The 72,089-nt window shown below is 40.9% G+C and overlaps 1 protein-coding gene across 1 annotated transcript; it reads right to left on the reverse strand.

Annotated features, from left to right (window-relative positions):
• Positions 1 to 8,203: 8,203 nt before the first annotated feature.
• On the reverse strand, positions 8,204 to 45,770 carry C11H12orf75 (chromosome 11 C12orf75 homolog). Its single transcript, XM_065888111.1, has 6 exons — positions 45,487 to 45,770; positions 31,104 to 31,128; positions 14,256 to 14,291; positions 13,357 to 13,436; positions 11,977 to 12,012; positions 8,204 to 9,054 (listed from the first exon to the last, which is right to left on the reverse strand). Exons 1-5 carry the CDS (start codon positions 45,530 to 45,532, stop codon positions 12,008 to 12,010), a joined length of 192 nt encoding a protein of 63 aa, XP_065744183.1. The 5' UTR covers positions 45,533 to 45,770; the 3' UTR covers positions 8,204 to 9,054; positions 11,977 to 12,007.
• Positions 45,771 to 72,089: the final 26,319 nt, after the last annotated feature.

Here is a 72,089-nt window from a genome sequence, read left to right on the forward strand (position 1 = left end):
TGAAGAAACTGATGAATCCTCGTATGGATGAATATATTAAGGAAAGTAAGATAAGGATTACTTCCCAGCAGCAATAAAGGGGAAAAAATTAAGCTGCTATTAGATTTGATTCCACCAGAGGGCAGTAAATGTATGCATTACATAGGCATGACCCTAGCCCATGGAGTTTGTCTTTTTTTTTTAAGACGTTAAACTCTGAAAGTTATCGCAGATTTTATGCCGATTGTTAAGGAAGAAATCAATTCAAACTTTTTCCTATCACCTTAAAGTGTAGAAGACTGCTGTGAGGGTTAAATATAATATAGTTTAAAATGTCTTATAAACTGCCAAGATCTGGTAAACTGATGAAAGGACTTCATCCATCAATATTCACTTCATTTTTTATTCACGCCTGTGAGCCTCACTTCATTTCTTATTCACGCCTGTGAGCCTAACACTGCACTAGTGCTAGGGGTCAGGGTGTACCAGGCATGAAGGTCACTGAACAGTGAGAGACAAGGACCCTCCCCACCACTGCACTACCCCCCACTCACCCTTATTCTGTGTGTACACACACACACACACACACACACACACACACACACACACGGGATAATTCTGTATATAATTGTTATCTCTGCTTTCTGAAACATACTACGCATATTTTCCCATTGAATTACATATTCTTCAAAAGCATGATTTTTCTGACTATGTAATATTCCTGTGTAGCTGACTCATAATTTTTAAGTATTCCTTTATTGTTGAACACAGCAAAGGAGACAATCGAGTGAAGAGAAACTTATGAAATGGGTGATAATATTTGCGAACCATGTATCTTTCTGATGAGGGGTTAATATCCAAAAAATATAAACTCAACTCAAGAGCAAGAAAACAAATAACCCAGTTAAAAAATGGGCAAAGAACCTGAATAGACATTTCTCAAAAGGAGACATACAAACAGCCAAGTACATGAAAAGTGTTCAACGTGACTCATCATCAGGGAAACGTAAATCAAAACCACAATGAAGTATCACCTCACACCTGTTAGAATGGCCATCATCAAAAAGACAAACAGTAAGTCCTGGAGAGGATGTGGGGAAAAGGAAACCCTTGAACTCTGTTGATGGGAATGTAAATTGGTGCAGTCACTATGGAAAACAGTAAAGAGGTTCCTCAAAAAATTAAAAATAGAACTACTATAGGATCCAGCAATTCTCCTTCTGGGTATATAGCTGAAAGAAATGAAATCACTATCTCAAAGAGGTATCTGCACCCCCATATTTACTGCAGTATTATTCACAATAGTCAAGACATGGAAACAATCTCAGTGTCTGTTGATGGAGGAATGGATAAAGAAATGTGATGTACATATACAGTGGAATGTTACTCAGCCATAAAAAGAAGGAAATCCTGCCATTTGCAACAGCATAGATGAACCTGGAGGACATTATGCTAAGTAAAATAAACCAAAGAGAAATACTGTCTGATCTCACTTGTAAGTGGAATCTTACAACAACAACAAAAAAATGAACTCATAAAAACAGAGAGTAGGGCTTCCCTGGTGGCGCAGTGGTTGAGAATCTGCCTGCCAATGCAGGGGACACAGGTTCGAGCCCTGGTCTGGGAAGATCCCACATGCCGCAGAGCAACTAGGCCCGTGAGCCACAACTACTGAGCCTGCGTGTCTGCAGCTTGTGCTCCACAACAAGAGAGGCCGCAACAGTGAGAGGCCCGCGCACCGCGATGAAGAGTGGCCCCCGCTCGCCGCAACTAGAGAGAGCCCTCGCACAGAAACGAAGCCCCAACACAGCCAAAAATAAATATAAATAAATAAATATTTTTTTAAAAAAAACAGAGAGTAGAACAGTGGGTACCAGGGTCTGGGAGAGTGGGGGAAATGGGGAGATGCTGGTTAAAGGGTTAAAAGTTGCCATTATGGAGGATGAATAAGTCTAGACATCTCATGTACAGCAATGATGACTATAGTTAATAATACTGTGTTGAATACCTGAAATACGTTACGAAAGTAGATTTCAAGTGATCTCATCACACACAAAAAAATGTATGGGAGATAATGTGTTAGTTTGACAGTAGTACTCATTTCACTATGTATATCAAATCATGTTGAACACCATAAATATATACAAATTTTATTTTAAAATACATTTTAAAAAGTTAGAAAGCAAATGGTCTGTAATAGTCCTGATCTTCCTCCAAAATCCCCCTTCCCAGCAGCCCTCCAACCTCTACTGTGACTCTCCCATTTGCCATCCTTTTCCAGCCACACTGAGTTCTTTACTCTTCTTCAAATACACCAGACACACTTTTGCATGGGGCATTTTAACTTGTCAATTCTCCTTAAAATGTTCTTCTGCTGGAACCCAGACGGGTAGTTACTTCTCCGTCAGTTCTTTGCCTTCAAATGTCATCTTTTCGGTGAGTAATTCCCTGATTGTCCTATTTAAGATTAAAATTGCAATACCCACCTTTCCAACTAGCTCTTTATTCCCCCTTCTCTGGTTTAGTTTTCCCCATAGAACTTATTACTCTGACAACTACATATATAATATTTATTCACTTAGTGCATCTCCCCTCTGTAGAACCTAAAACACATGATATCAGGGACCTTTGTCTGATTTGTTCACCACTGCATCTCCAATACCTAACACAATTCCAGGCCTAGAGTAGACGCTCAGAAAATAATAGTTTGATGAATGAATCAATGAATGAATGAATTCTGCTAATAATCCTAGAGGAAAATTAGAATAGATTTTGTCCCCTTCATTGAAAATTTCCAAGGCACAGAAAAGCCAAATGATTTACCAAAGGCCTTAAATCTGTTCCAAAGATACTACTGCTCTAGAGAAGACACCACAGTCTGTCCCTGTCTGAGAGTCACAAATTATCTTGCTTTCACACCAACCCAAGGCCATTTCTTCATAATACGTTCCTGGGACCCAATTCTAAGAAGAATGGAAAAGAATATACAAGCCACCTGCATTCTAGGGAGTCTGCAGTATTCAGCTATTAAACATTTAGAGGATAAGCAAAATAGGTAATCGAGTGCTAAATTATCTAAGTGTTACAGACTCTACTGGTGGAGAAAGAAGTTTGTCTTCATTTAAGAGATTGCTTTAGTGGAGAGAGAAGTGGGAGAGCAATGTGAAGCGATAGCATGGCTTCAACATCATCAAAAACCCAATTACTAAGCACCTGGTTGTACCTGCTGCTAGGATAGGCATGGCCCTGCCCTATGGAATGTTTCTGACCTTCCTAATGGAATGTTTTGTTTGGAATATACACTTCTGTTTCTTCATTTTCCTTGACTCTCTGTGTTGGTTTCTATGCATTAGATTAAACAGCCAGCCACCTCTCCAGTCTGGAAGGAGCGTCTCGTATAGGAGATGGACCTTATTGTTTGTCTAACAAACGTTTCTACAAATTGCACTGTGTCTGAAAACTCCAAGTCTTTTGTATTATGGATTAAATGGGAAAGGCCCACCTTCACAAAACACAACTGCAAGTATTGATCATGCTTCCTACAGAGAGAGACTCACAAACCAGGAGCTGGAAGAGACCATAAGACAAAGCCTTCTGATGGCCCCCAGGTGACAGGTGAATGGGGGGACCCAGCAGGTAAACCTCACAATTGCTTCTCTCCACTGTGGTTTCGCACAGGCTTCAGGAGAAGCTCCAGCGTGGCCCATGATGCTCCCCGCAGCTCACCTCGCCCACCTCTCTGACCCCATTCCCACCTCCTCCCACCCACGCAGGATGAACCCCCAGCAGTTCCCAGACCACGCTGAGGGTCCTCAGGGCTCTGCGCCTTTGCACCTGTGGCTCTCTGCCCAAACTTTTCTTCTTTTCCTGCCTATAGTTGGCTACCTGGTGCTCCCCCTTGTGGCTCTGCAGGGGACTGCTCTGTGGGGAGTCTTCCCTAAGCCATGAGTCTGACATGGGTGCCCCTACGCTGTGCTCCCAAAGTCATCATGGTCCCCTGGGCGTTGCTCTGTGTTTATTACAGGTTAACCAGTGTAACCCCACTATTCTAAAGAGCCCCGAATGCAGGGGGTGGGTCTTCCAGCAGTACCCTTGGTAACTAGGGTGCCCCAAGTGGGGCCCAGCAAGAACTCAAGTGGTGACGATTGATAAACAACTAAAATTCAGAATGGGGTATCAGAACCCAATCTATGGAAAAGCACATCATTTTGTACTGCTGGGATTTATCATGTGCATTAAGTAAAAGTAATGTAAAGAAAATGTAAAATGAAATGGAAGAAAACGTAAACTATCTTCCTGCGAATGAGTTCCTTACATAACTTTTCCCTCCTGAAATTCTTCACAACTTTGGGCATAGATATAACATGACTACATAAAGCTTCCATTTGCAAAACGGAACCTGTTTTCTTCTCTTCAAGCTCTTCTCAATTCAAAAGCCCAGAGAGATAACTTCCCAGTTGTACTAACTTAGCCCCTTCCGTCATTCTGTTCCTTTCCCCAAAGCCTAGTCCAGCTCACTTTTTTTTTTTTTTTTTTTTTTTTTGCGGTACTAGGGCCTCTCACTGTTGTGGCCTCTCCCGTTGCGGAGCACAGGCTCCGGACGTGCAGGCTCCGCGGCCATGGCTCACGGGCCCAGCCGCTCCGCGGCATGTGGGATCTTCCCGGACCGGGACACGAACCCGTGTCCCCTGCATCGGCAGGCGGACTCTCAACCACTGTGCCACCAGGGAAGCCCTCCAGATCACTTTTGAGAACTCAGTTCATCAAGCCAGCCACTTTTCCATAAAATCCCAGAAGTTAGTTGTACTTGCCAAACCAGATTTCTACATTCCAGAGACTGAAACAGTTCTTCCAAAGCTAAATTCTAGCAGTCTCCTTTAACCAAGTCTAGGAATAAATGTCTCCTGACTTAGAAGGTTTCTTAAGAAAACCTTTTCTAATCAAAACAAACAATTTTATTAATCAGAAATTCTCTGAAACTCCTCTCTCCAGTACACATACATTTCAATAACAATCTTACAAAGAACCAGAATATAGTTTGAAAAGCTATTAACTCTTAGATTTCAGGCATTTTAAAGGCTTCTCTAATCTCTCACTTTTCTTTTCAAAGCTCCTAATGTTAGTAATTATTCTTCTCTAAGACTTTCACTCAAGATCTTTGCAATACTTAATAAAAATTATAATCATTAACCTTAAGACATAGGTAAGTGGGTGGTAAGTATTATTAACTGGTAAGAATCACGAGCTTCTAAATTTAACTAATGTCTAGTTGAAGGAAAATGGTAAGACTTGTCATAATATGGAAAACACTGCTCATTTATAATTAAATTTGACGAAGTTTTAGGAATGCGTTTTAACTAACTTTTGAATTGGATTTTTATTCTGCTTGCTATTAAAAGTCAACCTAAGAAGAAAAAAAGGATGGGGTTTGTCAAGAACCAACATGAAAACACTACCAATGGGCAAAGCTTGAACAATTTGAGCAATAAAATCGTGACTATAGTGTTGGATTATAACCTAAAGAAATTAATATCTATGAGCCCATATGGATATAAATAAATGATTGAATAAAAAGTAAATTTGGGAGATAAGACAAAATATTCCTTAGAGAAGAATTCCAAGTAACACATGTGAAGGAACAAGGGGAGCAGAAAACCAGCATTGGAACACCACAGTATATGCTACAGGCAAGGTCCAAAGCTGAATGCTAAAATTAGCGGACAAATCTTTAAGGAGAAACAGGACATGTGCAGAGTCTCAAAGTATCTCCCCCAAAATAATTAATAATTACTCCCTCTTGATTTGAAGTATAACTGACCTACAACATTTTGTTAATTCCAGGTGCACAGCATAGTGACTTGATATTTCTATACATTTCAAAATGATCACGAGTCTAGTTACCATCTGTCACCATACAAAGATGCTACATTATTACTGACTATATTCTCCACAATGTACATTTCATCCCTGCGACTCCTTTTTTTGTAACTGGAAGTTTGTACTTCTTAATCTCCTTCAGCGATTTCACTCTTCCCCCCAGCCCCTCCCCTCTGGCAAACAGCTGTTTATGTCTATGACTCTGTTTCTGTTTTGTAATGCTTGTTCCTTTGTTTTGTTTTTTAGATTCCACATGTAAGTGAAATCATACAGTATTTGTCTTTCTTTGTATGACTTATTTCATTAAGCATAATACCCTCTAAGTCCATCCATGTTGTCACAAATGGCAAGATTTTCATTCTTTTTTATGGCTGAATAATATTTCATTATATACATAATATATAATGCTTATATATAAAAGTGCACGCACACATACACACACACACACATATATTAAAAATGCTTTTAACGAATTCCAGGGACTTCCCTGGTGGCACAGTGGTTAAGAATCCGCCTGCCAATGCACGGGACATGGGTTCGAGCCCTGGTCCGGGACAATCCCACACGACACAGAGCAACTAAGCCCATGCGCTACAACTACGGAGCCTGCGCCCTAGAGCCCACAAGCCACAACTATTCAGCCCATGTGTTACAACTACTGAAGCCCGCTCGCCTAGAGCCTGTGCTCCGCAACAGGAGAAGCCACCGCAATGAGAAGCCCGTGCAACAAAGAGTAGCTCCCACTGGCCACAACTAGAGAACGTCCGAGCACAGCAATGAAGACCCAACGCAGCCAAAAATAAATAAATAAATATTTTTAAAAAATGGCTAAGATAGTAAATTAAAAAAAAAAATTCCAGAAATTTCTTGATACTCTTTCCTCCAGGAGGTTGAGGTTAATTCCCCTCTCCTTTGAGTGTGGTCTAAACTTATGATTCACTTATAAGGAACAGAGGATGGAAACAGTAAACAAGAAACTTTAGAGTGGAGAAACCTGACAGACGCCCCTATCCAAGTGATTGTGGTTAATATCACCAATAACAAGTTATGTTGAAATCATGAGATATTATGATATGACGTGATGAGAGGGGCACTTCACCTCTGTGGTGAAAAACAAAGAAAGACTGAGAAGAATGCCAGGAAGAGGAGGCTCAGGAGACAGGATGACTAAATGCAACAGAATGCAATGCAATCTTGGGTTAGATCCCGGAACAGAAAAAGGATAGTAATAGAAAAACTAATGGAACCCAATGAGAGGCTGCAGTTTAGTTTATAGCATTGTACCAAAGTTCAATTTCTCAGTTTTGACAAATGTGCTATGTTTTGTAAGATGTTATTTAACATTAGGGGAAGCTGGTCAGACATAGAAAGACAAAGAAGGACAAATATCATATGATATTGCTTATATGTGGAATCTAAAAAAAAATGGTACAAATGAACCTATTTACAAAACAGAAATAGAGTCACAGACGTAGAAAACAAACTTATGGATACCACGGGGGAAGAAGAGAGAGGGATAAATTGGGAAATTGGGGTTCACATATACACAGGACTATATATAAAATAGATAACTAATAAGAACCTGCTGTATAGCACAGGGAACTCTACTCAATACTCTGTAATGACCTATATGGGAACAGAATCTAAAAACGAGTGGATATACATGTATACGTAGAACTGATTCACTTTGCTGTACAGCAGAAACTAACACAACATTGTAAATCAACTATACTCCAATAAAAATTAATGTTTTAAAAAATGAAGGCATATAGGAACTCTCTGTACCATCCTTATACTCCTCTGTAAATCTAAAGTTATTTCAAAATTAAAAGTTTTCAAAAAGTGAATCTCTAATGGGATAAACTGCTGATGTTTCACCTAAATTCCATTATGGACACGTGGATATGGGACAGGAGTAGGTGTATCGTAATCATTTCTCAGTGACTCTAATCTTCAGCTTTATTGTCCAGATCAATCGGATGTCCCTCTAGAGGGGTGGGAGAGGGAGGGTGGGAGAGGGAGGGTGGGAGGTAGGCTCAAGAGGGAGGGGCTATGGGGATATATGTATACATATAGCTGATTCACTTGGTTGTACAGCAGAAACGAACACAACATTGTAAAGCAATTATACTCCAGTAAAGATATTTAAAAATATATATATGATGTCCCTATGATAGTTGTATGGACCAAATATATAAAATAATGCTTTTCTTCTTGTGAAAAATTTTGGTTTTTCATAGTAATCTATTTATACATTTTTATTTTTATACTGATATATTATATCTATACATCACAATGTGTGACTTATTTGAAAGTGCTCTTTTGAAAAATAATGAAGAAATCCAGGTAAAGAGGGATACAAATGTTTTAATTGTTGAAATACACTGGTAAATTGAGTGATTTACATTTCAGTACTAAGTGGATACACATGATCACTATCAAATATCCAACTAACATCAGTGACAAGTCCTTGAAAACAGTGTAGAATTAACATGATGAGATGCTCTGATCACACACAGGTAGAATGGGAGACTCAATGGCTATGAAGTATTTGTAGTTACCTAAGCCTTTGACTAAAGAAAATAGGAAATTAATCAAAATGTACATACGGCATGCAAACCTCAACAGTTTAAGTACTGCCATGTAGTACACTGTCCTCAATAAAGAAACTCCTCTGATATTTAAATAAAGCTGAAAACCAAATAGTAAAAAAGGAAAGAGATAACAGTAAGAATCAATTTTACAGCTAAAAATTAACATGAAGTAGAAATAGTGAAAGATAACAGACAAATATATTACTTTGGGTAATTCATCGATAGTGCCTTATTATTGTAAGTTATAAATAGATGAAGGATTTTGTTATATAAAAACTATCAAAAATGTATCAGTGAAAAGACATGATCTTCATGAGCTGTGGGGATGGCCAGGGTGAGAATGCAGCTGGGACACAGCAGCCAGCTGGGCAAGAACCCTTTGTAAGCTTGTCTTCCGCAGGTGGATCAAATATAGTTCCATATACATGTGTTGTTTAACCAATTCCTTTCTAGTACCACAACATTCAATATGTACCATGGTTTTAACTATAAACTAAGAATTTGGGGCGGTGGGGGGGCGACTGCTTAGAATTTCCTTGGAAATGTCTGTGCACGTTACAAAATCCCACAAAGCAAAAATTCCATCCAGATCTTGATGAGCAGGCTATGAAGGCAAGAAACAAAAAAGGGAAAAGAGTTAGCAAGTGCGAAAAGGCACCACTTAGATAAAAACATATCAGCGTTAAGCCGGCAAATTATTTACTGATTTTCTTTTCAGTAAAACACATGTTCAACATCTGTCCGGTACTGATTTGAGACTGAATATGTGGCCAGCACAGTGTGAAGCACTGATGACACTTATATGAAGAGACCAAGTCAGGTGGAGAGAGAGACTTCTAAACTTATAACCAAAATACAACAGGGGGATGCCTGAACCAAGCTGCACGGCAACCTCACAGAGATACCAACTGCTCAGCCACAGTCTATCCCTTCCTTGTTTGGTCAGACCCTCTTGGGAAGAGGGGCGAGCCATCCACTTCACCTCGAGCTCCCCCAGGGGATCTGATGCAGCGAGCCCATCCACTGGCATTCGAGAAGCACCACTGTGCTGGCAGCACTCCGTATACCTAAATGGGCATAACTTTCACCCTGGGGTCATCTAGGGAAGAAACTACACATTTGTATCGTGATATAAGTAACTTTGATTCTGAAATCATTCCTCAATTTGCTTCAAAAAGCAACCAAATCAGGGATTCCCTGGTGGCGCAGTGGTTGAGAGTCCGCCTGCCGATGCAGCGGACATGGGTTCGTGCCCCGGTCCGGGAGGATCCCACATGCCACGGAGTGGCTGGGCCCGTGAGCCATGGCCGCTGAGCCTGCGCGTCCAGAGCCTGTGCTCCGCAATGGGAGAGGCCACAACAGTGAGAGGCCCGCGTACCACAAAAAAAAAAAAAACAAAAAAAAAAACTTACCAAATCAACTTTGAAGTTGGGTCACTGAGTGAGTTCCATGGCTTTATTTCTAGAGAGGTTTTATATGTTAGGTCAAAAAAAAAAAGTGTCTCCAATCTTTTCCATAAAATGTCTCTTCTCATCAGGGTTTCTGCCCAATAATTTAAGCTCAGATGCCATGCATCCAGATGCCTCACAGATAAGTACCACAATGGGCACTTAGCAATTGAGTAAATGGACAGCCTATCAACTTAGAAAACTTTTCAGATAATTCAAAAGAGGCAAATGGATTGTTTAGCAATAGAGGTAAAGAATGGCGGGAATTGAGAGAGAGGGATGGCAATAAAATAGTTTTTATTTTTATATTGATAGCCACGAGCAGTAGGGAAATATTCTACCTAGCTGTCTAATGTTATGTGGACTGACTAACCAGCAATAGTGCTCAACTGTTATCAGGAAATTTTAGATCCATATACAAAGCTGGACAATCATCTTGTGTAACTCTGTCATGTAAAAACTGAAACTGGGTGAAGCTGGGGGAAGGTAAGGGATTCATCTAAGGTCCTGTGTTAACAGCAGAGCTACCGAGTCTCCAGATATCTATCTACACAGCACTTCTTCCCACGCTATTCAGATGCTTTTTGAAATACACCCTGTTTTCAGGAGGGTAAACACTAATATATGTTTACTTTCAACTAGATTATCTTTTCTATTTGATGCAAATAGTAAAACTACTGCTGCATCAGGGAAAACTAGCAGGGAACTTAGAAATCTACATGAGAGTTAGAACTCTGTTAAAAATACTAGAAATAGAAAATCTCCAGCAAGTTCCTAAAGAGAAGCTCAACACCCTAACGCGGTTATGGGCACTAGGGAATAATGCTCCATAATGCTGCAACCTTGATGAGAGGGTCTTTGAAAAAGCAGTTGCCCAATATTGTTGTATTTCTTGTCCAGAAGAAACCAGTTACAGCTTCCATGTCCCTTTTCTCCAGTAGGGAAGCTTATTTGTCTCCACCTGTGAGCTTATTCTGCAACCCATCCCATCCCAGACACCAGCATCAGTACTGGCCCTCAGCCAGAAGCTGGTTCAATATCAGATCAGTCTTGCTTCTGATCTACCAATGGCTGGATTCTGGTTACAAAAAAGGATGATGGTACAGTGATGATGATATTGATGGTGATGATGACAATGACAATTATAGCAGAAGCTACCATTTACTTCACATTTAATCCTAACACAAACCCTTCAATAAGCATCAGGCGAAGGAACTTGCCCGGCTAGAAAGTGAAAGAGCCTGAATTCAAATCCAGGGTTGTTTGACACCCAAAAGAGAATGGGCTATCTCAGGAGACAGAGCATTCCTGATCACTGGATGTTCAAAAGAAGTGGGATGTCATTCAGCAAGACTGAAAGACAGTGGGGATCTAAGCATTGCATGCATTTTGGTCCAGGTAAACAGAAACTCTTCTCCTCAATGGAAATGCTGCTCAGTAGCTTCTAGAGACTAGTACCCAGACAGTAGTTAATAAATGAAAGCTATTTTTCTTCTGTCCTTGTTCTTGTTTGTCTTATAATTCTAACTCCAAGCTCTTCACCAGGTCCACAGTGCTTCATCTTTTAAACTTGGTCTATGATTTTACTATTCCTTCCTGAAAAACTGCATCTTTGCACACTGACAATTGCCTATCTCTACTGGAGTTTTGGTACTGGTACATCTTCTCTCTGTATATCAACTACTCCTGACTATTGCCAAACATTTAATATTGATCCTAATCTAATTCCCAACCTCTCTAGTCTCTCCTTGTCTGTCACTTCCAAGGTCCTAGCCCCTCAAAGATTTTGTCAATGAAGAGTGAAACCCTGGTAGTATAGGCAAACAGCTTGTTCTTATTAAATGAATTAAGTTACATTTGAAAAAATATTAATGAAAAAAAAGTAACTGCAAAGAAAATTGATCTAGTCATTAAAGACCTCTTTACAATAAAATATATTGGGTTCCACAGATTTAACCACAAGATGAGACCCCTCCTCATACTCAAGCTCGAGATTTCTTAGAAATATAGAGCATTAATATCTACAGTTCATTCATCCAGGCTAAATATATAGAATTATTTAGAAAAATATACAGTACCTCTTGATTATTGTCATGATATTACTTTCTTCTAATCTTAAAAAAAGAGAAAATTAAGAAATGTTCAGTTATAAAGAATATATTCCAGTTTCCTACAAAACTACAAATAGTTGTGACATATATGTATTTGAGTCTAAATCATCGAGTAGAGAAAAAACAATGAGGAACAAATAACCATAGTACATTAAGAAATAATAAAGGCTTGTGTACAAATTAAATCAAATATTACATATATGTAATTTTATGTGTACATATTAATAGTTCTTTAAAACCATATTATCAGACAACTGTACAGTGATTAGTAAATCAGCATTCTTCACCACGAGCCACACTTAAAAATTTACTTAAGGGACTTCCCTGGTGGCGGAGTGGTTAGGAATCCGCCTGCCAATGCAGGGGACACAGGTTCAAGCCCTGGTTCAGGAAGATCCCACATGCCACGGAGCAACCAAGCCCGTGCGCCACAACTACTGAGCCTGTGCTCTAGAACCCAAGGGCTACAACTACTGAGCCCATGTGCCACAACTACTGAAGCCCATGCACCTAGAGCCCGTGCTCCGCAACAAGAGAAGCCACAGCAACGAGAAGCCCGGGCACTGCAATGAAGAGTAGCCCCTGCTCGCCGCAACTAGAGAAGGCCCGTGCACAGCAAAGAGGACCCAACACAGCCAAAAATAAATAATATAAATTTAAAAAAATTATTTTAAAAAAATTTACTTAAGCAAGAAGCTATCTACAAGGCTGCAATCGTACCTCTTATCAAAAGAACTTCATTAGCCCTGCAATTACTAACTACTAAAACTCAGAAAAAGGAGCCTCCACTTCATTTCATTATACAAAAGACAGTTAATTTTCTTCTAATCACCAGACTACTTATCAGTCACATTTATAATATATTATAGGAATGTACCTTTATGTTCTACAAAAACTCCATAAACTTACTGAAATGTTTGCTTTCATTTTCACACTGATCATCGCTGAAATTAACAAGAAATTTAAAATATCCACGGAGCATAACGACAAACAGAAGCTACATTTTGCTCTGGAATTACTCTCATCATGTGGGTGGCAATTTCAACAAATGATTACAATGAGCAGATACGGATTTTTAGGGTTTTATTTTTAAGGCCGCACCGAGCAGCATGCGGAATCTTAGTTCCCCGACCAGGGGTCAAACCTACGCCCCCTGCAGTGGAAGCACAGGGTCTTAACCACTGGACTGCCAGGGAAGTCCCAGCTATGGCTCTTATACACAGTTCACTGTAAGTCAGAAATATGTAGGGTGAGTCAGGCAAGCTGAAATATACATTTCATACGTTTTTCACAAAACAAAAAAAAATAAACATGTAGAGAGAGTAAACATCACATGGTTTTACTTACTTTTTCGCACAGTCTTTGTTTGATTGGACACCATATTGACAGCTTCAGATGGTAGACCAACATACACCCCTCCATAGTTTCTTGATGAAAAGAAGCAGAGAGAGAAAAATCAGACCAAACTACATGGTTACTAAACATTTGCAGAAAATGATGAGAGCATGGGGCCCTTCAAACAATTATAGAATTATTAAAATAACTCATGACTTTTCAAAAGTAGAATTCAGAATATTATTGCCCTTGGAGAGATCATTGTTTTTCTATGTTAAAAAAAAGAAGCTATATATAAAAAAAGGAAAGCTGTGTAGTAGAATTTTTAGATATTTTACTTGCAATGAGAAAGAAGAGAAGTTAGGATTTTTACAATTGTAGAGTAATAAACATCAGTAGCGTGACATGTTCAGTTAATCAGTCAACATTTATCAAGAATTCAGAGTGGTCAATGTGGTATGAGGTGCTATGGACACACAAAAACACTTTACCTGTAGGTAGGTATAAAGTGAGGAGGAAGAGAGAGAGATAAGGAGTAATGAGAGTGGAGTTCTGCTAATCAGAGGATGGAAGGACAGAGAAGGCGGAAGGAAGGAAGAGATATCATCCAATTTTAGAGAACAGCACATCCAAAGGCCACAAGATGGAAACTAGCACAAGCCGTGTGCACAGGACAAACCAAGCTTGTTTGGAAGACGCAAAGATTATGGTCCCTGGGCAAGATATTTATCACACTGCATGCTCCTACCTGTATTCTCTGTGCCAAAAGTTTTCCTGGTGGAATCTGTATTACTGGCAATGTGCTACAGTGGTCGATTAAATGCATGAGTTAAATTAATTCATGTTAAATTAAATCCATGAGGTGGGACCAAAATTATTCAAATTAAAGGTAGCTTCAACACCAAACATACCTCCTCTTGTCATCTTCTGTTATTGATTCTTCTGTTCTAAAAGGTCAAAAACGTTTGCTATGAGCTGTTTGGTTACACAGTCAGAGACTTCATTTTTGGCTCTGAGAAAAGAGGGACTGACGAGTTAAAGCCAATTTTGTTTATTTCAAGTTCTTCCATCGAGTATTTCTGTAACACAGGATTCTCTTCACCTCAATCATTTATACACTAAGAAATTGGCAGTTTTCTACTTACCAAAAAGCTCAAATCCATCAAATGCCGATAAGTCCAATTGCTGAACAAGATCAAACACTGAGGTAACCATAATGGAAAAGAATATAAAGAAAAGAATGTCCATGTGTGCATAACTGAGTCACTTTGCTGTACAGCAGAGATAGGCACAAGACTGTAAATCAACTATACTTCAATTAAAAAAATTTTAATTGAAAAACCAGAAAACACTAATTCGAGGGACAAAAACAAAAAACCTGAGGGCAGCCAATACTGGAGAGAGCACATAAATTGGGTGTCAGGAAGCCTGGGTTCTTGTCTGGCTGTGCCACCCGCTCCCTGTGTGACAGGCTGTGGGCAAGTTGCCAGCCTGTATCTCATCTGTAAAATAACGGGGTCGACCAGATGACGCCCAAGGTCCCTTCTAGTCCTAACACACTATGAGTTTGTGTCTCTTATGCCAGTTCAGCAGTACAGTTCTAGGTATGAAAGATTTCCTTAGTGCAAAAAGAGTTAAAGTCAATTTAACTTTCTTTTATCTAAAAAAAACAGCCATTTTATACATGATCTACTGCAAAGAGGGAAATGTTCAAAGGAAATTTCTAGAGGGAATCACTACTTTAAAATGCACAGTGTCTTTCCTTGAATAAGAGGAATCCATATTCTACTAGAATTCATTGGCGTATTTTTAGATCAGGAAGTTTACCTTGAAGTACTAGCTAGCATACATTAGTTATTTTTCTGAAAGAAAACAAAAAAAAAACAAGGTTCAAATGTATCTCGCTGAACTCAACTTGTAATTATAAGGGGCTTCAGTTAAGAAGAAAGCAGACTGAAAACATCTAAACAGCTTCACTGAATCTTTTAATTGCTGGGATTGTCATATCATGGTTTCACACATTTAAAAGCTGTGAATGTATATATGTACATGAGATTTTGCTTCATTGCAACAGCCCGTAAATCAGAAGTCTATAGAGAAAGGAAGTGGAGATTTGGAAATTATCTGTTAAACACTGGCCATGCACACAGAAAATACTCCAATAGAGGGCAAAAGCCACCCTTGCAATCTAATTTGTCCGAATTGAGCTCATAACCCACTTTTAACTATCAACTTCATTTATCTCTTGCTAAAGTTGGATCGTTTTTTAATTCAAAGGTGTCAAAGTCATACTGTATTAGAACTGGTGCTATGCTTATTGAAGTGGTATAACACTTTCAGGTGCTGTTTACCAGTTTTAATTAAAATGGATTTATAACCCGTTAGTACAGATACTAGGAAAAATGATGGTGACAAACTCGTTCAAGATTATCAGAACTGTTTACTCTGGTTCTGAATGGCCAACATTATAATGAAATTGTTTGTGAAGCTGAAACTGGCAGATTTGGACATATACAATGTCTCGTTTTTTCTCACAGATATTCTTTTCATATCCAATGACATATCTGTGTATTTTAAATCTTTCCCCTTTTGCCTAATCCATCTTAAGGATTTATTCAGTGTTTTAAAATATATTTAACTTCCCCTAATGTAAAAAAATAGTGAATTATTTTTAATCTATTATCTCTCATAAATTATTCAATGCCCTAAAACCCAACTGTTTTAGGTTTTGAGTAATGGCCTGGCTGTCCGAACACCTGGGCTGCCTCACCTGCGCACCACTTTAAATCACTGTACTTGTTTCCCCTCACAGAACATATTTTGAAAGATTTTGTTATCAACTGGCCTTACTATCTCACTTGCTGATAATTTTCTTAGACACACAAGTGCCAAAGGGAGCCTCTGATGTGCATGGGATTGTTCCCACAGAGTGTTTGTGTAATTCGAATCCAAGGCAAATAAATCTTATATTTTGCTAATGTAGAGCCTGTGCAGCCTTGTTGTAGGCACATGCAGACTTCCGTTCAGTTTCTAAAGTAATGAACATAGCCTGTGGTCCTTCTTCGATGCTGCCAATCCAGAGCATCGGGCTAGGAATTGCGCTCGGGCCAGATCACCCCCCACCATGGAGCCCTTGGATGAGCCACTGTTTTTCACGAGGAACTTGATTATTTTTCTTTTCTGGTCATGACAGCTTTAGTGGAAGGGCAGTGGCCATTGTGCAGCCTGCAGCTGTGATTGCTGACGGATCACAAGACTTGTTCCTAAAGCGGGGAAGGAAGTGGGGAGGAAGCACAGGACAGAAAGCCACACGGACTCCGCCTTGGCGAGAACAGCAGCCGCTGACAGAGTCTGGAGGACCCTCGATCACGGACATCATGGCCCTATTTTCTGCTGGTACTAAAGACAAAGAATGAGATGACTTCACCCTGGAGTCCTCCCTTAGGAAACAGAGACTGAAGATTGAGTTAGTCCATGCTGGAAACGACGAAGTGAAAAAGAGGCCGATTCACATCAGATGAGCTGGAAAAGGCCAGACCACACTGCTCGGGAGTTAATTGGTCCAAATATCTCCACAAACTCAGCCTACCCGTACACTTGCTGCTTTAGACAAGAAGCAAGTGGACATACCTCAACCAGGGGAAATCTCCTAGTGTAGCAATCCACTTCTAAATAATAGTTCTGAAGCACAGCGCAGGAGTCAATGCCCAGGTGCCTACAGGCAGAGGCACTGAAAATGGGAAGTGTGAATGAAGGGATTCAGGGACGAGAACACCCCTGAATCTACTATGAATAGGGAAGAAACCTTGAGAATAAGGCTTCTACCAAGGGAACCAAAACACGGGGTTATAGGAGGCAAGGGACCAGATACCATCAATCAAATCACCTAAAAACAAAAAGTGAAAGGTAACTTTCACCAGTTTCCCTCCCCGCTCCCCCCGCTCCGGTCCCAATGGCACCACCATGGAGGCTGATGTCAATAAGGGGAAGGAAAGCCAGCACAGATTACCAAGGGGTCGACAACTGGAAACAACTACGTGGCCTAGCAACACAAAATCTGCTCTGGCCAGGGAAACTGTGCTGGACCCACCCTCCCACGTTCTGCAACGCCGGGGCGAGGACTCTGAGAAACATCCTCCTTTGCCGCCCGGCTCCCTGCTAGGTTCTACCAAATGGGATGCTCAAGAGACATAAAATGCAAAAAGAGGGGAAAGGGCTGCTCCTTCTAGCTCTGCGTGCTGCTCCAGCCTACAGCACGCCAGCAGCTGGTTCCAGTTTCCAGGACAGGCCCTGTTAACACTCCTTTTCGGGTCACTACAGCGCAAGTGGGTGGGCAGTGGCTACTATGTGGCCTCCAGCTGTGGTTACTGCTGGATTACAACATTCAGCTGCGATTACACCAGCCTGGCAGTGCCCTCTCTCCAGAAGTCAGTGTCCCAGCCCCAGAGAAATGCTCCTCTTCCAGGTCCTAGATTCCAATAACCCCAACTTCCTTCCTTTGTCACTCCTGCCCTAGGAACAGTAGCCACTTCCTGTTATAACTCTCCCTACGACCTCAGCCTTCCCTTCTTACATCCTCAATCCTCCATGACCTGTTTAACCAATTCCTAATAGTAATTTCTCTCTGCTAAAATATTTAATGTGGTTTCCTTTACCCTGACTGGACACGAACTGACACATTACTTGGTAGCAAGAGTAGGGTTTATCTCCCAGCCCTGCATTGAACGTGTCTCACTAAAGCATTTAAAGTACCTGTTATTTCCTGTTTATCAGGCCCAATTACTATGTCATCAGTGTATTGGACCAGTATGACGTGCTGTGGGACATCAGTAACATCAAGATACTGCCGAATAGAGGATGAACGGCAACACTGTGATGGTATACTGTTGGCCTTGCCAGGTAAAAGCAAACTGCTTCTGTTATCCTCGCAAACCAGTTCAGAGGTAAAGTATTCGCCAAAGGTTGCAAAACAGGAGCTAGGGGCTATGTTGAGTGTTTTCAATAAAGATACCACACCTTGAACAGCAGCTGAAATTGGAATCACCATTTCATCAAGTTTACAAGAATCCAAAGTCACTCTCTAAAATAAATCTGCCTTCCACATGGGCCAAAGAGGCAAGTTAAAAGGAGACATGAGAAGCGTCTTCATTTTTTCAAGTCTTTGGTGAGGGCACCAATTTCTGTAACTCCACCAGGAATGCAGTATTCCTTTTTGTATATTATTCTGGTATAGAAGGGAAATTCCATAGGCTTCTACTTGACCCTTCCTACCAAGATAGCCCTTCCTTCACAGGTCAGAGAGCCAATGTGGGGATTCTTCCAGTTGCCAAATACATCTACTCTGATTATGAACTCACAAACTGAGGAAACAACCAGAGTATGGGATCTGCAGACTACCGGACTCACTGCAATTTTTAGGTTAGCCAAAATTCCATTTTTTACCTGACCACTATAAGCCCACACATGGACTGATCACCCATAATGGCATTTTGGGTCCTCAGGTGTTAACAGCAACTCAGAGCCAGTGCCTAGAAATCTCTAAAAGGTCCAGGTACTTCCTTTTGTTCTGCACACAGTTGCTCTAGTAAATGAACACAAATCCTTTGGGGAAGATGTGAAAAAATATCTACCGTACATTCATGTGGCCGTGTTTAAAATTCCCTCAAGGGAATGTGGCCTTAATTACTCTGAGTCTGACTGGGGTTTGAAAACTGGGTTAAGAGGCTATGGCTTTCCATTGTGATGACTCAGCTTTCTGGCTCACAGACCAGAAGTCTTCCTCTTATAAAATATACAGAGGGAGAAAATGAACCCTTAGGTGGCCATCCTTCTCATCTATCCCTAGGGAGATTGTGATCAACTAGCTCTCATCAAAATTCCTTCCAGGATGAAACATTCTGCCTCTTCATCCCTGCTGTCTGTTATGGCGAGTGTGCCCACCTTGTCTTAGGTGGTTCAGTTCTTGGCCTCTGCTTCTCTGGGATCCCGTCACACCCAAGGAAACAAAGAACCCATCTTAAGGGCAGCATCTCCCAACTGTCATAGCCATGTTATAGAGGACAGTCATCTTGGTACTCCCTTCACTATGTGTCTCTCAATTTGCTCAGTCTCCTAGGGAAGGGGGTCTCCTCCGCAGTGGGGAGCAGCTCACACTTGAGAAATTCACACCAGCTTTCCTATCTCTTCACGCCTTTGGATTCCTTCCTCTCCATCACACCAGAGAAGTTCTGACATACTCCTCCCCTGGTGAGAGCATAAGCTCCTTCAGTTTAGTTTCATCAACCAAGTTGACTAAACTGTTAAGAGTCCTAGCCATGCACCTAAATTAAATCTGGAATCTCTGTTAAATACAACAATATCAATAAATTCAGTCTCAGCATACGCTTGGTCTCACACCCTTAGAAGCCAATTCCATACATATTCCTGAGGATTCTGGTAGAAGAAAATGCACAAGCCTGCAATTACCTTGCAGTATAAGCTCTTTCTTCCCAGGTCAGACATTGTGCTTGTCCCGTGGGAGCATCCTGAGATCTGATTCTATTTGTGGGTCCCGTAGCAATAAGGGGTGGTTGCAGTAGGTCCTGAGGGGGACAACCACCCCCTAACAAGGCAATCACTCAGGCGAGGGGACCCAATTCCATGCCTCTTACCCAGCTGGTCTACCCCATTCTCAAAGGCCCTGCCAGGAAAATAGAAAGTTTCTGGCTGGCAAAGATGGGGAGAGAAAGTCAGCTCTTCATCATTAGCTTCACCTCAATTTTAATTTAGCCCAGTCTAGTGCTCTTGAGAGAGGAAATGGGAAATAGACGAGGCTACAACAGCTGTCTCTAATCTAACCAGGGACTAAATGGCCACAGACTACCCCCTGCAATGTGTAACTGAATCTAAAACAGCTAACAGAGAAAGCCCGGCCACTTAACACAGTCTTAATGCCTTAATATCACGGCAAATGCAACGAGATGAGAAGGTCACGGCCCCCCTCGATTTCTGGCGTCCCCAAATAAGTGAAGGGGGGGGTGGAGTGTAAAGAGGCAGGTAGGCTGGATTTTTCTATTCAGTGGTGTAAGCAACCACCCATTTGAATAATTTGGAGGATCTGGAAAGGCTAAGATTTAAATACAGTTTAATCTTACCTGTTGGCTTAAGTTACAAATTCAAGTTCTCTATTATCCATCACGTGTGCCTCAGTGTCAATGAAGGGAGAGGCACGTGAAAGAGGGGGCCGGGCCCCAGGGGAGGGGCTGGAACTAAGAGCTGGGGTTCGGGTATAAACCGGGTCCGTTTCACAGTTGTGCCCAGGACACATTTTAGAAGGAAGACTTACTTCTTGGGTCCAAAGAGTAAAGGAGCGAAGAGGTACTAAAAGACCTAGATTAAGTTTAGCAAGTAGTGTCTCCATTTTTTTTTTTTCCAGTACGCGGGCCTCTCACTGCTGTGGCCTCTCCCGTTGTGGAGCACAGGCTCCGGACTCGCAGGCTCAGCGGCCTTGGCTCACGGGCCCAGCCGCTCTGCGGCATGTGGGATCTTCCCAGACCGGGGCACGAACCCGCGTCCCCTGCATCGGCAGGCGGACTCTCAACCACTGCGCCACCAGGGAAGCCTAGTTCCTCCATTTTTAAATCCCTATGAGCCACTACTCTACAGAGTAAACTTGTGTAATAAACTTGTTTTTTTCCAGAGGGAGCATGACCGAAAGCCTCTTGGTAAATTGCTTTCTCTGGTCTCAAGACAGTGTCTCATTTCTGGGCATATACAGCATCTGAAAATTTGTGGAAAGTGATGTCACATTTAGAAAGAAAATGTAATAGTGCGATATTGTTTAATCAAAAGGTCACGTCACATCTTTTGAAAAAAAACTTTTAAACCGCAAGAACATTTCCTAAGAACCATGGAGCATATGTTAACAATTTGGGACCAGGTTTAAAAAATACACTGGACATTTAATTACCATCGGGTCTCTCTTTGTTAACAAAGATTTAGCTTCTTTTATCAAAGGACAGGTGTTGCGGGAGAAAGCATGTGTCCAAGTTAAAGCCATCCACTGAGTCTCGTGATAATCCCCTAGAGTGAGATCACATGCTCCCAGTGTCTGACACAGATTTTCGGCCACTGCATTCATAAAAATGTTTGCAGAGCCAAGTGTGATTGAGGGTAGACCACCAGTCCATCATTTTCCCCCACTTTGGGGATTGCTGAAAAGCTAAATCCTCAGTTGATAGTTTAAAAATGACACATCTTGTTATAAAGCAGAAACTAACACACCATTGTAAAGCAATTATACTCCAATAAAGATGTTAAAAAAAAAAAGAAACGGCTTTGCAGAGCGATATAGTGTTTAGTGATCGCTATCTTACCAAAGTTGCCCCTATTTGGGGCGATGTCATAAAAAGAAAAAAAAAAAAGCAACCGTTGGTTTCAAAACTGCTCTCTTATATCTCAGAGTTTCCACCAAATACTTCTAGCCTACTTCTTTTGAAGCCAGCGTGGCACTCTCCTCACACTTCTCAGATCGAGTATCTATACTGATCCAGATTCTCTAGGTCACTGCACACCCACCTGCTTCCTACTAGCTTTGCAGACCTTCTCCTAAATGAACCAGAGACACTGAATTTCTCTCTAACCATAAAGCTCTGACTTCTTTTAAGTCAAGGTTCCAGAAGGTGAGACACTTCCAAACCAGCTCCATGTCTGTGGTTGCTCTTTGGGGCGGGCTGGCTTTCCTCTGCCTGTCCTTTCTTCATTAATGTATTTCGTGCATATACCTATTTAAAGCTAACTCTCCACACAAAACACATAAACCTTTCAATCCATTTATACCGCTCTGGTTACCATCCTATCAATAACGATCACTTCAGTGAAGCAAGACCTTATTCAGTTACTATAGTAAATATAAACCACTACTTTTTTCTTCCTCAGTAGCACATGGTAATCAAAATATTTTCGTCACAATATTTGCTTAGTTTCTGGGTTGTATAAAATAGCTGTCCCAAGTGACCTACAAAAAGGGTTTCAAAGGTAAAATAATGGAACCACGGCATGGACACATTATGTGCATTCTCTGGAACAAACACAGATGATAAACATCAGGCAGCCGTCAGCCACTCCAATTAGTATCTCCTCACGCATGGTGGCTACAGGTGCCTTAAAATTCAGAACGTTCTCACTGCCCTAGACTTCCAGAACGACATAGTTCTGTGGCAAAGAAAGGATTTATTTTTCACTTATTCATCAACAAAAATGTTCTAAATACAGAGCTATTCTTATTAGCGATGATCTAAAAAGCAGAAAAACAGGCTGCAGCCTTTTCTTTTTCCATATTTGCAGTGTCACTACAGAGGCCAAACTTATTTTGATTTGTAAATGGTACAATTTCAACACGGAGGCCTCAGGAGATCATGCGTGTAGCTCCAATGATCTATTTTTAGTTAGCATTCATGATCATCTTTTGGAATAAGCTTATTAATTGACAATGTCTACTTCCATTTGACACTACCATCCTCTAGATAAAGTGGAATCATTTAATTTTCTCTACAATATGTTTTTATGATGACCCCTCCTTTTTATGGAGGTTCCAATCGATTCTACCAAGCATTTAATTACATATGATATTGGACAGAATTAACATTTTATCATTGGCTGTTAGGGCCTATATGTAATCTCATTCATGTCTTCACAATTTCAAAACTTCTTAGGACAGTTAGCTTTAAGTCTCTCTCCTTGGATGGGCCCCTTTCTTTCTTCCAGAATGTACTACCGGAGAACATGAGTGACATTTGCTCTTTGTATGGGGTAATGGATCAAGAATTAAATTGCAATTTCCCTACCCCTCCTCTGTGCTCCTTCTAAGAAGCACACAGGGCTGGATTATTTCAACATTGGCTGCAGAAGTATCCTTTGCTACAAAGCAGGCAGGAGTGTTCTCTCCCCTTTAAGAAACCTTGCTTTTCCCAGATGTATCACTTTTCTCAAAACCTTGGGAATAAGCAGCTTGTTTTCCCTCGTCCCAGGGTCTCCAAACAGGAGACAGAGCCAGAATGCTCCCAACCTCCCCAAAGCACTCTTTTAGATGGGGCCAATTTCATTTTCACTCAAAAACTCTCCTCGTTGGCATCAGCCCTGCCATAACAGCCCCGGACGCACTAAACATTTTGGCCCTGATGCAAAGGTTTTCCTCCTAACCGCCATTACCTTGGACAATTTTAAATCCCATGAAAACCACCTAAACGACCTCTTGCTTCACATTTTGCTGGCTTCCTCTATCCCAGCAACTTTTACTGCTGCTCTAAGAACTTAATCCCAGGAGTGCTCCATGGAGCTTAGTTCCTGCAACTATTTCACCTCTGATATTTTAGAGTAGACAATCCCACTCCTTAGGGGAAAAAAAAAAATCCTTCTTTCTCCCCTCCCCACAATTCCCAAGAAGCCTCCAGTCCCAGCTCTCCCTGTTCATCAGCCCCTTAGGGCTTCCCCTCCCCCTCTCTCTAGCATGTGCCTTGCAGTCAAGCATTTCAACCATACTTGCCGGTCACCACCAACCCCTCTCTGTCCCTGAATGAACCCACTCAATTGCTTCTCTGCCTTTTATTCCACTGGGTCCCACCAAGGAAAATCTGACCATGTATTGATGAGCAACCAATGGGAATGTGAGATTTCTAACCACAGCAAGGCCCTCAATGCACTGGGTCTTCTGCCATCAGGGATTCATAACAGAGGCACTGCCAAATCTTTTCAACAACCCTTAAACCACCTAATAATTCTAGCTACCATCTACGGGCAGGGGGCGGGGGGACAGGATGGGGGAGCAGGATAGCAACACATAATACCAAGTATTATCCTAGGAGCTGAATATACTGTACTGATAACCATCATAACCATTAAGCAGTTACTTAACCTCTCTGTGTCCCATCTCCTCATTTGTAAAATGAAAGAGCACTGCTGTCTTCATCAGCCTGTTGGGGGGTACTGAATGAGATAATGTACTTTAAGTGCCGGAAATCACTCTATGGTATGCAGTTCTCAGTAAAGATGAGCTATTACCATTGAGAATGATGAGGATAATGATGAAGACGGTTACCCTGAACGGTTATTATTATCCCAATTTTACGGATAAGAAGATTAAAGACACAATATCACACAGCTAGTAAAGGATGGAGAGCAGTTTAAACAGAGGTCTGTCTGCTTCCAAAATGCATGCTTTTTCAATGCTACTTCCACCCCAGAAGACGGGTAGAATTTTTCAATGCTACCTCACTTCAGAAGACAGCCTTGCCTGCCATGTCACAGAGGAGAAACAAGGCTATCAGATACCCTCAGGCTTGTAATTAGGAGAGGGCTCAGCTGACACGGTGTATATGACGCGAGAAATTTATTAAGAATTCCAAGGAAACTCAAGATTAGAGATACATAATTTCATGTTTTAAAAAAGACAGAGCTGGGCTTTCCTGGTGGCGCAGCGGTTGAGAGTCCGCCTGCCGATGCAGGGTACGCGGGTTCGTGCCCCCGTCCAGGAAGATCCCACGGGCTGGGCCCATGAGCCATGGCCGCTGAGCCTGTGCGTCCGGAGCCTGTGCTCCACAACGGGAGAGGCCACAACAGTGAGAGGCCCGCGTACCGCAAAAAAAAAAAAAAGAGCTTCAGCATGTTTTTGTTGTTGTTGTTTTTTTAAAGATTTTTTTTGTGATGTGGGCCATTTTTAAAGTCTTTATTGAATTTGTTACCATATTGCTTCTGCTTTATATTTTGGGGTTTTTATTGGCCTCGGGGCATGCGGGATCTCAGCTCCCCGACCAGGGATTGAACCCGCACCCCCTGCCTTCGAAGGCAAAGTCTCAACCACTGGACTGCCAGGGAAGTCCCTTCGGCGTGTTTTATGATAACTCATTCCAAGATATTTTTCTCTATAGCTGTCACCTTCCATAACAATAAAATTACTTTACCCAGAAAAAAATCTTAATGAAATATCACTTTACAAGTTTTAAGTGAAAGAAGTATTTGAATAACCTTGTTTAAGTTGAGTGGCCGCAAGCTTTCATGTTCAACAGCAGACATTAAATTTGAGTCAACTTGTTATTCAACATATATTTGGAAAAGTCATATATATAGAATATATATGTATTCTTAAAAATCAAGAGATTTTTTTGAAATAACATGGAAGGTGACCTACATGGAGAAGCTGCTTCTCTTCTGCCTGCCCAGTTATAATTCTCCCCCATCCTGGTAACAGCATCACCTCTCTCCCACTGTTTAGCCATATGGTTAGGTGAGGTTAATGACACCGATTGGCTGCAGCAGTGGGCACGTGACCCAGGCCTGGCCAATGAGAGCCCACGTTCCCCTGGTCCACTGACTGGTTCAGGGAGAGGCACCTGACCCCACGTCCTAGCCAGGGAAAGCCTAGCCCTAGGACTTTTGATCAAACTACGGGGAAAGAGAAGCTCTTTTTCTACAGGAATTATTAAGCTGATGAGGTAGAAACTGGCCATCTCCATCACCACTGGGGGAAAGCTGCCTTAGCATGGAGCCAAACACAGGAAAGTAGAGATGAGAGAGTTTCTTCCTGTCATTCAATCACCTGGATCCAGCTGTGACTAAGGCTTTCCGTTACACATGCCAATAAATTCCTTTATGTTTGTTTGTTTAGGCCAGTTTAAGCTGGGCTTCTGCCATTTCCAACCAAAAATATCCCAACACGACCTATTTGTGCCAAATAGCTAAGATAATTCACTGAAATAAAATAAAAGCATGGCTAGGGGTAAGATGGGAATAAAGACACAGACCTACTAGAGAATGGACTTGAGGATATGGGGAGGGGGAAGGGTAAGCTGTGACAAAGTGAGAGAGTGGCATGGACATATATACACTACCAAACGTAAAATAGATAGCTAGTCATAGCACAGGAAGATCAGCTCGGTGCTTTGTGACCACCTGGAGGGATGGGAAAGGGAGGCTGGGAGGGAGGGAGACGCAAGAGGGAAGAGATATGGGAACATGTGTATATGTATAACTGATTCACTTTGTTATAAAGCAGAAACTAACACACCATGGTAAAGCAATTATACTCCAATAAAGATGTTAAAAAAATAAAAGCATGGTTGATTTGCAGGTTTGTGAAAATAGCCAAATGTCATCACGTTGAATTTACTTCTGTTTTTTTCTGCATGTTAGTGTACTGTGATTTATTTTTGAAAAGAGAGGGAGAGAAAAAAGAAAGTCTCGGGCTTCCCTGGTGGCGCAGTGGTTGAGAGTCCGCCTGCCGATGCAGGGGACACGAATTCGTGCCCCGGTCCGGGAAGATCCCACATGCCGCAGAGCGGCTGGGCCCGTGAGCCATGGCCGCTGAGCCTGCGCGTCCGGAGCCTGTGCTCCCCAACGAGAGAGGCCACAACAGTGAGAGGCCCGCGTACCGCAAAAAAAAAAAAAAAAAAAAAGTCTCACTCCCTGATATACATGTGGGTCTGTCTTATGATGATTAAATTTCTATATATCTTCACCCATGCTTTCCTCCTTATCTCAAGTTGCTAAGGGGACCCTTCTATGTTTTTAATCCTTCTTGCATGTTGTAGAATCTATGTACATTGATAACTCCCTCAGCCACACAGAAAACACCTCCCCAAACTACCCTCAGCTCTTTGTACTCAACTTGCTCCTACCCTTTTGCCTATGGGCACACCTACCTCTCCTCCATGTAAAAAATAAACAGAAAAAGAAAAACAGACTTCAATATACAAAATCATCCATACACATAACTAGGCAGAAATAATCACAAAGAAATGGAAGAAAACAGTGTAAAATATTAATGATGATTGTGTCTGGTGGGAGGATAATAGCTGATTTTTAATTTTTAAAAAAAAAATGCTTTTCCATACTTTCTGAACTTCTTTAGTATTCCTTTTATAACAAATATATTTCTTGGGACTTCCCTGGTGGTCCAGTGGTTAAGACTGTGCTTCCACTGCAGGGGGCACGGGTTTCAATCCCTGGTTGGAGAACTAAGATCCCACAAGCCACACGGCGTGGCCAAAAAAAAAAAAGAAATGTATTTCTTAAAATATGCTTCCTCTTTAAGCTACTAACATCTTTCTATCCCTTACTGCCTTTTTGTTGTAAAACAAAAGACCAGGCATCCCTTCCTCACTCCTAAGTTCGCTTTCACCCTGACTCCATCAGAGAACTCACATCACCCAACTGAAACCAAGTGACCAGTGTGGCTGTCACTCTACATGCACTGGCTTCTCTTCTCCCTTTAGCCCATGTGATCTCTTTGGACCATCAGCCATCCCTTCCCTTGGCTCAAGTTTGAAACCACAGGGTCATCTTCGCCTCAGATTTTCCTTTCCTTTACTTCCCCATTCAGTCATTCAACGGGTCTTATCAATCGTATTTCCGAGTGCGCCTTGAACACACCACCTCTGCTCCTTTCCAGTGTCCTGTCTGCTGTCTAACTCTCGTGGCCTCAGCGCCATTAATCCCCTGTGCCTCCACCCCTCCCCCATCTCACATATCCCACTGCCTTGGGAGTCATCACCCTAAAGATCAAACACAGTCATGTAATTCCCCACCTTAAAATTCTGAATGGCTCTTGAATGCATATAAAAACCAAGTACAATGACCAGCCTGGCACCAAAGGCCCTCCACAAGCCGGCTCCAGCCCACCAGCCTCATCTTCCACCTCTGCTGAGCCTACACCACAGGCTCAGGGCAGACTGGTTGACTTCCCAGAAGAGCTGGGGCTCTCCTGCACCCACGTGCCTCCTTTTGTGCTCTTTCTCCTGCCCTGGGTTGCCATCCTTCTCCTTCCTACACAAACTCCTACTCACCCTTCAAGACCCAGACAAGCATTAAATTTTGACTATTTAATAATTAACTATTTTAATAATTAACACTTAAAATCACACTGTATTTTGGTCCCCAGTAGCCACTGACCTACTTTAGGGCAGAAATATCATTTTATTTGTTATTAAATCCTGGCTTCTTGCCTATAGAAAACAGGCAAATAAACAGGTAAGTGGAGATATAGTAAAAATCCCAAACCTTCCCTAGAGAACTGATTTTTATTATATATTAAGGGAGTAATCATAACGTTTCTGACTTCTAAAAAACAATCGTAATTCCCCCCCAAAGACTTTTACATGGTCTGTGCACTATGGTTGTTGCCCTATTTGAAGTTCTGTACTCTTAGCATCTATTACGTGAGTTTGGCCACTTCTTTTGCCTTGAAATCAGTGTCTTCAGATTTAAAACAAAAAAAATTTTAATCTTTATAATATAAGTTTAAATTGTCTTAATTTCTTAGCTCCTTTCATGGCACCCCCTAATTTCATAGCACCCCCCCTAATGTTATGGTCAAGATTTATAAATCTACAGCTTCTGATTTTTTCTTAAAAAAGGGTTTGAATATACCTTTTGTGCAAGGAAAAATAATACTATAATATTCTTCAATTTTTTCCAATTAAATTTACCACATTTATTTTTAAAGGGTCATTTATTGAGTAAAATTACATCTTTTTAGTTATAGAAACTATGAGGTACACAAAGTCACAGAAAGTTTAAATTCTAGAGAATTCAGGATTTTAGAAAGTAGTTAAATGGCATCTCATGTCCTGCAGTAGTTAATGTTGACAGAATGTCCACAAAGGTATCACTAAATCTTCTTAGAAATTTCCATGCTTCTGAAAGAAAGAGGAAGTCATGAAATCAATCTCTCCTTAAAGAGAAATGATGGAATTCAGTTATTAAACACTATGTCCACAGCACGATACTATTAACTAGAGGGGACTTCTCTCAAATCCCAAGGGAGAAAAGACAAGGAGATAAATAACACTATAAGCCCAATATGACATATCATAAGACAGGTCCAAGCTGCTGTAAAAGTTCAGAAGAGGAAGACATATCCAGTAGAGAGATCCAGGAAGTTCTTCTCGTAAAGGATAAGATATAAACCCAGGAGAACAGATAGAATTTTCACAGACAGAACTGGGGAAAATGCCATTCCAGGCAGAGGGAACAGCAAAAAAAAACAAGGAGCCAAGACAGGAAACAGGAGGTCAGTTTGAGACCATGAGAGTGGTCTCAGAGCAGGACTTCAGCTCACCTCTGGGTCCTTGGCCTCATTCACTCTCTAACTGCAGGGTTTCCTTCCCCCTAAAGGCTGAAACCTAAAGGGCCTTCCTATTCCCAAAGGATTCTGGGCTCAATCCCGTGGGCAGTGGAGACTAATCAAAAGTTGGGAGTGGAGGGCCTAAAAGGGCAGGGGATTAATCTGGCAACAACATATAGAAAGGGGAGGGAGAGACTGAAGAGAGACCCAGATACTGCAATAACAGGAACAGGTAAGGATGCTAAACACATTGTTGCTAAACGTTTTGGTAATAAACTCAACCACTGCAACCAGGACACTGAAGCATTCTATACTGCCTCCTTTGTACCGAAAGTCCCATATAAAAAGCTTATTTAATTCCCAAAAAACTTTACAACCCTATTCTAATCTTCTCCAGATTCCTTTTTATAATTTAAAAAAAAAGTCCAACTCTGCTTTTGACGAAAGCTTTTAAGGCCCACCACTCCGTTTGCCCCAGCTGTGAAAGCCTTTAAGAAAGCTGGGAACTCGTACATGTGTGCTGGCGGGGAAGATACAGCCAGGCGCTCCTCTGCCCATGCGCCGGAGCCCTCACCCCAGCCCCACTCCCAATAAAAACCAAAGCTGCTCACCCCTTCCTTCACTCAGACTGAATGGACCAGTTCGGGAGCCACCCTGCTCTCCCCAGAAAGCCTCTTTATGTGAGCAATACATCTTTTCCTACCCTCTTGGTGTGTGTGTGGCACCATCGGTCTTGACATCCAAACCAGCTGGGGTGGCTTGGGCTGAGGTTGATTCCACAATCCATGGAGTGACCGCAAACACTCTTTTTGTTGTTGTCGTTCTTGGGGTTCTCCATCCCCACCTTCTCCCTCCCCCAATCCCAATGTCCAGCTCCCTAATGGCACTTTATTATTTTTTTCCAGAACTGCTGATTTTTATTTTTATTTATTTTTTTCACTGAAGTATAGTTGATTTACAATGTTGTGCTAGTTTGTGGTATACAGCAAAGTGATTGAGTTATATATTTTCTTCATATTCTTTTCCATTATGGTTTATTACAGAATATTGAATACAGTTTCCTGTGCCACAAACACTCTTAAATAGTGAACTACTGCAATGTCCTTACTATACCTAGATTTGAGGTACAAAGATGCAAAGAAGGGGCATGATGGAAACACTGAAAGGGTCCTGTGGTCTGAAGTTCAACTCAATATTGATTACCTTGAATGGTCATATACATTCACTCAAACGTCTAATTATCGACTTTAAAACGATTCAGTGTGCATTTGGTAAATGCTTGGCTCCAGGCCCTCCTCACGGGCTAAACTCTAAGATGTTGCATAGTCATAGGAGCTAGGTGCTTAATTCTCCCATAATCACTTGCTTGCAATTAGAAGAAATCTCTACACAAGCTGGTATAGAAACAGAGTTAAACATTTCCCTTTCTTAAAGCTCTGAGTTAAAATGCTAGGGCAACTGAAATGCTAAAATGAAAAGTCACAAATAAACCCATTCTTCAAATAGCCCTTTAGTTATAAACCAAACAATAATCTTAATTTGTGCTCAGTACAGAAAGTACTTCCATGTCTTTTCAGCCAAACCTACATATCTAAAGGTCATAACCATGAAAACAGTGTCTTCCTCAGAAAGAGTTTAGAAAATCATAATATTAGGTACTTACACATCTTTAGCTGCTCCTGCAGGGCCTAGAAAAAAAGAAAAAGATAGCTTTCCATTATCTTGATAGTATTGCTACAAAAATCTTAAGCCCAATACCCAACTAAAATAATATTTTATAAGAGATGAGTTGAGAATATGATTTTTTGAAAGATCATCTTAAAAAAAGAAAAGGAGAGCAGGAAAATCATAAAACCCAAATCTTCGGTTTAGAATTTATTCTGCCCATTTTTAACAATTCCTATAAATTATAAGGTGGTGTTTCTGAAAGGGATTTTACAGACCACCCAAACTAATCTGCTCATTTTACAGATGAGCAGATTAGGAAACTGACAGATTTGAGAAATATTTTCTTTTCTAAGCTAGTACCTACATGGAACTGTTATAAGTCACGCTATGTACTAAACATAAAGTAAAGCAAAGTCACAAGACAAAATGGAGGTGATGTCCTAAATAAATTAGCAAGACTCAAGGATGCCAGCCCAGCTCCAAAAGGAGTAACATACATTTCTAACTCTGCTTCTATTTGCTACTGAACCCTCTCGTTTCTGCTTCCCACTCACGTGCCAAAAACAACCCACCTCTTTTGGACCCCAGTCCTATCACTTAACACAGATTCTCTGCCCACAGCACAGTTCCATCTGCACTCTTCCCCCTAATATCCTTACCTGAACAATACAGAACTTGGTTCCAACTTCACAAGCCACATGGCATTAAGTATACTTTAATCTCTTAAAACCTCACTTCCCTCTTGTGTCAAATGAGGAAAATAAGAATACCTTTCTCAAAGGTTATTGAAGTTCTTTAAAAGATGTATATCCCTATCAAAATACTAATGACATTTTTCAAAGAAATAGAACAAATAATCCTAAAATTTTTATGGAACCACAAGAGACCCTGAATCGCCAAAGCAATCTTGAGAAAGAACAAACCTGGAGGCATCATGCTCCCTGATTTCAAACTATATGACAAAGCTATAGTAATCAAAACAGTATGGTACTGGCAAAAAAAACAGGTACACAGATCAATGGAACAGACTAGAGAAACCAAAAATAAACCCATGCATACATGGTCAATTAATTTATGACAAATGAGGCAAGAATATACAATAGGGAAAGGACAGTCTCTTCAATAATGGTGTCAGGAAAACTGGACAGTCATATGCAAAAGAATGAAACTAAACTATTATCTTACATCATACGCAAAAATTAACACAAAATGGACTAAAGACTTAAATGTAAGACCTGATACCATAAAAACTCCTGGAGGAAAACACAGGTGGTAAGCTACTTGACACCAGTCTTGGAAATTAATGCTTGGATCTGGCTCCAAAAGCAAAGGCAACAGAAGTAAAAGTAAACAAGTGGGACTACATCAAATTTTAAAACTTCTGCACAGCAAAGGAAACCATCAACAAAATGAAAAGACAACCTACTGAATGGGAAAAAATATTTCTAAATCACATATCTGATTGGGGTTAATATTCTAAATACATAAAGAACTCATGAAACTCAATAGCAAAAAAGAGAGAGAGAGAGAGAGAAACCAACCTGATTTTAAAATGCACAAACATCTGAATAGACATTTTTCCAAAGAAGATATACAGATAGATGGTCAACAGGCACATGAAAAGATGCTCAATGTCACTAATCATCAGAGAAATGCAAATCAAAACCATAAGATATCACCTCACACCTATTAGAATGGCTACTATCAAAAAGACAACAAATAACAAGTATTGGTAAGTGATCTGGAAAAAAGGGGACACCAGTGCACACTGTTGGTGGGAATGTAAATTGGTGCAGCCACTACAGAAAACAGTATGGAAGTTCCTCAAAAAATTAAAAACAGAACTACCATACAATCCAGCAATTCTACTCCTGGGTATTTATCCAAAGAAAACAAAAACACTAATTCAAAAAGATATATACATCCCTATGTTCATTGCAGCATTATCCACAATAGCCAAGATTGAAAACAAGTGTCCATTGCTGGATAAATGGATAAAGGAGATGTGAAATATATATAGATATACCTATATATATAAGAGGCTAGAATAATAGAGTTCTACTCAGCCATAAAAAAAAGAAGGAAATCTTGCCATTTGCGAAAACATGGACGGACCTTGAGAGAATTATGCTAAGCAAAATAAGTCAGAGAAAGACACATACCATGTGGTTTCACTAATATGTGGAATCTAAAAAACAAAACAAATGAAAACAAAACAAAACAAAAGTCAAAGATACAGAGAAAGGAATGGTGGTTGCCAGAGGGGAGGTGGGTTAGGGAATGGGCAAAACAAGTGACAGGGGTCAAGAGATATAAACTTCCAGTTCCAAAATAAATAAGTCATGGGGATGTCATATACAGCACAGTGACTACAGTCAATAATACTGTAGAGCATACTTTAAAGTTGCCAAGACAGTAAATCCTAAAAGTTAACTATGCATGGTGACAGATGGTAACTAGACTTATTGTGGTGATGATCTCACTGTGTATACAAATACAGAATCATTTCATTGTACACCTGAAACCAATACAATGTTATATGTCAATGACACCTCAGTAAAAAAAATTTAATAAATTTTAAAAATTATAAAATGATGTAAACAGCACAAAGTCTGGCACATAAAAATAGCTCACTAAGTTGTTATTATTAGCAGTCACATTTTCCTTAATATCTCAATTTCCATATCTATGAAATGGGAATTAAATTAACTTCTGCACAAGTCACAGAGGTGTGAAAATAAAGGAAAATGTGCTACAAAATAAACAAATAAGTCTGCAAAAAAGTTATTGCCAAAATTGTAAAAACTGTACCCCAGTGATATTAATCTAGGATCTATAATTCTGCAAATTCAAAGCAGAGCATAAAGGTAGTCAAGACTATGTCTCAAATAAATTCTTTTAAGGCTTTGACCAAACCTGAACTTTGTAACAAACTTGAGTCTTTACTCAGGGAAGAGTAACATTTCTGTTCCCACAATTCTCATTAAAATTATATAAATAAAAACTGCTTTGGAATCTGAGATCATAAAACCAAAAAAAAAAAAGTAAAATTTTTAAAACCTTAACATAAGAACAGTGGAGTGTTTGGATAGGTAAAAATAAAGGATTAGTGCCACCAAAAACCCATAAAAATCAACGTTTTATTTCAGAGTCAAAACAAGCATGAGAATCTGGAAGAAAGTCTAAAAAGAAAATAAATATCCTCATTTTCTTATTTTCATTTTCATGGAAAAGGACAGGGAATGATTGGGGGGTTGCTGCACTCAGGGGAAGGGAGAGCCGGAGGTGTTGGGAACTAATTCTGTGATGTCTTACAGAGAGAAGAAAGCGATCATGATGGGTCATGAGTGCTGGGCCTTTAGAGATGAAGGGCCATCGGGCACAATCCACGGGGAGGGCACAGCAGACAGAAGCTGCCCCACTGTGTCTCAGGGAATGGCAGCAGGGTGGTAGGGAAAGAACAGCGTGGAACTGGAAGGCAGAAGACCCAAGTAAAATTCCTGCTCCAGTATTTGTTTGACAGTCACTAGTTCACCCAGCTTCAGATTCTAATACTGGGCCGACAAAGGCAGCCGAGAAGACAAAGTACAATAAATGGCTGTGAAATTCGCTTCAAAACAGCCACACGTTGCCTCCTCAGTACCTATTTTAATCAGCCACCAGCAACCCTGCATCCACTTCACCTTGACTGCACCAGGCTCCAGGCACCCTTATGGCCTCTTCCCTGCTGGGTTCACCACCTAACATCCCAGCAGGCTCAAGGCAGATGCCAGGTACTACCTTCCAGAAGGAAGTCAGCAGGCCATTTCTTCTGTTCTCAAATGTCCCTCATTTAAAGGGCAACATCTATTTAATAACTGCAAAGTGAAGGAGGCCAAGAAGTCAAAAACACTAAATCCAGTATATACATATGATTGTAATGTACACTCCGTCTTTATAAAAGGGAAGAAGATGTGCATCTTCTTAGGAGCAAGGTAGCAGGGGGTTAATGATAAGGTTACAACCAGGGCAGGTAGAACACGACTCCCGACACACAGCTTCACAGAGGAAAAGGAAAAAAAAAGACGACTGTAATTGTTGAAACCCTCAGCAAAACTATCAGAATATCTAGGCATATAAAATGTGAAATATCTCTTTGTTCTGCAAAAGTATAAAATCATAAAATTATTAGAAATAGAAGCAAAATTCTGATTACCCTCAGTGCAACATTTTAATCACACTTCACCTATGTATTGATTATAATTAACCAGACGGAGAGTTCTTCTCTAGATAATTCATGCAAAAGATCCTTTGACTACAACTATTCAGATAGTGCCAAAATCCCATTTGCTTTAAGTTATGTTTATAGTTCATGTGATTCATCATTTATTGAACAAATATTTATAGTGGTGTAGCTACTTCTTTCAAGCCGTCTGGGATAGAACATTTGTTCCTGTTAGTACCACTTCATTTCCTGCCAAAATGACTCTTTACTGTTTGAACATAGCCGTGGTACCTTAATATAAGGGAGGCAAGGTAAAAAAGTTTCTTGTGGGATAAAAGCACCACAAAATATATAGAGCATTAGAATTTTTGTCAGTCAAAAGATTTAATGACTATTTTCCTAAATTGTAGTACTGATAATTATAATTTTAGATATCTTCCTAAAAAGTAGAAGGGGGGAAGGTCTGCTCTCAGAAAAGTATCATATACAGTTCCAATGACAAATATTGTAAATGGTTAGGGTATGTAAAGAAGAATATTTCCTTCTGAATGTAACTGTTTCTTTAACACTTAAAGATTATTGCTTGTTCACAATATCACTTCACTTCACGTTATTATGTACACCGTTGGGTTTTTCTTTTTTGGCCGCTCTGCATGGCACGTGGGATTCGCCGACTAGGGATAGAACCTGTGCTCCCCGCAGTGGGAGCGTGGAGTCTTAACCACTGGACCGCCAGGGAAGTCTATACCTTTTATCAATACTTTCATCAAAAGATTTTAAAATTGTATTCATGATTCTCCAAGTCAAAAGCCTCAGTCACTTAAAAATGCATAGCAAATTCAATTTATTTTAAACATTTAAAAAACTTAATCTGATATTAAGGAGTCATAGAAAGATATTTGATCTTTGTTCCCCATTCCTGGCACAGAGTTTCTAGAACCCTTGGAATTTCCTGAGAGATAGGGGTGATAGGAACCTCTTTCATTCCAATGAGGAGACTCTTGGCAGCCCCTACACAGCTTCAGGACGGGAGCTGGTCACCAGAAAAGGCAAGGCTTGATTAGAAGCTTGGAACTTTCAGCCCCATTCCCTGTCCTCCTGGGAAAAGAGAGGGGCTGGAGATTAAGTTAATCAGCAATGGCCAATGATTTGAACAGTCATGCCTATGTAGTGAAACCTCCATAAAAACCCCTATAAGGGGCTTCCCTGGTGGCGCAGTGGTTGAGAGTCCGCCTGCCGATGCAGGGGATGCGGGTTAGTGCCCCGATCTGGGAAGATCCCACATGCCGCGGAGCGGCTGGGCCCGTGAGCCATGGCCGCTGAGCCTGTGCATCCGGAGCCTGTGCTCCGCAACGGGAGAGGCCACAACAGTGAGAGGCCAGCGTACCACAAAAACAAACAAACAAACAAAAAAAAACCCTATAAGGACAGGGTTCAGAGAGCTTCTGAGTTGAACACATCCATGTGCCAGGAGGGGGCAGCCCCCAACTCCATGGAGACAGAGACCCCTGCCCCTGAGACCCTTAACATGTCCTCTGTATCTCTTCATCTGGCTGTTCATTTGTGTCCTTTATAAGAAACTGGTATGTTTAAACCAGTAAGAAAAGTGCCTTCCTGAACTCTGTGAGGCATTCTAGCAAATTGTCAAATCTGAGGAGGGGGGCTGTGAGAACTCCCAAATTTGCTGCCAAGTCAGATGGCAATGCAAGTAAGCTGGGGACCTGATCCTTGCTACTGGCATCTGAGGTGAGACCATCTCGGGGGACTGAGCCCTCAAACCTGTGGTGACAGACACTAACTCTGGGTAGGAGCATCAGAATTGAACTGGATGGTAGGACAGCCCAGTTGGTGTACGAGAACTGGAGAAGTGGATAGCATCTGGAGGGAATAAACCTCTCAGATATTCTTCATGTTTTATAAAAATCAGGTACCCCCATAAAAATCGGGTACCCCCTGAACAACCTTGAAATGCTTTATGAATCACACCAAGATTAAGTTGCGCTGTATGTGCTTCCGCAAATAATTATTTACACTCCAGGTATAGTTTGTAAACTGTATTTTCTTATTTTATCCCATTCCCAGAACAGGTGCAGAAAAAGCCTTGTGTATTAGTTCCACAGGGCTGCTGTAACAAATCACCACTAGTTGGGTGGCTTAAATCAAAAGAAATACGTGCTCTCAGAATTCTGGAGGCCAGAAGTACAAAATCAAGGAGTTCCCAACTACCTACAGAGGCTCTGGGGAAGAATCCGTTCTAGGCCTCCTAGCATCTGGTGGCAATAGGCCCTCCTTGGCATTCTTTGGCTTGTGGCCACATAGTGCGTTTTCTGTTCTACACCTGTCCTCACACCACCTTCTCTCTGAATCTCTGTCTTCTCCTCGTCTGTCTCTTCCAAGGAAACTTATCACTGGATTTAGGGCCTACCCAGACAATCTAGGATGATGTCTTCATCTCAAAATTCTTCATTTAATTATACCTGCAAAGACCCTTTTTCCAAACAAGATAGCATTCACACATTCCAGGGATTAGGATGTGAACATATCTTTTTAGAGGTCACCATTCAACCCACTACACCTTCTCATCCCTGGCCTCCTCCACCTCTCCAAAAACAGAAATTCCCTTTTGAAAAGAAATACATAGCAAAATTAATCTTGGGGGAGAATGAAGTTTAATATGACATATCATACATTCTGCAAACACAGACAAAATTTTATTCCTTATGCATGAGAAAGCCAGCTGCAAGATACTACATCAGTTCAGTGATATTAAGTAGATATTTATAACATCTTGGTTCCTATAGACAGATGTTCCTTTGTAATCTAATCAGTCTTATAAGTTAAAAAGATTGAGCTGTACTGCCCAGTATGTTTTCAATATTGTTCAGAGTCATACATTTACTATTATGAGTTTCCTTACATGTGCCAAATTCTAATACAAAGAAAATATTTCTCTCTTTTAAAAGGTCGCATACATCTGTACATTAGAGAATATAGTCTATTAATGCCTTTTTCATCACTGTTCTCTATGCACTTTATAGCTTTCATGTAACATATTGGAAATATTCACAAGTAAATGAATTGCTAAATTACATATTAAATCATGTCTCTTTGTTCAGACTGAGTAGTGATAATTTAAACACACACACCAAAAAATAAAATTATGTATATGAAGAATTTCTAAAAGGTATTAAAGATTTACAAATCACTCTTCTTTCAGCATAAATCATCAGAAATATAAATGATTATGGCTCTCATGGGAAATAATAAAAGTATGCAGAAACATTTTGCTCTTTATTTGTTTTATAAAAGAAAAACGTCCCTCTGAGAACTGTATAAACATAACTACAGAAAAATAAACAGAGTTCCCTCTAATTTTGACAGCTTGCTACGTCTCCTCTGACCCATAATAGTTCTAAAACTATGTCATAGTCTCAATTTGGCCCAAAGAAGGAGAACAACAGCTCTTTAGTTCATCTAAAGCAGTGGTTATTTTTTAATAAGCCAATAAGAGATACAGATTCATTAGTCATTTCTTCAGTAATGCAGAAAAAAATTCAGATCAACGTGCCCTAAAAATATAATTTTTTTAAGTATAGTTGCTTTACAATATTATATTTCAGGTGTAGAACATAGGATTCAATATTTTTATAGATTATGCACCAAACTTATTAAAATATTATTGACTATATTCCTTGTGCTGTACCTTACATCCCTGTGACTTACTTATTTTATAATTGGTAGTTTGTACCTCTTAATCCCCTTCATCTATTTCACCCGTAACTCCACCCCCAACCCCTGGCAGCCACTAGTTTGTTTTCTGTATCTGTGAATCTGTTTCTGTTTTGTTATAGTTATTCATTTGTTTCATTTTTTAGATTCAACATGTAAGTGATAACATAGAGTATTTGTCATTTTCTGTCTGACTTATTTTACTTAGCCTAATACCCTCTAGGTCCATCCATGTTACTGCAAATACAATTATGTTAATGAATGTGGAAGCTCTTACAGAAAATCTCTTTGCTTACAGGTTGTCCTTGCTGAGTAGCTATGTTTTCAGCAGGTAAAAATTAATAAATAAAGGTAGCCATATAAGTACAGACATAAAGTAACACATTGACAGTTAGCTGCTATAATTTAAGCCATGTCTAGATTGAGTTGTAAGTGGCTCATGGCAGAACTTGGATAATTGACTTGGGTCACCTTCGTGAACCATTCACATGGTTGCAACATCAATTCTGGGAAGTTGGAACAAGTGAACCTCCTGATTCTGCTGCATCAGTGGTAACTGTCTGAGCAGAGGCGTTTCCACACCCCTCATCATTCACATCACGTCAAACGCGGTACACCCAAGAGTACATGGATCGCCTGCATCCTCTTACCTTCCTTTAGAGGAAGTAACATCTCCCAGTCGCCCAGGCTTTAACAGTTTGGGTTCATTTTTCCTTCTCCCTTTCCCTTCTTCCCTCACATGTAGCCCATCCTCCGCCTAGCTGGCTTCCAGGGGTCCCTGACATCACTCACCAACGGCCCTCTCACTTCACTCACTCCTGACAACAGCGTTAAATTATGTCACTCTACATGCTCGCTCTTTCCTTCTATACCAGTCATGAATGTCTTTCCCTATATTAATAATAAATAGCATACTGAGTACTTACATGAGGCACTGCTCTAAGCACTTTACATATATTAACTCATTTAATCTTGAGTAGGTTCTATAACTACTCTCCCATTTTACAGCTGAGGAAACTAAGGTACAGACAGTTTAAGCAAGTGGCCCAAGGTCATGCAGCTGATAAATGATGAAAGCAGGATTCAAACTAGGATTTTTTGGCTCCAGTGCCTCCTCTCAATTCTGAGGCCTTCCTGCCTCTCTGTCCTCCTCACCCCCATCCTAACTGTTCTTACTTCCAACACCCTGCAACCAACATGAACTACTAACCCAGTCAGGCCTGACTTCTCACTGCCCTGAAATGCACCAAACCCATTTCTGTCCCTATGTTTTCATACTGCTCTAAAAGTGCCCTCCCTTCTGTTTTCTGCTTATTCAAATCCTACCTATTCTTCAAAGTCAAATCGATTCCCACCTCCTCCAAGCAGGCTTCCCTGATTGCTTAAGGTTTTATTTCATTCCCTCCAGTGTTACATCAGTCACAGGGTACATGATGAAAATTTAGGACTCAATTTTACAACTTCTTTGTTTCCCCAATACAGTTATTCATTCAACAAAAGAAAAAATTTTAAGACCCTAAAAATTCCATTGAAAGTTTGGATATTGGTCTAGAAGCTGAGGGTCCAGCTGTGAACAAGATGTGCAGGCTCTCATGAGGCCTACCTTTGGGGAAGGGGAACAAAAAAGACAATAAATAAATTAACAAAATATCAGTTCTCCAGCAAAGAGTGTTTCAAACAGATAGAAAACAAGAATGAGTTCAGCATAAAGAACAGAAAGAAGGATGGTGGGGCTGGGACCTAAGTGAGCTGGGGGGAAGTAACACAAGATATTAATGACATCTTTGATGATATCAGCAAAATTTTATATTACTTCCCCCACGACATGGCCCGGACTAATGCTGAGCATGGTGGAAGAATTTTAATACTACCAAACCATTTACAGATGTAGATTAAGGCCGGACCATACAGCTACAGCAAAAGAAGAGAATGCAATTACCTATCTAATTGAGGATAAGGAGATAACTAACCTAAGTAATTGGACCCAAAAGAATTAGAGTAACTCCCTGGGTACACTGATAAAATAGGATAAAGAACTGTTAAATTCCTCCTCCACGCCTCTTCAGACTATTAGTATATAAATAACAGAAGAACCATTATAGAAACATTCTAGTAGTAAGCTATGGTCAGATAGCTGCCAGTTACACATCTCTGGTAGAAAACCTACAACTCACCAATTCAATCAACTACCATGAGCAGAACACTTCTGAAATGACTCTGCCCTGCAAAAAGCTTCTACAGCCTGCAAAATAGCCTGCATCGAGATAGGCTCTTGTAGATATCTGGAACCGTCCAAACTCTGAAGGGATTTTCTGGTTCACATAAAATAGGATTTTCTGGCTTACATTACAGACTTGCTCAACAATCTACACGTATGACTGTATACAGGAAACGACTGACCTGTTGCGGATCATCAGTTCAAATGCGAGTGTGTTCATGTCTCGGCCTAATTAGAGAATACATTCAAGGGAAAACAAACGGATAGAGAATCTGATTGCTGAGTGAGAGAGTGGTGGGGACGGAGAGCAGAGAAAAACACACAGAAAGCAAAATCTCCCTGTCCTATGGCAAATGCAACTCCTTAAAAACGGACTCTTTATGTCAGAAAGAGAAAGATAAATACCATACGATATCACTTATATGTGGAATCTAAAATATGACACAGATGAACCTACCTATGAAACAGAAACAGACTCACAGACATAGAGAACAGACTTGTGGTTGCCAAGGCAGAGGGAGGGTGAGAGAGGGATAGAGTGGGCATTTGGGGTTAGCAGATGCAAACTATTATATATAGGATGGATAAATAACAAGGTCCTACTGTATAGCACAAAGAACTATATTCAATATCCTGAGATAAACCATAATGGAAAAGAATATAAAAAGTATATATATGTATAACTGAATCATTTTGCTGTACAGCAGAAATTAACAAAATGTTATAAATCTACTATACTTCAATTTTTAAAAATGGACTCTTTAACCCAGATGTTTCTCTACAGTTTAGGGTCTAGACTCTACACTATGCAGGAAAAATGTACTGAATCTTCAATGAATGGAAAATACAAGAAGTCCTTGTATAATTCTAAGTTGGGAAAAATCAAATTCCTACATTGAGAGGGTAATCTTATTAAAACATTAGAATGGAGAGCGCTTGTGTAAGAAGAATGGTTCTCATGATCCCATCTACACCGAAGCACTGATAGCTTGACTCCTCCCCAAAGACTTCTCTGATTAAACTAGCATCTTATTCAACATCTCCTGGGCATTTGGACGTTCGATGTATATTCTACTACACCTTGCTTTGCAACTGTTCTCAAATGGTTAACCTTCCTACCTAGACAATCAGCTTCTTAAGAGGGGGAAAGTTTGATTTCATTCTACAATCATCCCTTGCTGGCTGCCCCTACCCTTGCCCTAAAATTTCCTAAAAGAGTACAAAGCTTTGCACATAGAGGTGGACTCTGTACAAGCTTAGAGTTAGAAATCTACTATAAAGGAAATCTAACCTGAATTATCTAGGGACTGAATGATCTGATTCCTTCTGGCCATTTGACCATTGTACTGCACTTTAGTTTTTCCACATGTTGGACATACAGAATCAAATTGACTCAAGTACACCACTAAATGTCAATTTGTCATAGAAACCAATTTCACCAGACAAAAGCCAAGAAAAGCAGTGGTCCAAATAGCTCAGGGAAAAGAGAAGCAATTATCTGGTTTTACCTGAACTACTTAGGTAGTAAAACAGGGCTTACAATGGAGATTTCAGGTCGGAGGCATCATTATAAAGTGCAAACGCATCCTCTGAAAGTAGATTTGCCATGTTCTTATACAAAAATATTCAAGGAAAACCATTTCACCTTCAACGTTGTAGTTTCTACTACTATATAGTAATTACAGTACAAAAAAGTAAAATGAAATGCCCACAGTAACACAGCCAGCACAGTGCCAATGTCAAGCTTGAGCCTCACTCTCCAGACTCAAGTTCAGCACCTGCCCACCATCTTTCTCTGAACTTTTTTCTTAACCTCCCATCTCTCCTCCTTTCTGAAACAGAAGTCCTACCACCAGCTGATAGAAAATTTCAAAATAACAATGAACAAATCCCCAAGCTAGCCAGCTGGACTCACTAGCAGAGAAATGTTTCGGGGGTGACTTCTCAGAGACAAGGGCAGAGCCATCAAAGAAGTGATGCAACAACTCCCAACTCAAATGTTTTCTCCTCCTTCATGTTTTACAGTCTGCCCTCGGCATCTTGCTCTTCTCTGAACATACAGTAATTTTTAGCAAAGAGCGAGCTTGAGGAGAGAACAGCATGCTCTTACAGGAGCTGTCCTTCGTGAACAAAAGTGAGGCTACTCATCAAGAAGACATGCACTTGGAGTGGTTTTTTTCAATATAACTGTATTTCCCTTTACATAATAAGGGATGTGCTCCTGGGGTGGGGGGGGGGAAAGGTCAACCAAATATTTGTAAAGAGGATTATATTTTCTCTGTTTGTTACATTACCATTGCAGAGCTCCTTTATCATCATTCTGGTTTAGCAGTGGAACTCCTCCCTCTATCCCCAAACCTGACAAGCAGTTCATTAATAAACAAAAATGTAAATGAAGTAAACTAGCTCCACTTTAAAGGAAATCTGTTACAAATCCTTCCTATGATTTCCTTTTTTGTGTATTGTGATTAATGGTTCTTAACCTTTTTAAAAGTAGGGTGAACATGCAGTGGAAGGCATAGGGCCACAGTGCATGTTAGATTGAGAGATATACACTTGACACTTGAACAACGCAGGGGTTAGGGGCCTCAACTCTCCACAGAGTTGAAAATCCGAGTATAACTTATGGTCAGCCCTCTATATCCGCAGTTCCACATCCTCGGATTCAAACGACCAAAGAGCGTGTAGTACTATAGTATTTACTATTGAAAACTATCCGTGTATCAGTGGACCTGTACAGTTCAACCTCAGGTTGCTCAAGAGTCAATTGTAATTCCTGGTGCAGGATATGGCCTTGACACTGCTCCAGGTTTCCACGCAGAGCTCTCTGGCCACTCTCAAGTTAGAATCCTGTCCTTGCCTTAAGGCGCTAACTAAGCTAACTAACCTACGTCACTGTTACAGGAATTGAAAAATGTGTTCCCCAGTGGCTCTCTGCCTATCACAAGATTGAGAATTTAATTCACGATGGTAAATGTTACCTGCAAGAGATAAACTTTTCAATGAATTATTACCTGGGTTCATTCAAAGCTCTAGGACTAGAATCCCACATATTGTAGCACCGTTTCTTAAAATATTCCATTTGTGTGGTCACTGACAGCCAAAGAGGAATAACAAACTTGGCCAATTAAATGAGCAGATTTCCATATCTGATCCCATACGTGAACATCAAAATAAACTTTAAATAAATGAAAAAAGCTTAAATTTTAAACTACATCTTCCAGGAGGTCTAGGTTAAGGGAAGTGACAGACCCAAGGTCACAAAGTCATTGACAGGACATCCATGCCCGCCTAGGAAATACTGCAGCATCAATCAGAGTGCTGTTCCCATTTGCTGACTAGGATGGAATGTGGCATCTGATTGATCTCAACTGGATGAGATATGAGTTCTTTATCCAAAAGACACCAAAATAGGTCAGCATATATTACTCAAAACAGATCCAGACTCATAAATCAGTAGACACTAGCTGGGTCAAAGAGAACGGTTGAGTTTTGGAATAAGTCACTCGATACAAAGCCTGGCTGACTGCGTAAATCTGTAAAAGACTTCCCCTGCCAATCAACAAAATGAAGAGGTGTAAACAAAAGTTTCAATACTTTTTTATTTTTTAAATGAAAAATATACGAACAGATCACTGCTAATATTAAAGCTCTGTTACACATATTCTAAAGCATCCTCAATACTGCAGGTTCTCAGAGAAATCGTACAAGCAGCCCAGCGGGTCTTAAGCATCAAGACAGACTCGGATGAATTTTTAGAGCCCTGTTTGCAGTTCTTCCCAACGCACTAGCACCCCCCTCCCCCCAAAAAAGTCCTGAATTGTTCTGCTGCACTTTTCCAGGTGCAGCCTCTGGGTTCCGAGGGGCTAGGGGCGAGGCCTGCGGGAGCGACTGCGGGACGAGGGGGTGCGGACGCCGGCCACGAGTAGGACTCCCCGCGCTCCCTCCGCAGGATCGCTCTGCAGGCTCGCCTCGTCCCGGCGCGACCGCCCCCCGCACAGGGGAGACATGCCCTGCTTTCGGTCTTTCCAAAATCGGACAGTCTGCTCCTGTCCCGAAAATGGGGACGGGGAGAGGGGGCTGCTCGCCCGCCCTGCCCGAGGTCCCTGCATCCTTCCTTCTCGCCGCCTCTCTCCTGGCCTCTCCCGCAGAGGCGGCCCGCCCTGCAGAGCTCCCCACAGCCCCCGAGTCGCCGTCACCGCGCCCCCAGCCGCCCGCCGCGCTCACCTTGGCCCGCGCCCGCGCTGGTGGCGGTGGAGTTCCCGCAGCCCATCGCGCCGCCGTCCAGGGAAGCCGCGCTCGGAAGCTGGCAGCCGCAGATCCTGGGGGCGGAGACGGAGGCGGAGGGCGTCGCGCCCCTAGCGGGAGGCCGGCAGGAAACACACTGGGCGGAGGGGCGCGCGGGGACAGCCCCCTCCAGCTACCGACGGGCGCAAACCTGGGCGCCGCAGGCTTGGGCGGGCCGGGACGGAAACCACCGGGCAACCCTCGCCCCCGCCGCGCCCGGCTCTGGGACCCAGCAGGACCCACCCGTCACCTGGGCAACCGCGGCGCCGGCCAATCCGCAGTCTCCTGCGGGCTCCCGGCTGGGCATTGGTCGTCGTTAAGAGGGGGCGGGAGTTTAAAGTAGGTTGGGGCGAGGGCGGGGCCGAGGGGCGTTGCCGGTGCAGGCTGGAGGGTGAGGCTGGGCGGCAGAGGATGCCCACCTGCTTGCCTTCCACATCCTCTTTGCCTTTTCTTCCTTTTCGCCACTTCCCCTCCCTGCTCCAGGATGTGGGGAGGAGAAGAAGTGTCAGGAAACAGCTGTTTTGAGCACGGTGGGCGCCCAAAATATGTTACAGACTGAAGCCAACACTGAAATCCATTTCTGCTCTAACAGAAAACCAATGCAACTCTGTTCCCCCATCCACAGTTGCAACATAAGTCTTCCCCATGTTGGTCATATTAACCTACTCGACTTTAAAATGGATATCTGCCACAATTGTGATGATCTGGATCCAGAACCTTGAGGCAGGAGATAGATGGGCCCCAGGCTGAGCAGCTGGAATCTGTCCCCTGTGGACAGATACTCCAAGATAAAGATAATGGCAGGAGCAAAGAGGAGCTGAGTCCTGCTTGGATAGAAGATAAAGAGACCACATATTTCTCATTCTTTTTTTTTTTTGAATTTTATTTTATATACTTTTTATACAGCAGGTTCTTATTAGTTATCCATTTTATACATATTAGTATATATATGTCAATCCCAATCTCCCAATTCATCACACCACCACCCCCGCCCCCCACCGCTTTCCCCCCTTGGTGTCCATACGTTTGTTCTCTACATTTGTGTCTCAATTTCTGCCCTGCAAACCGGTTCATCTGTACCATTTTTCTAGGTTCCATATATATGCGTTAATATACGATATTTGTTTTTCTCTTTCTCACTTACCTCACTCTGTATGACAGTCTCTAGATCCATCCACGTCTCAGCAAATGACCCAATTTCGTTCCTTTTTCTGGCTGAGTCATATACCATTGAATATATGTATCACCACTTCTTTATCCATTCATCTGTCGATGGGCATTTAGGTTGCTTCCACGACCTGGCTATTGTAAATAGTGCTGCAATGAACATTGGGGTGCATGTGTCTTTTTGAATTATGGTTTTCTCTGGGTATATGCCCAGTAGTGGGATTCCTGGGTCATATGGTAATTCTATTTTTAGTTTTTTAAGGAACCTCCATACTGTTCTCCGTAGTGGCTATATCAGTTTACATTCCCACCAACAGTGCAAGAGGGTTCCTTTTTCTCCACACCCTCTCCAGCATTTGTTGCTTGTAGATTTTCTGATGAAGCCCATTCTAACTGGTGTGAGGTGATACCTCATTGTAGTTTTGATTTGCATTTCTCTAATAATTAGTGATGCTGAGCAGCTTTTCATGTGCTTCTTGGCCATCTGTGTGTCTTCTTTGGAGAAATGTCTATTTAGGTCTTCTTCCCATTGTTGGATTGGGTTGTTTTTTCTTTTAATATTGAGCTGCATGAGCTGTTTATATATTTTGGAGATTAATCCTTTGTCCGTTGATTTGTTTGCAAATGTTTTCTCCCATTCTGAGGGTTGTCTTTTCGTCTTGTTTATGGTTTCCTTTGCTATGCAAAAGATTTTAAGTTTCCTTAGGTCCCATTTGTTTATTTTTGGTTTTATTTCCATTACTCTAGGAGGTGGATCAAAAAAGATCTTGCTGTGATTTATGTCATAGACTGTTCTGCCTATGTTTTCCTCTAAGAGTTTTATAGTGTCCAGTCTTACATTTAGGTCTCTAATCCATTTTGAATTTATTTTTGTGTATGGTGTTAGGAAGTGTTCTACTTTCATTCTTTTACATGTAGCTGTCCAGTTTTCCCAGCACCACTTATTGAAGAGACTGTCTTTTCTCCATTGTATATCCTTGCCTCCTTTGTCATAGATTAGTTGACTATAGGTGCATGGGCTTATCTCTGGGCTTTCTATCTTGTTCCATTGATCTATCTTTCTGTTTTTGTGCCAGTACCATATTGTCTCGATTACTGTAGCTTGTAGTATAGTCTGAAGTCAGGGAGTCTGATTCCTCCAGCTCCATTTTTTTCCCTCAAGACTGCTTTGGCTATTCGAGGTCTTTTGTGTCTCCATACACATTTTAAGATTTTTTTGTTCTAGTTCTGTAAAAAATGCCATTGGCAACTTGATAGGTATTGCATTGAATCTGTAGATTGCTTTGGGTAGTATAGTCATTTCCACAATATTGATTCTTCCAATCCAACAACATGGTATATCTCTCCATATGTTTGTATCATCTTTAATTTCTTTCATCAATGTCTTATAGTTTTCAGCATACAGATCTTTTGTCTCCCTAGGTAGGTTTATTCCTAGGTATTTTATTCTTTTTGTTGCAGTGGTAAATGGGAGTGTTTCCTTAATTTCTCTTTCAGAGTTTTCATCATGAGTGTATAGGAATGCAAGTGATTTCTGTGCATTAATTTTGTATCCTGCTACTTTACCAAACTCATTGATTAGCTCTAGTGGTTTTCTGGTAGAGTCTTTAGGAATCTCTATAGTATGTCATCTGCAAACAGTGACAGTTTTACTTCTTATTTTCCAAGTTGTATTCTTTTATATCTTTTTCTTCTCTGATTGCTGTGACTAGGACTTCCAAAACTATGTTGATAATAGTGGTGAGAGTGGACATCCTTGTCTTATTCCTGATCTTTCAGGAAATGCTTTCAGTTTTTCACCATTGAGAATGATGTTTGCTGTGGGTTTCTCGTATATGGCCTTTGTTATGTTGAGTTAGGTTCCCTCTGTGCCCACTTTCTGGAGAGTTTTTATCATAAATGGGTGTTGAATTTTGTCAAAAGCTTTTTCTGCATCTATTAAGATAATCATATGGTTTTTATTCTTCAATTTGTTAATATGGTATATCACATTGATTGATTTGCATATATTGAAGAACCCTTGCATCCTGGGATAAATCCCACTTGATCATGGTGTATGATCCTTTTAATGTGTATCTGCATTCTGTTTGCTAGTATTGTGTTGAGGATTTTTGCATCTATATTCATCAGTGATATTGGTCTGTAATTTTCTTTTTTTGTAGTATCTTTGTCTGGTTTTGGTATCAGGGTGATGGTGACCTCATAGAATGGGTTTGGGAGTGTTCCTTCCTCTGCAATTTTTTCGGACAGTTTGAGAAGGATGGGTGTTAGCTCTTCTCTAAATGTTTGATGGAATTCACCTGTGAAGTCCTGGACTTTTGTTTTTTGGGAGATTTTTAATCACAGTTTCAATTTCAGTGCTTGTGATTGGTCTGTTCATATTTTCTATTTCTTCCTGGTTCAGTCTTGGAAGGTTGTACCTCCCCTAAGAATTTGTCCATTTCTTCCAGGTTGTCCATTTTATTGGCATAGAGTTGCTTGTAGTAGTCTCTTAGGATGCTTTGTATTTCTGCAGTGTCTGTTGTAACTTCTTTTTTTTTTTTTTTAACTTCTCCTTTTTCATTTCTAGTTTTATTGATTTGAGTACTCTCCCTCTTTTTCTTGATGGGTCTGGCTAATGGCTTATCAATTTTGTTTATCTTCTCAAAGAACCAGCTTTTAGTTTTATTGGTCTTTGCTATTGTTTTCTTTGTTTCTATTTCATTTATTTCTGCTCTGGCCTTTATGATTTCTATCCTTCTGCTAACTTTGGGTTTTGTTTGTTCTTCTTTCTCTAGTTCCTTTAGGTGTAATGTTCAATTGTTTATTTGAGATTTTTCTTGTTTCTTGAGGTAGGCTTGTACTGCTATAAACTTCCCTCTTAGAACTGCTTTTGCTGCATCCCATAGGTTTTGGATCATCGTGTTTTCATTGTCATTTGTCTCTGGGTATTTTTTGATTTCCTCTTTGATTTCTTCAGTGATCTCTTGGTTATTTAGTAATGTATTGTTTAGCCTCCATGTGTTTGTGTTTTTTACGTTTTTTTCCCTGTAATTGATTTCTGATCTCATAGCGTTGTGGTCAGAAAAGATGCTTGATATGATTTCAATATTCGTAAATTTACTGAGGCTTGATTTGTGACCCAAGATGTGATCTATCCTGGAGAACGTTCCATGTGCACTTGAGAAGAAAGGGTAATCTGCTGTTTTTGGATGGAATGTCCTATAAATATCAATTAAATCTATCTGGTCTATTGTGTCATTTAAAGCTTGTGTTTCCTTATTAGTTTTCTGTTTGGATGATCTGTCCATTGGTGTAAGTAAGGTGTTAAAGTCCCCCACTATTATTGTGTTACCGATGATTTCCTCTTTTATAGCTGTTAGCAGTTGCCTTATGTATTGAGGTGCTCCTATGTTGGGTGCATATATGTTCATAATTGTTATATCTTCTTGTTGGATTGATCCCTTGATCATTATGTAGTGTCCTTCCTTGTCTCTTGTAATATTTTTTACTTTAAAGTCTATTTTATCTGATATGAGTATTGCTACTCCAGCTTTCTTTTGATATCCATTTGCATGGAATATCTTTTTCCATCCCCTCACTTTCAGTCTGTTTGTGTCCCTAGGTCTGAAGTGGGTCTCTTGCAGACAGCATATATATGGGTCTTGTTTTTGTATCCATTCAGCGAGCCTGTATCTTTTGGTTGGAGCATTTAATTCATTCATGTTTAAGGTAATTAATGATATGTATGTTCCTATTACCATTTTCTTAATTGTTTTGGGTTTGTTTTTGTAGGTCCTTTTCTTCTCTTGTGTTTCCCACTTAGAGAAGTTCCTTTAGCATTTGTTGTAGAGCTGGTTTGGTGGTGCTGAATTCTCTTAGCTTTTGCTTGTCTCTGAAGCTTTTGATTTCTCCATTGAATCTGAATGAGATTCTTGCTGGGTAATCTTGGTTGTAGTTTCTTCCCTTTCATCACTTTAAATATGTCATGCCACTCCCTTCTAGTTTGCAGAGTTTCTTCTGAGAAATCAGCTGTCAGCCTTCTGGGAGTTCCCTTGTATGTTATTTGTTGTTTTCCCCTGCTGTTTTCAATAATTTTTCTTTAATTTTTGCCAATTTGATTACTATGTGTCTAGGCATGTTTCTCCTTGCATTTATCCTGTATGGGACTCTCTGTGCTTCCTGGACTTGGGTGGCTATTTCCTTTCCCATATTAGGGAATTTTTCAGCTATAATCTCTTCAAATATTTTCCCGGGTCCTTTCTCTCTCTTCTCCTTCTGGGACCCATGTAATGCGAATGTTGTTGCATTTAATGTTGTCCCAGAGGTCTCTTAGGCTGTCTTCATTTCTTTTCATTCTTTTTTCTTTATTCTGTTCTGTAGCAGTGAATTCCACCATTCTCTCTTCCAGGTCACTTATTCGTTCTTCTGCCTCAGTTATTCTGCTATTGATTCCTTCTAGTGTAGTTTTCAATTCAGTTATTCTATTGCTCATTTCTGTTTGTTTGTTCTTTAATTCTTCTAGGTCTTTTTAAAACATTTCTTGCATCTTCTCAATTTCTGTCTCCATTCTTTTTCTGAGGTCCTGGATCATCTTCACTATCATTATTCTGAATTCTTTTTCTGGAAGGTTGCCTATCTCCACTTCATTTAGTTGTTTTTCTGGGGTTTTATCTTGTTCCTTCATCTGGTACATAGCCCTCTGTCTTTTCATCTTGTCTATCTTTCTGTGAATGTGGTTTTTGTTCCACAGGCTGCAGGATTGTGATTCTTCTTGTTTCTGCTGTCTGCCCTCTGGTCTATTTCTCATTCTTGAGGTCGAGGAGACCTCCTAAACTACACACAGCAAAAAGTTTCCTCAGAGGTCAGAGAAGGGAGGGGGCACTAGACCATAGTCAACTACACTTTCTCTGAGCCCACCCATGTGTGTCTATGCACATGTACTTTTTTCCTCCTAATAAATGCTTTACTTGTTTCACTACTTTCCATCTCTTGGTTGAAATTCCTTTCTCCAAAGCAGATGATCCAGGGCCTTGTCACTAGCCACTGGCCCTCATGGTCTAGTGGCTAGGATTTGGGGCTCTCACTGCCATGGCTTGGCTTCAATCTGTGGCCAGGGAACTGAGATCCTGTTTCAAGCCACTGCAGGCCAAGTCCACCCGAGATCAACCTGAACTCTGATTTAATGACAGAACTGTGAATTTATGTGGCATCTTTCAACCTAATAGTTGGGCAAGTATTACTGGAGTCAGACTGTCTGAATTAAAATCCCTGCTCTGCCGCTTAATAGCTGTGTTACTTCAGCAAAATTACTTAACTCACAACTTATCAGTTGTTTTACCTGTAAAATGGCAATAATAATTCTGATACATGCAATAAGTCTAACACAGTGCTTGACCCTAAATAAATGCCGGCTCTTTTTTTTTTTTAAACCTATTAGAAATGAGCACTATTTCCCTGAAAGTAAGGACTGTCTGGTTTATCAAAATGTCCTCCTGGCTCATCAGACAGACTCAATAGATGTTGTGTGAGATGAATTCAAGCCAGGAATTAAATCTCCATTTTAAATCCATTTCATATTTATAGAGAATATAGCCTGGGCCAAGACCTTTGTTAAAATTAAGTTCCAGGGATACTAACATGTGGGAGAGAGTCTAACCAGGCAGACAGATTATAAACAAATTAATTACAATATAGCAGGGATGCTAACAGAGGAATACAGGGAACCCAGGGGATGCTGGGGTACTGATACAAAGACTTTCCTAAAGGCATACAGCTGTGTTTAGATGAAACCTTGAACTAGAACCAAGGCCCTGGTGGATGGTTGAACATGATCTTTGAGACAATGGTGAGGAGTGGGTAGTCCTATCATTCAGGATACAAAAGATACACCATGCTCCGTTTGAAAATTAGGTATAGCTGGGCTCATGCTGAGATGGTAATTAACTCTTGGGCAAATAGGGCATTTTTGAGTTGTCTGCCATCTTAGAAGCGCTACTTCTCTACCTTGGCCTCCACCATCTTGGTTCAGTGGCTACCCCCTTACAAATACAGAATTGGTGAGGAAGAAAGAGGGGAATTATCAAACAGCCAAAAGAAACACTCTTGCTTATTTCTTCACTGTATGACACTGGAGCCCTAGAACACTCATAAGAAAGAGAAAAACAGACCCGGACATCCAGAAAATGGTCTGACATTCACAGCTAGGTCTTCATGTTCTCCTATTAAAGATAATTGCACAGAACACCAATATCAGAGATGGTGGCTCAATAACTCTGAGGAAGTAGACCAAAAGTAAGACCACTCAGTTATCTTGTCTGAATATGACAAAAACAAAGTCACTGGCAAACCAAAAAACACCACCCAATCCTGACTAATACAAATGATTGCTACTTTTTTTTTTTTACCAGTTATAATTTTAGCACTATTCCAGTCTTCCTGCCTTGTAAGTGAGATTCATTAAGGATATCCTGTCATAGAACTGTCCATGCTTCCCGACAACATCCAATCCAGAAATAAAAGTGCTGCTGCCTTAAATCCCAACCAAAATCACCTAACTTGAACCCAGATCTTTTAAGTCCTTTTCTAACACTCTGTTACTGAGATGCTTCATGGTTCCCCATGGTGTGCATTCTCTGTCACTATGATGAGCAATAAACCCAACTTGTTCAACTACCAGGATGTTCCTGGAATTCTTTGACTGGAGGACATTGGCCCTTGTAAATCATACGTATTCTGCCTTATAAGGTTATAGAGTGTGCTAGCTGCCTATTCTTTGGACAAACACTATTGTGTGTCTCATTTGTGCCAGCCACTCTTCTAAATGCTTGATATACAGCAGTGAACAAGGCATAGAGGAAAAATCTAATGCAAGGAGACAGATCAAAATCAAAAAACAATAATTTCAGATACTATAAGTGCAATGGGAAAAAAAAATAAAGCAGCATACTGGAATAGGTTCCTAAGAGGGAGGTCTGTGTTAGGTTGGATGGTCAAGGAAGGCCCCTCTGAGGAAGGGCTATTTTAGCTGAGGTCTGATTGATGAGAAGAAATTAGACACGTGAAGACCAAAGAAAGAGCATTCCAGGTAGAAGGAATGTGACGTGCAAGAGTCCTGAGGCAGGAACAAGCTGGGTATGTTTCATAAATGAAAAAAAGGCCAGGATGGCTAAGCTAGAGCAGAAATGGAGGGGGTTCACTGAAGAAGTAGGCCAAATTGCACTGGGTAGGATGGGCTTTGGAAGAAGTTAAGATTTTATTCGAAGGGTAATGCAAAATCATTTGATGATAAGTTCCTAATAAAATGTCAGGCATACAGTAAGTGCCCCATGTTAGTCAGTCCTCTCCCTAACATGGAGTGAAAGAATAAGTCTAGTGTCTCCTTTTTCCTTTTTAAGAACTTATTTTATTTCATGGACAATGGCTAACTGCATTTGGATGTTTTCGAAAAACAATGAATCAAAAGAAAATCATTAATGCATGCCTCATTTCCTGACTGGGCAATTTTAGCTTCTCTCTCTGTGCCAGTTTTAAATCACACCATTTAGCTGTTGTTTTCATTCTTCAAACAAGAACTGATGTGGTGTGAAAGAGAGAGAAAAGGCATGTGACTGAAAAGGATCCGACAAGAAAGAGTAAACAAGGTGCAGGAGAACATGGAGCTCAGTCAGTCTCAATTTTCACGGTTTGTCTTCTGTAAAGGACTCTCCACAAAAAGTTGGACAACCTGAGTTTTATTTTTGTTTTTCTATTTTTCCCTGTTGACAGGTTGCAAGACAGCTGCCTCAGCTCTGAGTAGCTCAACCACACATGACAATACTCAGCAACAAAGAGGGAGATTTCCGCCCTTCATATTCCTTTCTAAAGCCAGGAGGCACCCAGAGAACTTCCTCTCCCATTTCATTGGCCAGGATCAGATCACATGCCCCTTCCTGATCCAGCCACTGGGAAGGTAAATAGGACACTTATAATTGGCTCTGGTAAGTTACAGTTGGCCCCGGTCATGACAGGAAGTGCAGGATAGACACCTGAACAAAATTGGGGCTCTCCTGGCCAAAAAAAAAAAAGGAGGAATAATTAATAGCTGCTTAAATCAGTAGTTGTGATAGATATTACAAATGTGCCCCAATATCTAGTTGTCTTCTGGATTAGGTGTCCCACCGCCCCTTGAAGATGGGCACAGACGTGTTATTAGATTTAGCCAATGAAATATGAGTAAAAGTAAAATGTGACTTAGAGGCTCCGTGAGTTCTGGTCTCCTGGGAGTTAGGAGTTAGCAGAGTAAGAGATTTATTACAGGAAACACCTGAAAGATACAGGGAGGAGGGATCAGAAGGAGGCAGGGAAAGTCTTTCAGGCTGCATTGCAGGTCTGTCACCCACAGGGAGACTAAGAAGGGTGGTCTATAAGGAGGACTGGGTAGGAAGAAGCTCAGACTGTGGTGCAGCTTTGAGAAAGTCTTAGCCAAGGCAGCAGAACTTCAAGTGCAGATTGCCTGTAAGGGTGGTTCCATGCTGGGCAGAGATGGCCAGGCCCTAGTATCCCAGCCAGGCTGCAAGCTGCCTAGAGAGATCTTGACCTCAGCTTGACTACAGCAGCAGATCCCGAAGATGCCAATAGCTGGGGACTGTCAGCCAGCTTCACCCCTCACAGCTGGTTCTCTCTTGAAGGGAAATCTGAGCAGCACATCTCCAAGCCTGTCGCACGTGCCGCGCATGAATCTGGATTGCAAGTGCTAGATTCTCCAGCTGTGAGGACCCTAGAGGCGCATGTGCAGGAGTTTCATCCTCCAACAGCCTGGAACCCTAAGTCGCTGCATCAGGCAGGTTCCCACCCAAACCCCCACGGGACCTGCAGCATGAGCAAGAAAGACACTTCTGCTGTGTTTAAGCCGCTGAGATGTTAAGATTATCATAATACACCAGTAGGTATATCATAACATACCATATCATATCAAAACAGAGCATAGCATTTCATAACGTATCATAACACAGATAGAGCAATGAAACCTGTGTTTGGTACAATATACATGTTCAAATGTATGAGCATAAAATTGACCACAGTATTTTTCTTGGATTTTGATCTCTTTTATATACATGGGTGTGCTCTCTTTTGCTGTCCCACAGTGTTTATTTGCACTTTCTTTTCTTTCTTGATTAGTCTTGCTATAGATTTGTCCATTTTATTGGAGCTTCAGAGTCCACGTTTAATTTTTTTACCATCTCTTTTTTTGTTTTGCTTTCATTTATTTCCAGCCTTTATTATTTTCTTCTTTCTAATCTCTGAGTTTACTTTGTTATTTGTGCAACTTCTTGAGTTATCACCAAACTCATTTAAATAGTTCTTCCAAATATTGCTTATGCTGCATCCCAAAAGTTTTGATAGTTCATATTTTCACCACTGTTCAGTTGTATTTTGTAACTTCCATTACCTATTAATCCATGAATCATTGAGAACGTTTTTGTTTCCAAATGAATTTCTTTTTAAAATGCATTAATATTTTTACTACTGATTTTAATTTGTCTTGGAAAGCATTATCACTATGAAAATGATGGTTTGAAATATACTGGGACTTCCCTTTTCATTCTCCGTGTTTAATATTTGGACATTTTCAAAACATTTTCATATGGCATGTGCTGCTTATTCAGCCCATAAGTGACATTTTTTAACAGACAACATTGAATATAGGTATCTCACATCTCTCTGATTAAACCGTTAGTTCCTTGAGGACAGCGATGTGGCTTCCATTTTTTATTTCCTTTAGTGCACTATGAGAGCAGGTAAAATGTCTTTGTGTGAGTGTAAATGGACAGAGGTGAGGGAGAGAGAAAGAGAATCATTCACTGTAAAAACGCTTTTAGCCCAAATGCCGTTATTCATCTAGGACTGGTTTTTCCAGAGAACTTACATCATTGTTCTGAAAACAATAATGAATTTTTGAACACTGACTGTGGGTCAGGCACAATGATAACTACATTGCATGAATTAGCTCATTTAATCCTCAAGGGGATTAAATTAAAATCCTAAGGAGTAGATTCTGTTGGGTGGTTCACAGACTTAATAGGAAGATTGGGAACAGACCTGGGAAGCAGTCAGAAGGCAAGGGAGACTGAGCAATGGGGACGCTGCAGCCACGGTGCGCTGTGCTTGTCCACAAGTGCCACTATACCTGCCACCAGTGGCACTATATTTGCCTCTGTCTCTATCCACCACTGCTGCTATCACAAACCCCACCCCACCCTCACTTAACTACGTGCCACTCTGCGGCAAGATTCAAAGCCCCAGGAGGAAAAATCCAAAGTGAAATGCTATGTAAGGTCAGAGAGAAAAAGAAGTTGTCTCCCTTCCATCGAGAGAGGGAAAGGGGAGCTCTGCCTCTCATCGTGACTTAGTAGGTGATTTCCCCCGAACCTGAGAGAGGACTCATTTTCTGAGTAGTTTTAAAAGGCATTTATCTACTATAACATGTACAGTGTTTGACTTAAGAATGCTGATTCCGATGCTCTCATCTGAGAGTGAGGAAACTCAGCAAAGAGGTCTATTCACCATTGCTCCGTTAGATAGCAGAGCAGGAACTTGATGCCCCCCACCCTCCATCTCCAGACTATACTGTCCTGCCTCTTTTATCCTTAAAGATACGCTGGACCACTGACAACCCTCTGACGGTTCTCTTCCCTTGCAGATATTATTCTTCCTTTGGTAGACAAGAGATTGAGGGGTGTGAACTTTTGAATCTCAAATAACCATCAGATTTGGCAGGCGGCTTTGGCTCTGAAAACCTAGAACATCAGTTAGAACTCAGAGTTCCTGGCTGTAGAGGCAATGTTGGCAGGTACTTAGCAGGAGCCCCCATCATGGGTAGAAGAGGACAGTCATGTCTTTCCCTGGTGACCGGCCACAGGCACATCTCCCTGGAGCTGAAGTTTGGCCTCAGTGGCTGCCACACCATAGGCCTCCCAGCTTCCAGGGCATTCTGACCTCTCTGGTTCCCCGATTCCCTCCCTTTCTCCCTCAGATCAGCCAAGAGCCAACCCGAGCTTCCAAAATGAACTTTACCAGGAAACCAAGAGACAGCAGCACCTACACTGTAATTTTTTCAACATAGAGAAGGGTAAATTTACACATCTCATCCTAACTAGATAACCAAGTATTGAGAAATACATCTTCCCAGGCCAGTGTCCATTTCCCTCTCACTCCTCCTCTGGTGTCCACGCTCCTTAGCTGGAGTAGTTGAAACAGAAATTCCCATCTCTTCCACAGTCCTAATGCATCACATAGCATGCCCAGATGAAGACTGCTTCCACATGCCCCTACTGCCCATCAGCCCTCTCACCCTTTGGGTGAAATTTGACAAAAGCAAACCAGGAAAGCATTGCCTCATGGAACTGAAAAGTACATAAGCAAAGACTACTTGAGCTGTGCTTTGACAAGATAAAAAAAGTCACCAGGACTCAGTTTCACACCATCTCTCAGCTTGGTCCCATTCTCAGGTCCTACTCAGTGGCCCCTGGTAGGATCAGACTCTCCACATCATGGTGGCCAAGACAGCTGCATGAGATCCTCATGTGTGCTCAAGTTCAAGGCCAAAGAGAAAATTCATGCATCTTTTCTGGTAATTCCTGCTCAATTCCCAATTGTCACTCTGACTGAGCCATTTTATATCACATGCTCATCCGTGAAAGAGTCATTGAGGACAAGAGGGTGTGGCAATTTGATTGGCCAGGCTCACTTCACCCAAATCACTCTGCCCAGGCTGCAGGGAGTAGGACTGAGGGCCGGGAAGAGAAGACCTTAGTCAGGCACCAAGGTGGGCTCCCCTTCCCTTTTCATTCCTTGCACTAAAGAGAGCCTTTTCAAGGGACTTCTCTGGTGGTCCAGTGGTTAAGACTCCACCCTTCCAATGCAGGGGGCATGGGTTCCTTCCCTGGTCAGGGAACTAAAATCTCTGCATGCCCCGTGGCGTGGCCTAAAAAAGAAAAAAACAAAACAAAACCAGAGTGCCTTTTCAGAATGTAAATCCGATCAAATCACCCCTTTCCCGTCTTAGAATCTTCAATAGCCGCCCATTACTCTTATGATAAAAAACAAAAGTCCTAGACTTGGCCTCCAAGGCCAGTCTTGGTCTGATCTCCATCCCCCTCTCCTCCTTCTATGCTCCTCTTACCCCCTTCTTGGGTTTCTCTTCGTGTCCCTCCCACCACTACGGGTTTGCACTAGCTGTTCCTTTTGCCTGGAATGCTCTTTTCTCTCCTCTTTGCCTAATTAATTCCTGGTTAGCCTTCAAACTTTACTCAAGTGTTACTTCTTCAGAGAAGCCTGGTCTCACCTCCCTGAAAGGGTTAAGTCTCCCTATTACAGAGCCTCTTTGTCCTCAAAGCACTTGTCACAGTTGCAGGTTTAGGTTTCTGTGTGGCTCTTAGCTTAAACTCTGTGTCTCCTATGAGGCTATCTATTCATTAGCACAGAGATCGGGCTTGGTTTGGCTTCATCATAGTTTCTCCAGCACTACGCTCAGTGCTTAGACCAGTAGGGATGCAGGAATATATGTGAGCATCTATCCATGCCACTGTAGGGCTGACCTAGAGAAGCCGACAGACAAAAAACAAAAATAAAACAAAACAACAACAAAACCCCACAGATAGATGCCCCCAAATCATCCGCTGAGGTAAGTACAATGAAGAGATTCAGCCTCGCAACAGGCTGAGATCAAATACACAAGTGGAGGAGCTCCTTACATGGTGATGGTGACTTTTAAGGTGACATCTGAGGGTAGGATGGAGCTAGGCTCTTAGAGCTTCTTGGCTATGTGTTTCATCAGCTATGACAACCTCAGGACTCCAAGACTTGGGGCTTAGAACCAAGGAACAGGCGGGGCCCCAAGAGTGGAGAGGAAAATGTGCTGGGCAAATGTCCTGGGATTTCAGAGCAAGAAAGGACCCCAGGAATTGTGGTCCAATGTCCTGCCATCAAGTCTCTGGGGGGACCCCATCTTAGAGCTCACACGATGTATCTACTTCTTTTTCTCTGGGCTAACGTCTAATTACTTGGCCATTTTTAAAGGAAGGGACTGGGGCAGAGACCAAAAATAGTGTGGTTTCCATCTCCTTGTAAATCACCCATTTTCCTCACCAAGCGTCATTGCCAGCCCTCACAGTTTGAAGTTATTACATTTTTTAAATTGACCTACAGTACACATAACATAAATAAAGCATTTTCAACTATACAATTCAGTGGCATTTAATCCTCATAATGTTTTGCAGCCATCACCACTATCTAGGTCCAACCATTTTCATTATCTCAAAAGGAAACCTTGCACCCGTTAAGTGTTCACTCCCCATCTCCCACCTCTATTCCCAGCCCCTGGCAACCACTCATCTGCTTTCCATCTCTGTGGATTTGTCTATTCTGAGTATTTCATATAAATGGAAATGTTATCACAGTTTTAATTTGGGGTTATTCCATAGTATTTTTACATTATCAAAGCTTGTATATCGTTTTGTGCGCCCATGAATTTACAGACTAAATAGGTCCGAGTGAGACTGAGAATAGAAAGTTGTATTGGGAGTCAGTAGCTATTTATAATAATGAAGAGAAGCTGGGAAAATGTTGCAGCGGGCAAGTGGCAAACCTGCTTCTTGGGGTCTAATCAGCACCATGATGATAGTTTAATGCACGTGTAAACGTGTAAAACAAATAATGTCACATCCTTTTCTCTGAAGCATGTCCTCATTTCCTACAGGGAGCTGTGAGCATTTTCCTTGGGCAGCTAAACATTCAAGATGTGAAAGACAACTATTAGCCTGTGTAGAGTGGATGAGTTTGCCCTGATGAATTAAAGAGAGATCAAGCTAGAATTCAAACCAAGAACAGGAAGTAATTTGCCTGAAATGTTTTTTGTTTATGAATTTTTAAATTTTTTTTGCTGTATGCAGGCCTCTCACTGTTGTGGCTTCTCGCAGTGCGGAGCACAGGCTCCGGACGCGGAGGCCCAGCGGCCATGGCTCACGGGCCCAGCCGCTCCGCGGCGTGTGGGATCTTCCCAGACCGGGGCACGAACCCGTGTCCCCTACATCGGCAGGCGGACTCTCAACCACTGCGCCACCAGGGAAGCCCTGTTTATGAATTACTTTTTACATGCTATTTTTGAAGATTTGAAACATGGTTGAATAATCTTCAATGGCTTAAGAAAACATGCAGTAACATTGACAAACAATGTTAAACTTGTAAATAACCTTTTACTTGAATTACATTTAAGATCACGTATTTTAAATTATACAACACGACCAAACCTTAGAGAAAACTGGGAATGACAGTTTAGATGCATACATATGAAGTTTTCCTTACAACAGGCTGTCATTTCTAGAAGTTCAATATTTAAAAATGGGATTTTAACAGTTACATATTTGTTTCTCTAAACAGGAAAATAAAAGGAAGCTTGATATTGAAATCCTCAGATCCACATTTCTCCTGAAAAGCCCCTTTCTTCCAAAGGAAGTCCCTTCCTTCTGGATTATTTTTTCACAGACGACTTTGAATGAAACCAAACAGGCTGCATTGTCACCCCTTAGGTTTGCCTTACCAATGTATTTGAAAGCCAAAGCAATACAGTCTAACATGCTAAGGAAACTTTTTCCTTTATATACAACATGATCATTTCCAAGCGAATTGGCAATCCATGGAGATCAGTCAAACCTTTATGCTAGAATATCAAAAATTTGGCTAACAGGGCCAGACTGTCAATATCATGTCTAAATTTAGTTGCTAATTGGCCTATCAAAGAGCCTCGTTGCCATGACTAACTAAACAATATACATGAATGGTTAAGATTAAATTGCTTGGAAAAGAGGGAAGGAACTGGAAGGTGAAAGGGGGATATTTAATCATTAGCTAAAGCACACGAAATTTGGACCCCTGTGTCTGGACACAAAGGGATTTCCGAAGAAAGTGATTTCCACATTCAGGCCCCTTTAGTAAAGAAAATCTTTCAGGATTCAGGGAGATAATAAGGACATCATTTTCTGATTTTAAATGCTTCAACAGATGACCAAAAAGATTTATTAAATTACAGATGTTTGCTAGCTTGAAGATCTTAAAATGTGATCTTGGATACAGAAGCTCAGGCCAGAAACTTCCTTGACTGAAGCGATTCTAAATCCCAGTCTCTTACAGACACTCAGTCCACTCACCTTGAGTTTCTCCTTCTTCCCCCACAACTGGCTGCTTCTAACCTCTCCGTGAATCAGACTTCTCCCTACCATGCTTTGTTTAATTCTGCAGAAATTCAGTTTTCTGAATGCCTTAATGATAACCCTGGTGAACATTCATATTATGTTTAAGATAAAACAGGGCAGGAAATTGAAGCCTTAGAACTTTGAAGTCAGACAGACATAGGGTCAGTTCCCTGTCCTGACATTCATAACTGAATAACCTAAAACCCCCTAACATCTTTAGACCTACCGTATGGACATCATATAACAACGGAAAGCGCACAGACTCTTAGAGCCAGACAGCCTGGGTCCAAATCCTAATTCATCACTGACTAGTAAGTTATCTAGGCACTCTGTCTCAGCTTCCTTATTTGTAAAAAAGGGAAAATAATAGCAGCTACATCAGTAGGTTGCCATGAGAATTAAATGAGTTAATATACGTAAATCACTTCAGTATCTGGCACAGGGCAAGAGCCACATAAGAGATTTCAGTATTAGTAGTTATAGTAGTGGTAGTAGTAGTGGTAGTAGTAGCAGTAGAAGAAGGAAAAAAATGTTATTATCACTATTGCTAACAGTTTTGTGTGAGAATTAAGTGAGATCATAAAGTATCTCACAGAGTAAGCATTCAATCAATAGTACAATACGTATTTTGTATTTCCAGCTTCAGAAAATATAAAGGCAGTGGGTGCTTATTCTCATTCATTTAACGATAAACATTTTTAGTGAGCAATTATGAAGTGCTGCAGACTGTGGCAGGTGATGACCACACAGAGATGCAAGGATAGGAGGCCAGTCCTCACAACTCCCAGGCTAGCAGGGAAAGAAATGTGCCATTGGTTGGTTGTCTTGGGTGCTATGGTACACATTTGCATGGGATTCCATGGCGCCCCAGATGGAGGAGATCAGAGAAGGCTCTAAAGGGGGTGACACTTGAGCTTAACCTTTAAATATGAATGGTCCAGCCTGATAGAGAAGACAAGGGCTCATTTCAGGAGAGAAAGCAGCCACCTCCCACACTGCTGCCAAGGCATCTTTCTGTCCCAACACACTTGATCATATCATTCTCCTCCTTTACATCCCATCTTGGTTCCTCACTGCCAAGAAGACAAAGGCTAAACTCTCTAGTTGGCATTCAAAAGCTTTGTGCCATCTGACACTTCCTCCTTTGTAGCTCCATTTCCAGCCACTCCTCTTCCTGAGCACTGTGTTCTGAGCACTCCAAGCACCTTTGCTCACAGAGGTGTCCCTGCCTGGCATGTCTCCCTCCCCCATCCTCCATCTAACACGTTCATATTCAATCCTCAAGACCCATCAAATGTTACCTTCTCAGCAAAGGTAACATCTCCTATCTTCCCAGGAAGAAATCATTCCTCCTCCCTCTATAACGTAGGTGCATTCCTTACCACATTGTGTCATTAGGTCTTGTTTATCCACCACCCTCCCCCACCAACACTAAAATACAAATTCCACAAAGGTCAAGGTTCTATTCAACTTTCCATTTTCAGAGCTTAGCCAAACACATGGCAACCTCTCAATAATCTTGAGCTATTATTTCTCTGGTGGATGCTGGGAAAATATTCACTAAGTCATGGAGTCAGTCAAGGAGAACTTGTTGCAGAAGGAGTCACTCAACCAGATCAGAGATCGTCCACAGCAATTTCGTGCAGGAAAATCAAGCAGCATTTCCTGACTTTCTTGCTCCTTAGTCTTTGGAGCACTTGCTTTTGAAATGTACATCCAATAAGAGAAAAGTCGTTGGAAGAACTACACCTTTGGAGTCTCCCATCCCATGAGGCCCAGTCCTGGAATAAGAGTTTCTCTTGTCATCCAGTGAGCTCTCACAGGTTATTAGAGACCGTGACCTAAATTCCCCTTGGCAATAAATTGGAAGTAATTCCCACCTATTGGCACAGAATGAAATTCTTATCCTCCATAGCTGGCCAGGGACGTACGTGAGACCAATTCAGGCTCTGCCATTAGAAGTGGGGACTTGACCCCCAGATCCCCTCACTGAATGGTGCTGAGAAGTGCTTCACCAACGTCACTGGGAATGAACTACATCTAATAGGAGAAAGCCTATGGCAGCAAAAGTAGAACAAGGGCGTTTAAAATCAGCAACTTTGTTTTCTCTCTTATTTGCCTTGTTATCAGGGTTGGGCTGCTGGAATAGTCATATTATGCAGTCATGTACATCAAAAATTGAGATGGGCGTTATCTACCCCATACCACATGTGAAAGCTCCCACATGTACTTTTTCTGCAAGTAGGTCACCCTCCTGTGTCTTAGACCCCACCCCTGTGCTACCGAAAAAGACATCTCACTTCTATCACTTTCCTCTTTCCCACAGAGATCATCAGCTTTTGCTTCTTCTCTGGCTTTCAGAGTGAGAATGTCTCTCCCAGTTGTAGAAATAAATTCTACTGTTTGATTCTATCCCCCTACTGTTCCTTCCAACTGTTCTCACTTCCCCAGTTTATGGCATACCTCCTGTCTTTCTAGATCTCTCTGTCTACTCATCATGAGTATTTGTTGAGTAACTTCTAGGGCCTCTGGACTTCTTCTAAGGTGGTGAGATTAATAAAACCTCTACTTTCCACAATACTGTTAGGTATTGCTTCTTGCCACTGAAATCATCTTAAGTGATATACTTAGTGACAGTAGTGGGCTGCTCTAGTTTTTTTTTTTTTTATTGCAGTATAGTTGATTTACAATGTTGTTAGTTTCTAGTGTACATCAAAGTGAATCAGTTATACATATACATGTATCCACTCTTTTTAGACTCTTTTCCCACATTGGTCATTACAGAGTATTGAGTAGAGTTCCCTGCGCTCTACAGTAGGTCCTTATTAGTTATCTATTCTATATATAGTAGTGTGTATATGTTGATCCCAATCTCCCAATTTATCCCTCTGGGCTGCTCTAGTTTTGACATACCCAGAACTTCTTCTCCCTTCTCCTTATCACAAGAACCAGACTTCCATTTGGGTAGCTCTGCATCTCCCATTCAATGTGGTCCTGATGGGACTGTGAGCCATGACAGCTCACCAAGGAGAAGAACTGGTTCACAGTGGACTGTGATCCAAGCTGGGCCAATCCAGCTCTTCCCCAGGAATCTGAAGCTTGAGCAGAGTACCACTAGCATGGAAAGTAGGTGGGGCTGTTTCATCCTACTTTGAGGCAATGCCTCAAAGATCCTGTTCGTGGAATCTCCAGATCTTCCCTGTTTACTTTTTACCAAAGGCCTGCTGTTAACTAACATAGTTAAGGCAATTCACCGGGACCCAAATTCAAGGTAAATACGATTTTGATAGAAGGAAATACTCTTAGCTTTAAAAAACATTTATTTCATTTTAACTACTTTGCTATTTTTTAGTCATTTATCTGTGACAAATTCCTCCTTTGATTCTCTAAAGCTATGTCATTTCCTTTTAACACATTCCATTTTTTAAAAGTTAACCTGACTTGGTTTCTAACTATAACCAAAGGAATATAACTTATATAATGACTAATAAATACATAAATTGATGAGTACTTCTTCAGAAACCAATCTAGAAGTACAAACTAAAATGTGCATCTCTTCCATAGTTATCAGAGGTACAGTATGCATTCTCATGCAGTTTGAATTCTTTTTTTTTGTTTGGTTTTTTGGGGGGAGCTGTGTCGGGTCTTAGTTGCAGCACACAGGATCTTCGTTGCGGCACGTCACTGCAGCATGCAGGCTCTCTAGTTGTGGCTTGAGTGCTCAGTAGTTGTGGCGCACGGGCTTAGTTGCCCGACCAGAGATCGAACCCACGTCCCTTGCGTTGGAAGGTGGATTCTTAACCACTGGACCACCAGGGAAGCCCCAGTTTGAATGCTTAAAGGAGTAATTTCCAAAATGGGATAGTACCATGGCTGATAAAATCCAAATTGGAATCTCTGTGTGTTTTGAAAGTGCTAAGCTTCTATTCCAATTGTTCCTGTATATGTTCGGCAAAAAAATATTTAAGCTTAAAAAATCTTTTGAGTTTTGTTTGACTTTTTTTTTTCATTTTAAAAACTGTGATGTGGTTAAAATAAAGCTTGATCTTCAGGCCTTGGAAACTCATCATGTCCGGCACTTGTCACAAACTGGGAGATGTTCTAGTTGAAGGGGCAGGTCCTTTCCTCTAAACTAAGGAATTTAATGGACCCAATAGTCTCAGGTTCCCCCCAACACACACACCATTCATAATCTTTCCTAAGGGATAAAATGGACTCCAATTTACATTACTTTAATTAGTGCTCTTAGCAAGTCTGAATTTGACCAGCCAAGATTCACCCTACAGAAAAACACATTTCACTGCTAGTGGATGACAAGCTGCTCATGCAGGGAGCCCCAGAGAAGCTTCTTGGCAGGCTTTTTGACTTCTAGTTGTTTCCTAGAAGACTATTCAAAACCTCCACCCAAGGCTTTGGATAGCATTTTTCAAAAATGAAGTCTTTATCTCTGGACAGGAAAAATTACTTAAGGCAATTCACCAGGACCCAAGTTCAAGGTAAAGATGATTTTGATAGAAGAAAAATACTTTAGCTTTAAGGGGAGGGGCAGTATTTAATTTTAACTACTTTGCCACGATTCATTTATTTATCTGTGGCTATCACTTGTTTATTCTGGGCTCTGCATGCAGATCTGTTAAGTACCTTGTTTAGAGACCACTTCACTCTGACACTCTCTCAGTAGAAACGTTTCCTTATTCTTATGATAAATTCCACTCATTATCTTCCAGACTTGCCACCAGTTGCCTAGGAAACTTTTCTTCCTTGTGCATATTGGAGAATGTGTTTGTCTTTTTAAAAAAATCTCTTTGGGGGCAGTTGTATATTGCATTTCTCATTCTTATCAGGCAGTGGAAAGGTAAACATAGTTTCTAATTCTGATGCAACAAAGTTTCAGCCCAACATGGAAATGATATATCTTAAAACATGTTTTGCCACATGAGCTAAGACAGTGGTTTCTAAATGCTAGTTCATGGATTAGTTTACATCAGAAATAATGGGGGAGCTTCTCTGAAAAGCACTAATCCCCGGGCCTCCCCTGATTCAATGAATCAGAATCATTTTAATGGAAAACATATTCTTTTGAAAGACTGAAGTGGAGCTACATATACTACATTAAAAAGGTGTCCAGGAGACAGTGGCCTGGAAAAGCAAACTGCAGAAAGGTGGGTATAGAATAGTCACATTTGTGGGAAAAAATATATGTAAACATGTATCAACGTTTTTGAAAGGCAATACACAATGATATATTAACAGTGGGATTATTGTAGGAAGTACAAAGTGGAGGAGATGGGATTTACTTTCCACTTTCTACCCTTCTGTACTTTTTGTGTTATTTTAACCAAAAACACATACTACTTTTGTCATTGAAATTAATTAATCAACAGTGGAAAATATGTTAAAAGCCTCCCAGGGCATTCTAATCATCAACCAGTTTTAGGGACTGTTGCACTAGGAAAATGAGATAAAAGTCCATTAGTATAATTTCTCAATTAAAGGAATTGCACTTTCTCTCAAGATGCAAGTCCTTCTAATTATCCTGTTAGTACCAGGTCTCAAAGCAATGTTGACACTCTCTAGCACTATGTACACAGAAAGTAACAAAGGAGAATACATGATGGGGGAATAAACAAACAACTTACATTGAAATTTGGAGGTGGAAACATTATAGCTCAAGGAGAAAAAAGCCTTAAAACTACTTTTACAGGGATGGAGACTGGGAAAGTCGATTCCTATCTGCCATCTTATACGCCCCATACATAAAATTACTTCGTGTCTCCTACTTAAATGAAAAGATCCATAAATCAAGCAAAATGTTTACTGCTTTAGTTCCCTCCTGAAAATTTAGTTGTCAATGTCCAACATATTGAGTGTTATTATTAAGAACTATAATCGTTTATCGTTTTGATAGGTCCTAATGAAATAGGCTGAGTCAACACCAAATGGAATATTCTTTAGTATTCCTCAGTGGTAAAATTCCCTTGTCACTAGCCAAAGAACAGGGATCTTGTCTTTAGATTATAGCTTTGAGAAACTAGCTTTAACACATTTTTGCTTTCCTTTTTCCTCCTCCATGCTGAACTCTTGGCTTAACACTCTGCCATTAGACATTTAGAGCTCAAAGCAAGCTTGCAGAAGAAATCTCAGGACAGAAATTCCTGCAGGTAGGAATTTAGAAAGGTACAGATTCTCAACTCAGGCCCTTGTAAAATTTCATAAACAGAAGCCTCAATTAAAAGAGAGTCCGGAGGCCAGAAGGGGGAGCTCTTACACCCCACAGGCGTAGAGCCCAACAGGAAGTAGAAAGACTTTCTCTTCTTGCCTGGAAAGAGCTCAGCCAATGAGAGACTGTCACTACTCAGCCACTGAAAAGCCACTATACTTCAAATTTTCAATTCCTCCGATAGACTCTGTTTACTATTGCCCTCCCAACTTCCTTTCCCCCTCTTTAAAAGAGTTCTCCTCTTCTTGCTGTGTGGGGATTTGCATAGGGCTTGCCATGGTTGTGGGTCTGGATTGCAGTTCTTTGGTGATCCCCCTCAAAAAGCATTTTTGCTGGAGAAATAACTGGCAGTCTACTTGTTTTAGGTCAACACCCTCCATCAGAACAACAGGTGGTACCAGTTCAACATTCAGATTCCCAGTGGCCACACCTAGAACTTTGATTCAGTAAATTGTGACCTGGGCCCAGAAATCTGACTTTTAGCCAGTGCCCAAGTGATTTTGATGCTCCTCATATGGGAACCATTGGAGACAAGTTGCAGCCACAGTCCCAGTTCTGCACAGCCTCCCCCAGACATGAAACAAATAAACTTATGTGTTTAAGCTACCAAATGGAGGTTTCTGTTATTTGCAGAATCCAATAAAATGTACTTCTTAGCAAGCCAACAAGGCACCCTGTTGTATAGGGAAAAGAAAAAATATATATATTTGGTCATTCACATGACAAATGTATTTCTCATATATATTTGGTCTTCCTCCATGGTTCCTCGCTTACAGCTCCCCAAACACTTGGAGCTTCCTGAGAGTCAAAAGTGATAAAGGTGTCTTTTGTTATGTGAAAGAGGTGACTTTTGGAAAGCACCTAAGAATGGGGGCTGGTTGCCATTGGAGCCAACCGTGTGATTAGAGGGTTGGAATTTTCAGTCCTACCCTCCAGCCTCCAAGGAGGGAAGAGGGGCTAGAGGTTGAATCAATTACGAATGACCAATGATTTAATCAACTGTGCTTCTGTAATGAAACCTTCATAAAACCCCAGAGAACAGGGTTTGGAGAGCTTCCAGGTTGGAGGTGCTGGGAGAGGGGTGTTCCTGGAGAGGGCATGGAACCTGGATGCATACCTTATCTTATACATCTCTTCCATCTGGCTGTTCCTGAAATCTATCCTTTTATAATAAACCAGTGATCTAGTAATGAACATGTTTTTCTGAGTGCTGTGAGCCAGTCTAGCAAGTTAATAAAATCTGAGGTGGGAGTCATGGGAACCTCTGATTTATAGCTAATCAGTCAGAAGTCCAGGTAACAACCTTAAAGGAGGAGGGCATCGGGGCAGTCTTGTAGGACTGAGCCCTAAACCTGATGTGATGCTGTCTCCAGGTAGATAGTGTCAGAATTGAGTTGCATTGTAGGATACCAGCTGGTGTCTGGAGAATTCCTTGGTGCTATGAGGGAAACCGCCACCCACACGTTGGAAATTGAATCTCAGAATCCAATTTGCTCCCTCACCCTCATTTAAGCATCATACCTACTGATCATCAGTTTCTCTAAAAAGCTTCCTTTTCTTTTTTTCCCACCCTTGTTTCCAAAGAGTCTTCACATTTCACACTTTTAACTTTGGGAAGCATCTCTCTCTATTCCAAGAAGTTTGTCCTACCTTTTTGTCATTAGTATTTTTTAAATGTGAATAGGAGATGCCTACTTACAGATTGCTTTCTTATAAAACAAATTATAACATAATCCACTGTAAATTGAAAAGAGAGTTTACAGACAGCTTTAAAATTGTTAAGCTTTAGCAGTCATTAATTCATCAATTTATTCATTAATTAAACAAATCCTCATTGCATATGTATTATATGCAGAGTGATGTGCTAAGCCCTGAAGGATATTCAAAGAAATTAAAATCCACCTTCTTCCCTGGAGTTAGAGGATGAAAGATATACAAGCCTGAAACACTTATATAATAATGCAAAGATAGCAGGTGATCAAGTAAAAAAAAAAAAAGGTTTTGCTAAAAATTTATTGTCATTTAGAAAGAATAGATTAAAGACCTAAATGGAAGACAATATACTATTAAGACTCCTAGAGGAAAACATAGGCAGAACAGTCTGACATAAATTGCAGCAATATTTTTTGAAATCCATCTCCTAGAGTAATGGAAATAAAAAACAAAAATAAATGAATGGGAGCTAATTAAACTTAAAAGCTTTTGCATAGCAAAGGGAACCATAAACAAAACAAAAAGACGACCTACAGACTGGGAGAAAATATTTGCAAACTATGCTACTGAAAAGGGATTAATTTCCAAAATACACAAACAGTTCATACAGCTTAGTATCAAAACACAAACAACCCAATCAAAAAATGGGCAGAAGACCTAAATAGACATTTCTCCAGAAAAGACATACAGATGGCCGACAGGTACATGAAAAGATGCTCAATGTTGCTAATTACTAGAGAAATGCAAATCAGAACTACAATGAGGTAGCACCTCATACCAGTCAGAATGGCCATCATTAAAAAGTCTACAAATAATAAATACTGGAGAGGGTGTAGAGGAAAGAGAACCCTCCTACACTGTTGGTAGGAATGTAAATTGGTACAACCACTATGGAGAATAGTATGGAGCTTCCTTAAAAAACCAAAAATAGGGCTTCCCTGGTGGCGCAGTGGTTGAGAGTCCGCCTGCCGATGCAGGGGACACGGGTTCGTGCCCCGGTCTGGGAGGATCCCACATGCCGCGGAGCGGCTGGGCCCGTGGGCCATGGCCGCTGAGCCTGCGCGTCCGGAGCCTGTCCTCCGCAGCGGGAGAGGCCACAGCAGTGAGAGGCCCGCGTAACGCATAAAAAAAAAAAAAAAAAAAAAAAAAACCAAAAATAGAACTACCATATGATCCTGCAATCCCACTCTTGGGCATATATCCAGAGAAAACTCTAATTCGAAAAGATACATGCACCCCAATGTTCACTGCAGCACTATTTACAATAGCCAAGACACGGAAGCAACCTAAATGTCCATCAACAGAGGAATGGATAAAGAAGATGTGGTACATATATACAATGGAATATTACTCAGCCATAAAAAAAGAATGAAATAATGCCATTTGCAGCAACATGGATGGACCTACATGTTATCATACTAAGTGACATTAAGTCAGAAAGAGAAAGACAAATACCATACGATATCACTTGTGTCTAAAATATGACACAAATGAGCTTATCTACAAAACAGAAACAGACTCTCAGACATAGAGAACAGACTTGTGGTTGCCAAGGGGAAGGCGGAATGAGGGAGGGATGGATTGGGAGTTTGGGATTAACATATACACACTACTATATATAAAATAGATAAACAACAAGGACTTACTGTATAGCACAGGGAACTTTACTCAGTATCTTGTAATAACCTATAATGGAAAAGAATCTGAAAGATATATATATCTTATAGATAATATATCTTATAAATCTAAATATATATCTAAATCACTTTGCTGTACACCTGAAACTAACACAACATTGCAAATTAATTATACGTCAATTAAAAAATCATTTTAAAAAAGGAAAGAAAAAATTTTAAAATAGAATGGAAATTACACTGGCAGGAACAATTTTCTAGGCAATTCTTTATCTAAATAAAATGTTCGCTTTAGCAAATCAAGTTTTTCAGACAAATATTTTTCAAGGGGAAATAGTCTATTTTGGAACAAGGAGGGTTATTTATAAAAAAGAGAAAGAGTGAGAAAGTATTTGCAGAAGAAAGCAAATGTTTCCATGTCCATCCCTCAGTTCCAAATGTCTCTATTATTTTTCTCAAGGGACCCATTAAGCCCTCAAATAAATATGAAGCTGAATTTCAAAACATTCCTGCAAGCTAGAATTCCAAAATGGTGAGGGGAATGATCTCTTATTATACCCTCTTTGTGTATGGACTGTGTACTCTCACCAGCGAGACTGT

This window comes from Phocoena phocoena, chromosome 11 (genome assembly GCF_963924675.1).
Source record: "Phocoena phocoena chromosome 11, mPhoPho1.1, whole genome shotgun sequence".
NCBI lineage: Eukaryota > Metazoa > Chordata > Mammalia > Artiodactyla > Phocoenidae > Phocoena > Phocoena phocoena.

Bases quoted from the DNA above. Each gene is read 5' to 3' on its own strand.
- C11H12orf75 (XM_065888111.1), bottom strand. From the start codon at position 45,532: ATGGGCTGCGGGAACTCCACCGCCACCAGCGCGGGCGCGGGCCAAG. The intron at 14,292-31,103 runs GTAAGTACCTAA...TTGACCTTTTAG, and splicing joins GCAGGAGCAGCTAAAGATGT to AACAGAAGAATCAATAACAG. The intron at 13,437-14,255 runs GTATGTTTGGTG...CTTTTCATCAAG, and splicing joins ACAGAAGATGACAAGAGGAG to AAACTATGGAGGGGTGTATG.